The 55,476-nt window shown below is 33.9% G+C and overlaps 2 protein-coding genes across 2 annotated transcripts in view; both read right to left on the bottom strand.

Moving 5' to 3' along the window:
• Positions 1 to 4,734, bottom strand: part of LOC128226738 (5-hydroxytryptamine receptor 1D-like) — a 14,441-nt gene extending 9,707 nt beyond the window's left edge. Inside the window, exon 1 of the mRNA XM_052936763.1 lies at positions 4,666 to 4,734. The gene's annotated coding sequence lies outside the window, so the exon portion shown is untranslated. The remainder of the gene's footprint in view (positions 1 to 4,665) is intronic.
• A 21,034-nt stretch (positions 4,735 to 25,768) lies between these two features.
• On the bottom strand, positions 25,769 to 33,737 carry LOC128229153 (5-hydroxytryptamine receptor 1D-like). The gene is made up of 2 exons (XM_052940872.1): positions 33,732 to 33,737; positions 25,769 to 27,389 (listed from the first exon to the last, which is right to left on the bottom strand). Exon 2 carries the CDS (start codon positions 27,371 to 27,373, stop codon positions 26,096 to 26,098), a length of 1,278 nt encoding a protein of 425 aa, XP_052796832.1. The 5' UTR covers positions 27,374 to 27,389; positions 33,732 to 33,737; the 3' UTR covers positions 25,769 to 26,095.
• Between the last annotated feature and the right edge of the window lie 21,739 nt (positions 33,738 to 55,476).

Here is a 55,476-nt window from a genome sequence, read left to right as displayed (position 1 = left end):
CATTATCTACAGAAACGCCTCAAATATTGTTCATCCTCCTCATATATTTAGCCCGCCACAGCTGGGGCCCTACAAGGTTGGGTGCACTTCTCCTTCTTCTTTCCATGAAAGATAAAGCTGATATCTTGGAGAGCACAATAAGGCGTTCTGCGGGTGATAGCTCTGTCGCCATTTCAAATTCTAACACAAATGGCACAGAAACACCGATCTACAGAAAATCTTCGACTGGTCAACACAATAGCTGGTACAATTCAACACTTCAAAAACAGAAGTTATATTGTGTTCACTTACTAACCAGCAACGACCATCTTTCTTGTTCGCTTCTTCGCTGCTTATACTTTGTGATCGTGGCAAACATTCAGGAGTCACATTGATGATACATGGTACCATCACATACATTCGATCGTTCGTTCTGCCAGGAAAAGTCTTAAAAATATTACTTTAGTCGTATTTTGTTTTATCAAATTTATTAACTATATTTCAGACGCATTCTAGATAACGCATCACTTATCTGGAATTGTTGTACAATTGATGAAAACGAGATCGTGGACATACTGCAATACGAAGCAGCAAGAATTGTTAGCGGTCTTACACGTTCAGTTTCATTAGCTAGAATAATCAAGGAAATTGGCTGGATTTCGTTATCGGATAGTAGAAAAATGTAAAAGTTAATATAAACACATATCCACGTGAATAGTTATGCTCAAACTGTGTACACATTGTAATTGAAATATTTGGATAAATATTGTGTTAGCCATTTTTTTCGAGCGTAAACCGTTTTGTATCCCCGCACACCTAATTACAATCCCGAAGTATATCAACGTACCACCTTCTAAGTTGCATCACTACAATCAACTAAAACTAGATATATTTAGCAGAGACAGTAGCAGTGACCTTGACCAAAATACCCAAAATGCAATCCTAAGGTACGTTTTTACAGAGCCTTTATACAAACCACTTTTATCACTATTCGTCAATTCAGTTATTCAGCAAAAACCATTTCCCCCCTAGTTATTGTTATGCAGCCAAGTAACATAAATAAACCAGGCAGCAGGAGCAATTATATTATTTTTTTGAAATAAACGCCACACATTTCGTTAAATGTTCGATGACTCACAAGACCTCTTTCAAATTTAGCGAACCTTCGGTACTGTCCATCACGACATCACACGGTTAATACGACACATGTTAATGCTTACCAACAAGAGCCTCTGATTAGAACCCCCTCGAGACTAAGTACTGTTCTTTTTTATATAATGGCACTTCGACAAAGACGAAGACTAGGGGAATAATAAGATTAAGAACATTTGTTTTCAATGATCAAAATAACTCTTATAGCATTATAGAATGTTAATTAGGCTATCTTGGTATTGCTGAAAAGTTATTTGTACTACTGTGTATTGAACAGCTAAGATTAAGAGTACACAACTTAAAGATATAGATAATTGAGGTATTTCTTTCTTTCAACATGCCAGCAGAGTTTGGATGCACCAATTGATAATGACGTGGTTGCCTGCTCGTGTACAGTTAAGTAGAAAAAACCCATAACAAAACGCAAACGTCAACTTAAGCACGATAAATGAAAGAACAAAACAACATTGACAAATGACAGTATCTCTACAGTTCAAACTAATCATACGTCTATTAATAAAATAAAAGTTCTCGTTCGAATTCCAGAAGGGCAAATAACTTGTGCTCTAAAAGCTAACAATTTAAACAGAATGCCTGACATAAAGTTTTGATTTTATGCCATATATAACAATAAAATAATTGACCGAAAGACGACTTTGAAATTATCAATTCTTCCAACCAAAACAGCAGGAAGAGCAATACCACATACATGATGGTACTTAACAAGCAGTAATAGCACTTTAAAACAAAAAGGGATGATTGACTAAATTTTAACCAACACCAATAACAATTTAAAATATTTATAATCACACTAAAACAAGACGTAACCATTGATTTTGTTTTGTCTTTCACGAAGAACAAAAAATAATTTAAACATAATTATTATGGTACTAAAACACCAAGCTTATCCTGTGATCTTGTTTATCCGTGTTCGTTTTGGTTCTTGGTTTCCAAACGAGCGTATATGACTCTTATGGTTAACACTTGAATCATGAAAGTGTGATTCGCAAAGGCAATTTGTAGGTAAAGTATTTGTCTAACCTTCCATTTTTAAAATATTCTTCTTAAAATATGCTAGTTCCGAGGAAGAAGTGTGAGTCTAGGAGCAGCCGAAAGTGAATGAATGAGAACCCTGAACCGTCTGCCCTATAACCCATACCCGATATTATTCGTTCTCTAAATACGGTAATAGGTATATGTAGATTTAATTTTTAGTGTTACCCATGAACCAAAATAGTATGTCTGCCAAACTTTGAATGTCAATCGTTATTTATCTACAAATGGATTAAGGAATGTTAAGTCCCGACATTAGAATATCATTTTTACTGTAATTGAAAAACCAAGTGGTCGAGTATTGACATCTTTGTTTCTGTCATGTTCTGACAAACACCGCTCATAAAAAGACCATGCATTTGCTCTACCACTTATAGCACAGTTACTAGAGGTATTTTGGAGTCCCTTTGTCGTTCGCGTTTCATTGCGTATGATTAAATGGGCACTTTGAGCCAGCGTGCTAGAGTTGGCATCATGATCATGATGGTTAACAAGATACCAAAACGACTGCAATTTTATTAGCCCATTACTAGTATAAGTGCATTTGTTTTTGATCATTTTAATGTAAACATATCTTGACTTAAATTTTGTAGTACATATTCTACATATCTTAAACTTTCTAGCAAACATTCCACTCATGACACCAAAGGTCAAAGTCATTTGAAAGTATAAACACAAAACATGCCTGAAAGTTCGAGATTTTACATATATATTTAAAGTTATATATGGAACCAAAGCGGTAACAGGGAAGTGCTATTCATTCATTTCTTTAAAAACAAGCAATATTCTCTACACCAGGAACATGTTTGGCTGTTTTGAAAACGAACGGGCATAAGCCACAACCCTTGTTTGTAGTTGACATCACAATAAGAAGTTTACTTATCGGCTTGACCAGATTACGTTCTAATATTGATACGAGCGGTATAAAACCATATGTTTACCGTTTACTTTATAACAGGATGGCTATAACATTTAAATAAAACCAACCTTTATGGGCAAATCTGCTAAATGCCTTTGGTAATTTACAATGCAAATGAAGAAACGTGTTGCTTCTTTCGTTCACATTTCTTTGACCTTCTACAGCTGTTACATGCGTCCGGAGGTGAATTGTCAAAGTATGTATAATCCTTTTAGATAAATAGTATCATGGCCCTTACCTTTGCTATTTCTTTGGGAATATTTGCATCGTTTTGCAGTTTATAAACAATTAAAGTTCATGGTGAAACCCGACTAGGAGTACTAAACTTTTGTCGTTTTGGTTAACAGAGTCTGAACATCACATCGTTAATAATATTTTAAAACCATCCATTTCATGTGCATTTTTCTTCTTACAAAACGAAAATTCACGACAAATATCTTACACTTTTATGCATCCTTAATTTACCTAAGAAGAGTTGTTGATGGACTCATTGTATGGAAATGGATTAAATCAGTTTCTCTCTCAGAAATGCTTTTATTTTCAGAGACACGCTTAAAGCAATTCTTTACTCAATAATCTTTATGTTTGGCATGGAAGCTGCTAGGTTATCATTGGAAAACTTATGCCGCACAGCTTGTGAAAAACGAAATAAAAGTCAGTAAAAGCTGTTTCTTTGCATATTGCAATGTTGATCCGCTTCAGCAATTCGAATAAAACAATGGAAGTCCAGAAGGCAACAATGTTATGATGGGAATATTTATAGCCTACCTGATATTAGACGAGACATTTGAATCCATTCAGACAACACTATCAAGACATATGTATTATTAGAGGAAAAAACCTTCGAGAGAACTACATTAACTGAAATATCAAGAAATGTAAATATTCATTAATTAGTGATATAACTTTTTAGCAAATTCAATACGTCGAACGTTAGCATTCCTTTTACAAGTATGTCCAGACTGATTGTTTTATCACTTTAAAAACCTTTCATAAAAGTTTAAAACAATATATGCGTATCAAATCTAAGGTATGATTTCATATATAAATATGAGCACAGTTGCTAAATTTATTATGCCTGAGCAATTTCATATTCAATCTTGCTGCAATCTCACTGCCAAGTACAACCCAAGGATAATGATGTAGGAGATTATAAAGCACCAGTCGCTTCAATCAAAAACCTCACTACTTTGATAATGATAACAAGTTATGTTCATACAATGAGGTGCGAGAAATAATCTTGAGTGATGTTATAATTTTTTTTCGTAAAAATCAATTTCCTGTTCCAGAAGATCGTAATATCAAAGACTGCTTTAACATGAATGTAATTAAAGTAACGCACATGTCAATCTTCTTTTAAAACAAATAAGAGTATGAGAGACGTTGCCAAAAACGCAACTCTTTATCTAATTTCCTGCAAAACTAATGAATAGAAATGTTTTAACATAATAGCAATATGAAACAAAAGTTCATTGCATAACATTGCAAATAATAAATATTGAATAGTTTTTTCCCCTTCAAATATCAATAAATACACCATCGATTTTAAAACAAAAAAATACCTTCGAAATTTTACTATTACTCCATGTCACATCTAACGCGCAATAATGTTAGTATTTACTGTTTGGCTGTTCTAGTCGACTGGCGCTCTCTGAGCTAGTTATGCTGTTATAGAGACGATCACTTCACCGGCGAGGCGATATTGGAATACACTTACATAGCTTTTAATACTATGCGCCATACGTTATTTAGTTATTGAATTTTAAAGTTGAATCAATTGCTTTATTTCAGCCGATATATCTATATAAAAAATAAACTCAACGTTTTCAAAGGTTTCTGTCAGCAAGTAAAATGAAACTTAGTGTTTTCAATGGATTCTGATTAGCAGTTAAATGAAGCTCAGTGTTTTCAATGTATTATGTAAAACAGCTTATACAATAACGCTAGAGGCTTTTTTTCTGGGTAGGAATCAGTACTGGTTGAACATCGTAAAGGCCATGAGAAGGTACCCCTGGTGGGGATCGAGCTCACAACCTCTTGGGTGACAGGCGGGCACTCTACCACTAGCGCACCCTCAACCGATTCTGTATTTGATTTTTTTTCGCAAATACAAAACTAATTATACGACTTCTTTATCTCTCTCTAGGTATACCAAAGCGATTTTCATTTTGAAAGCGTGGCTTGATTTTAAAATAAATTGTCGACAACATCGCAGACACTTATCAAGTGATTGTTCTGTGCCTTATTTATGTAGTGTCATTTGCAAGAGAGAGCCACAGATTATTATTATTATTATTATTATTATTATTATTATTATTATTATTATTATCCTTTTCGTTAAATATCACGTGCTTTTAAGTGAACTCATAAACACTTGTTTGCTTGAATTTTATTTGCAATCGATTTATTTGCAAACTTTATCTGACTTATTTAATGGTTTCAACCGTTAGAAAGCTTTTGAGTGATTATTGTGAACGCCTAAGCTGGATAAATGAGCACATACTTCATGACGTACCGGTTTAAATTATTAAAATGTGGCTAAAATATAACACATCCTTATATAACGACAAAACGTCATTATACAAGGGTAAAACATCAATATATAAAGTTATATGTGTTTTAGACAAACAACAATCAACATTGAATTATAATTAGGTTTTAGTACATCCTCACCTAATTTGAATAGTCATGTCAATATATTCAATTTCTGTGTCCTGTTTCTATTATAATAAACAATTTGAAATATGTTTCTTGATACAGCTAATTGTATCAACAATTATTCCATTGTAATAGTAATGATATTTAGTACACTAACTTTGGTCTCCTAGGAAGTTATAACAGCAATGTTCGTGACATTTATGAATATATCTATTAGGTTCTGTTGTAAAATATCCAAGATAAACTAACGCAACTACCGGTTTATTGAAATCATGCAGACATTATTGCTTCAAAATTAGGTTTACTTGTTATAAGATTTATTAATAACATACATAAAGCATTTGCTATCTGTTGTTGCTCTGGGCGAAATTAATATCGCGGCATTAAAGCACCAATAACTAAAATGCAATTTCCAACAGTTTAATATATTTGCTTATGAATAGGGTTTGGGCGGGTAGAAATTGTGCACCCGGATTATTAATTACCTGTAGGTACCCGGTTACCCGTATATACATTTCATTCGATAGAATACACCCACAATAGAATAGTAAATCTACGGATTCATTCTTTGTTTAAGGAACGGCTTAGTAACACTATTGTCTGGAAACAACAACACAAAACAAGCTCAAGTTTTTGATCGTACGTGAAATGATGTGATCTCAGTCACAAAGGTATGAAATACACATTTTTTTATCAGGGGACAAGGATGACGTAATAAAAACAAAACAATTGAGCAGTCTGCGTTCTGCTTTGGGCTAGTCAAGGTTGAGGTGTTTTGTTTCAAGAAAAGTGCTTTAAATCCCAATATCTAACGCTTACATACCTCCAGATGCGTATTTATGAAAGTCCTTCACAAAGAAAGCAAAATGTTGCAGGTACGGACCTGACCTACCGAACGAAAATACCGACAATTTTCACATACACAATAATAACTTGGAAACATAAATGCAAATAGTTCAAAGTACTCGAGATAGCGACGTTTTCAAGAGTTTTAACCTATAACTAGGAAACTTCATTTACCCTAGGCGTGCTTTTAAGAGATATTCATTTCTGGAAAGAATGCGGTCAGCTTCAATATGGAAAACCCTTCCGAACCAGTTAAATCTCAAATCAATACCGTTAGAAATTACCTTTTTATGACTGAATACCTATATACTGTTTCTTCATTCCCCCGAGAGACATCATACAGCGATATAATGTACCTAAGCTTATCTTCAATGGTAAAACATACAAATTACTAATCCTTAGTCAACATCTAAATGGCCGCGATATGGAATGGTATACATTCATTCATGTTAAATTCCTTGTATGCGTATCTGGTTTTAACGATTGATTTGCATTTGAGGAAATTACAATGAATTTACGTTTTTATAATTGTTTTGTAGACGCTCTGTATGCATTTGCAGATTTAAAGATTCAGGTTTTCAGATTTATTAAATGTGATCGGAAGAGGCAGGGTATCCAAAGTCATGTGCTTCGATAGAACGACAATACTGAAACTCAGTTTACCATCAAATTACCTATGTTAAGAAAGCGAAATCCCGACAAGGCAGGGTCGACGGGCAAACCGATGGTTCAAACAACCTTAGACGTTCATTGTAAACCTAAATCGGTTCAATCACTGTATACGCTACATACTATTGGATATTGTGTAAAAATCTTGTTTGTTTCAAATTTATAGGGAATACAGGTGTGGTTTTGTGCTCAAGCCCATAAAATATTTTGCACCAAAATACCAACTAGTATGTAGCAAATATGTAAGCTTGGGCAAGCAATAGTCCAATGACAACGTTCATTGTAAGCATACATAAAATGAGCAGATATTTTAGTAGATATCGAAACTAAAAGCCAACACTTTTACAGTGATAACTTTCATTAAAAGCATACTACCAAACAGATGTTTGCACTTTTTGGATAAATGCCTGGCAAGAAATATACCAGCAATCATTATTCCACATATATTATCAATACAACTATAGATAAAAAATAATACACTGCATGTGGCGAATATGATTGATTGTTGTCTCAGTAATGCCATTATTTCTAAACACATTTGCTGCTGGCTTGAAACACGGAAATTCTTCTATGACTTTTGAGATAAAATAGCATTGTAACCAAAGGAAATGTGATGTAATAATGTTCAGTTTACCAACAGAAATAATACATAGCAATATTTTATTTAGAATCATTTTTGTTTAAGTTGTTTTAAAATTATTTGTTTTTAAACAAAACAGCACTTTATGACAACATTTAAAAGAAACGCTAGTGTATGCCATCGATATACCAGCTTTGTTATATCACTGAAAGTTATTATGGTTTCTGAAATTTACCCATATTATTTGTTTTTGCATAAAAGTTAGGATTTCCCAAGATATTCAAGTAATAAAACAGATCATTTGAAATACAGAGAGCCTCCCAGATCCAAGAAAATAATCTGCCATCAATTTGTATTTGTAACCAAATGTTTATGTAAGTGTATGCACGTATTTGTGAACCATTGAGAATTAAATATTGTACAACATGTAAAATCAATATTTCAGTCGTTTATATCGTTATAGCAATAATCCAAGCTGTTCACCATTCTTGCGTGATAACATACGTATATAATTAACCAAGTCTACGATGAACAATTTTACATCTTGATCAAAAGGCGACAAGGCGTCAGCGCATTGGTAAGCACACTCGCCCCTCACCTAGGCGATCGATTCTCGACCTGAGCGAATGTGAGTTTGGTATGTGGAACCCAAACCGGTCAAGTCGGTTTCCTCCGGGTACTTCGGGTTCCCCCGCAGCGCAAGACCACACTCACGCATACCATCGAGAGGTTATAATCTAATATTGTAATAACATATTCCACAATCGTTGTTAAATAAGCTGAGTTTATACTAAAAGGCGACAACATCAACGTTTTAGTCCCAGCACAGTGACCGTCAATTGCGTGCGTGGAACGAAATTGAGCCAATATCGCAGAGAGCAATTTCCCAGATGAAATGAGTGACGTATGTAAGTTCAACCAATTGTATCCTCTTGAATGGAATCTAATGAACATACTAAATAAAAGCAACACATTACACAGAAGTTCAACTCAAAGAATGGCCACAATGAAAATACAAGAGGACAAAAAATTGTTGTTTCGGACATGAATCCAGAAAAAAGACAGAAAAAATCATTTACATGTGTCACAAATATGACATGGTACATACAGGACACTCTTTGCAACATACACATCTGAGTGCATGGCGGATACGAACACGATGCATAAAAAGTTGTTCTTTGATATAGAAAGCTCGCACTGGATATGACAATAGAGGTTCGAACAGGGAACGCTCTCCAAACAAATAATCCCGACGCTGGAAAACATAAACCGGTGCAACATGATTACAATCCAAACATATCAACTTTTTCGGTTGAGTGAGGAGATGAGCAAATTTGAAACCATCGTAACGTCTAACAGACAAAACAATGAAATACTTTTAATTTGAACGATGGGACAAACTACATGTTTACAGGCAAATGCAATGGTCGCTCATCATCAAAATGAAAGTTTCATTCCTGCGGATTTCTGTCGAGCAGGGGCAGTATTAAACTGATAAAACTGTAACCCACGTTGAAGCATGGTATGTCAGTGTAGAACATGCGATCTTTTAGCAAAGGCTGATGTACCCGCACACTGAGATTTAATCCTTGAAGAGTTAGACTATCGACTTTAGGCTTAGAAAATAAACGAAAATGACGAATGAATAAGATAATGGGAAACGGAATCTTGAAGACAATTTGATAGGATTTTCTCAAAGGTTGCCGATGATGGTCGAGTTATTACGATTTGGAAATCAGACGAAGAAATCAGTGAGCATACCTCGGATCCACTAAAATAAAATAACATATACACAATATTATGGAATATGGAGGAATAATGTCATCGGCTTCTTGTCTCTCCCGAAGTATTGCTTTCATATGAAATAAAACCAGATTTAAATGTATGTTCGACTTGGTTATCTAAACATTACGAATATGGTGTGGGAAAGAAAGTGCTTCGACTTTGAATTATTTGAATTTATACAAATTAGTGCAATAATACATTGTTATAAATTAAATAATTTGGAGTTATATTCGGTATTCCAATCCAATTCCAATAGTATCCAATTTAACTTAAATATTTGATATGCTACATGACTAGCGGTGGTTCCTAGATCTGATGTTGCGTGTCGAACGGTCAGAGAAAAACTTCCAATGAGGTAAACAATGTGCATAGGATTTATAAATGCGGTACGGTGGTTCGGGGCTCCCTCCCGCTAACTTTCGCTTGTATGACTCAAAAAGGTTGACATATTGACGATGTATTCGTAACATAAGTTATTTTATCATATGCATTTCTGGGGTTTATAGAGATTTATCAAAACGAAGAAATGTGCGTTTCAGTATCGCAATAAATATCCCGTCATGAACATCATTTATATATATATATATATATAGGTAAATATAGTAAAGTGAAAGATACCTTTTACTGCTTACTCGGTTAATCATATTACGATCTAACACTAAAATTATCTTCCATATATTTCTGTCATATGGCCCGCACTCCGGTTTTCCCATAGAGAGAGAAAGAGAGAGAGAGAGCGTTTGATGGTGGTGGGGCTGACACCTTTACTTTAAACATGTCAATCAATCCATCAATACAGAGCTGAGCTAGTGCGGTAATTGCCGTAATTTTGTTACATTTATTTTATATTTCTGATTGTCAACATGATTATAAGTATCTTCCATGGCCGAGAGTGTAAGATAGGTTCATTCCGACCCGAGCGTAGGGTGTTTTGCGGAAACGAGGTTTACCAAGTATGGTAGATGCTTTTACTTTCACCTCAGTTAAACAAAATTAAGTAAAAATGTATTTTTTTTGCTGGAACTCTTTTGTGCTAAGTGAAAATAATTGCGTATGGAAATGCGATAATTCATGGTTGTCATGGATATTTGCGCAGTGATTCAGAGTATGTAAATTGTCTGATCGGTCTTTAAATTGTTCTAAGAAGAGTGAAGCATTATTTCTTGAAAGGTGCGTGAAAACTGTTTTCTGGTGACATTTGAAGCGAGAAATAATTAACTAGCGTTTTAAATATTGCAACAAGACAAGGTTTCCATGATGCGATTCAAACAGACGCTACAGACGACAGTCTTCAACAAGGGAGGTAGTTACAATGTGGTGACCATTAAAAGAAGTTCAATACGGGCATTTTATCTTCGCCCGTGGGCAAGATAAGAATTTCTAGCATGGTTAAATTAATGGATCTATTTATCTGAGGTCGGAGAATAAGATATCTAGATCATCATAATTCGCACCTTATCTATAAAACGTTGCTCTGTTGTAAAATAATGAAAATGCTTATCGAGAGCATTCCGGGAACGAGCGAACATCGATTATTTTTCACTGATAACCGTACGCAATGGTTTGGAAAATAGATAAGTGAGTTAAACGTGAATGAAGCCTCACAATTACTTCTAATCATTAATCTAATCGATACGATGCAAACATATAGAACTAAACTAAGCCAATGTATGAACAGTAAGAATATTAATATTGTTTTATTCACCAAACTTTTTGTTAGTTAAATATCACTGCCAATTTGCAACTTTATCCGAGACAAGCCAAGTTCACCTAAATAATTCTGGGATGGAGAATGAGAAAAAGCTTATATACAATAAACCATTGCCTCAAAATAAAATAAAATGTTATAATATATTTCGATGCATGCAGAAGGAAATGCAATACAACCTTTTTTTCTTATGAAATATACAACATACGTAAAGATACACTAGTTAATAACATAACTGCATTTTTTTTCTTAATAAAGCAGCATACTTTTAAATTAGCTGGAGCAATCAAGATGTTCATTTCTATTAAAGATAACCGTTCGGTCTATCAAAACCAAAACAACAACTTAAAAATTTGAGATATCAATGGATATGATTAATACCCCAACAACACCACAACGTTGTGATTAGAATTAGGAGTGATATATGAATGTACTATGTTGGTTATAAGACACTCATCTAATTAATGGTCTTAATGTTTCTTTTGTACAGTAGAAGTCAAAACCTGAGAACGTTTAACGTTATGGAGAGAAGGAAAACAATATAGAAGTAATCTAAGAACAATAACTCTTACTAAAAATATCATATTAAAAATGCACAGAACTTCTCCTTCACAAAGACAATATGTGCGTACGTCAGTTCGAAGTCAATACATGAACAAATGTATGAAGTAAAGGAGACTTGTCCCGGTAAAAAATAAGTATACAGATAATCAATGAAAAAAAATCTAAAATACATACACGAAATTATGTTGTTTGTATGCACATCACGTCTTTCAAACAAAGTCAATACGTGTATGAAGTTTGAAGCCAATACCTATAAATATATCGAGTTATGGAGAAAAATAACCAAATAAGTATAAAAACAAAAGGCAATAATTCTGAAAATACCATATCCAAAATAATAACTAAAATGAACACTACTTCAGCTCAGCACAGAACATCTGAAAAGAAAAGTTGAAGTCTAAACCTCAAAAACCGTATGGAGAAAAATATGATAGTCCATGTAATAAATAAGTAAAAAATAACCAAAGGGCATCAACTTAAAAGTATTATACATTAAACGGACGGACGGACAGACGGGACAAGCTTTTTCCGATATAGCGCTAACCACCACGTGGTCTTAATGAAAGAAACATTCTGTCAAGGTCATAGACTCAACTATAGAGCAATGAATTTCATGCATTGGCTATTTGAATTGTTTATCATCCATATTATGGATCAAATACTTTTACTGTTTAATAACAGTATGACATTCAGTATAGCAAAAGTAATTAATTCCGCTATATAAATACTTTCAGTGAGAACGCATGTACATGAATTGAATACATTGAACCTTTTGCAGGTGCTTATGAATGAACAGCAAGGCAGCACTAGAATCAACACAGATGAAACAGCAGGTAGTAATGAAAGAAAGTTTTGGAATTTAAAACAAAAACATTGACTGAATTCTTTATACATTTCTCTCGCCGAATTACATTTGAAAACCATTGCCAAATTATGCCATTGTATGAACGACATTATTTTGAAAAACATTTGCTGCTATTCAACTTATAATATAAATACGCCGGTTGAATGATGGGGTTTATTCACACAAAACAATAAACTCACCAAGATATATATATATACAAATTAAATTTGCAAATAAAGTCATCTATTACTCCATGTCCTAGCTCACATGCAATAATCCGTGTTCTCTGCTTGGCTGCTATAACCCACTGACACCCCCGAAGCTAGCTATGCTGTTATAAAATAGACCCATCCCCCGTGTCGGCGATATTGGAAATCATAAAGAGCTTTAAAGAATTTTTTACTTCACTTTGTTAACCTTGAATTCAATATATGCATTATAAATAACTACCAGCATTACGGTAGAATATTCTTTACATGTTTTTATAAGCGGCAACACTAATATAAATATTAACTGTTTGCATATACGGTGCCGTAAACATTATTAGACCAATTTCGACCACTTACAAAACAAAGAAAATTACCCACGGGAAATTATTTTGTCGGGTATCTAATATCTATTGAATTATACTAGCAGAAAACATGTTATCCTACTGTACTACTTACCTTTGGGTCACATTAAGCTTCGCTTGTCGGGATTCAATTTGTCTGAAGAAAACACATTTTCTCTTGTGATTAACACGATGGATTGGAACAGTCCATTTACGAAAAATAACGATTGTTCTTATGTTTTATGTTCACGTGTTATGAAATCCATATAGCTATATTCCTGTAACATTCTAAACGAATTGGATCTTACAATAAAACAGTGTATTACTTAAATGCTTACGTTTTTCAAAAATTGCAATGACCCTGTTAATTGTTCACAACTCCCAATGTACAATGGCTAAGTTTAAACAATACGTATATTTATTATATGGTTAGTGGTCACCAAGCCGGACAAGTGGGTTTTCTCCGGGTACTCCGATTTCGCCCACAACACAAGACCACACTTTCGCGCAACATCGTGCCAACGAGCGTGACCTAGTTTAAGCTATCAAAGCTTTCTTCACAACCGTTGTAAATTATATAATGCTTAAACTAAAATATATATTTAGTGTTCAGAATCATGCCTCCGCAAATTGGTCAGCCGGTAACGTCCATTAGTTCTTAGTGGTCTTGTGAAACACCGAGCCATTATCTTTATGTTTTCCAGTTAGCATGCATGAGTTTTTTTTTAAAAACCTCCCTTAATAAAACCAGAAAATGACTCAACGGCTCGGTGGTTGTTTTTCGTTACAAAATGGAAATACATTTTGCGGTATTGAAACCTTATTAATGGATTTGTGAATGGCTGAGGTATAAAACATTTTTAAATGTGAAACTGTCCACCGATCCCATTGGCGGACTTATGGGCCAACATTCTAAATACATATTGGTGGTAAGATAACGTTATGGAAGAAAGTGTTTACTAATTGTACCAATAACAACATTGAATGTAAGGTACACAACTCACGACATAAATAACCTGAACGTGAAACTTACAACCGCAGGGGAATCCACACCATTCCAACCATGTAGAATTGAAGACGGGACTCGCAGCGAAACAAAAATACTAATGTAGATACAAAGACCGGTACAGCAGAGAATCAATCATACCAGTGTAGACATCACCTACCAGTGTAGACACTAAGACGGGATGAGTAGTGAAGCAAATAAAACAGTGCTGACACCACCTAAATGTGTAGTCACCAAATCAGGGCGAGAGGCGAAAGAAACTTACCAGTGTTGCCACCAAGACAGGACGATTACCGAAACAAACATACCAGTATATACATAAGGACAGGGCGCGTAGCGAAAGAAAATACCTGTATTGACGCCAAGAAAGGACGTGTAGCGAAACACACATACGAGTAAAGACACCAAGACAGAACAAGTAGTGAAACACACATACGAGTAAAGACAGGACAAGTAGCAAAACAAAAACACCAGTATTGACACCAAGACAGAACAAGTAGTGAAACACACATACGAGTGAAGACACCAAGACAGGACAAGTAGCAAAACAAACACACCAGTATTGACACCAAGACAGAACAAGTAGTGAAACACACATACGAGTAAAGACACCAAGACAGAACAAATAGCAAAACAAACTTACCTGTATTGACACCAAGACTGGACAAGTCGAGAAACAAACTTGTCTGTATTGACACAATGACAGGACGAGTAGCGAAACAAACACACCAGTGTAGACACTAAGACAGGACGAGTAAAGAAACATACCCGTATTGACGCCAAGGCAGGACAAGTAGCAAAACAAACACACAAGTGTTGACACCAAGACAGGACGAGTAGCAAAACACACATACGAATAAAGACACCAAGACAGGACAAGTAGCAAAACAAACAAACCAGTATTGACACCAAGACAGGACGAGTAGCGAAATTAACATACCTGCATTGACACCAAGACAGGAAGAGTAGCGAAACAAACATACCTGTTCAAACATACCTGTATTTACACCCAGACGAATCGGATAGCAAAGCAAACATATCTTTTAAAAGTCGCTATTGGCTTGGTTCACAAATGGGCGAAAATGGCCTCGTCTTTGTGATGTTTAACTGTTTCTTGTTTTGAAAGAACAACCAATGGCATTTACAAAATGAAATTGTGTTGTGCTATTTGATCATTATTTTGGTTGCTATGGCAACACTTCATTCAATGGGTATTTTTTCAATAATCATGTATAATTCACAAAATATTAAACACTGATGGCGATATAGTGGATTTATTTAGCGTAACTAGAACACAAATGAACATGTTAATCATAAGGACATTTTGTATGTTATTTAAATGAAGAATAAAAATGTAACCATGGAAACGCGCCAATAAATCGCATTTTTCTTACTATGCCTAACATATATATGATATTTTATGTAGAAACATTGTTTGTTATGAAATTTGATGTAAGTCATTACTGCAAATGCTCTGTTATTGATCTCCGGTTATTATCAACTCAGTTTTATGGTGGTTACTATGGTAACCAGGTTACATATAGTGTGATTATTTTTGAGGGTTTTGAAACAAGTAGGTTGATATTTGGACCGAATTTAACGCTACTGTCATAGGAATTATGTAATACGTCTGTGTATATATAAAATGTGAAACTGCAAATAAAATAACTATGGTACAATAATAGGAAATATCACAATAGGCAGTAAAATCTACCAAGTACCAAAGCATGCCGTATCATTTTCTATAATTAACGTGACATTTTAAACGATTGAAATAGCCTTCCGTGAACGCGTTCATATAGATAAACTCTTTAATCGCTGTCAGAGTCCGAACTGCCTATCGTCGGGGGAACAACACTGGCGTCATCAAGGTGATCACACCAGTCACGGACGCCTACGTTACATACGAAACGGTACCTTGCATAACCAAGGTACCACATGACTGCTGCACAATGCGCGCACACCCCTACTACCCTTGACCCAGATCGGCATTTACAATACCACCCAAGAATTTCGACAGTGTTGAATTTCAATCAAAGGGTGTATTGCTTGGCTGATACGTGGCGACTTTGAAGACGAACACGAATAAGTCCACTGTTTTCCCTGAGGACACGGATGTCCTCGTCGCCCTCAAGGTGCTCCTGGATATAACCAGGGCACAGATTTAGTTGATATACACCGCATTTAAGTTTGCGTAGTGTGTCCTCTGTCAGACGCGGAAAGCTCTCTAACTCGGTGTCGTCAATCGGTATCCACACGGCTCTACTTTTCTCAAGGTTTCCCTCCTCAATTTCTGCTTGAAGAGAGTTCCCTTGTATAACCAACTGTAGCATTTGTTGTGCTTGGCGCTCATCGTCATCGGTTGAACACGACAGTGGTGGCAAATACTTATTGCATACTGCACATATTATTTTGACATAGTCGCCAATAATTGGAACCTGGCTGTTTGGTAAGACTCTGTCCAAGTACTTCCATCGTTTGAGACGGGCGTTTGCAGACTCCACCATCCATCTGATCTGCATATCATCAATACATTTTGAACAATTAAATACCCCGAGTGTAGTATAACTCGGACAGCAAGACTATGACAGAAGCGGTTAATTAATGAACATTGTTGGGCATATAATTAATGTTATTTTTGTGTATTTATTTATCATTTATGATGCCTATTTATTTGCATACTTTAACTCATAGAATTACTCATTATATTATGAACTCATATACAATACGCTTCACGGGAATTGCCATTTTGAGCGAAGCATTCAAGATCGCATGAATGCCCCCGAAATGAATTTCAATCATTTAATGATATATTTCAAAGTTTAAGAAAAATAATACCTTTGTGACTAGCCTGCTTATGTTGGCGACCTCGGCTTCAAACTGTTTCGCACCTCCCCCGTTGGATTGAGATGGCGGTCATTTTATATATAATTCAAACAGGAAACTTCGTATCAGAAACGGTCACAAGTTGTCTTTTATAAAATGCATTATATTTAACTACTGGTTCATTCAATTTAAAATCTTTCTTATACATACGTGTCAAAACTTGTGTAGTTCGTGTCCCTTGCTCAAAACTACACACAAAACAATCGTACACGGTACAGTACTGCGGCAAAATACCGCAACAGACGAATCAACGTCGTGTTAAAATCAAGCACATTTAAAGGATTCCTTGAAAAAATTAAAGTGTCCAGGTAAGAAAACATATTTTTAATTATTAATAACATAATCAATTCTCATATATTACCTTATAAGCGAAGTTTCTTCGTTGTTTTACATAGCTGACAGTTGCTACAAACGCTTTTGTATTTTACCCGAAAGAAAATATCATGGAAATAAAATACGCGATGGAAACGTAGCAGTTTAGGCAGTTTTCATTTTATTCATGCACACACACACTTTAAAAAAAGAACATATAATTAAATCGAACAAAACAAATTTTATTTTTTATACAAAAACTGGATTAAAGTTGAAATCATATTTTTTACGCTTGTTATGTACTCGATACAGCTAAAATGTCGAGCTAAAAAGCCGAACACATGTGCGGTTCTTTTCTTTTTCTGAAGTTGGCGGCATCGTTCACCAGTTATGAAATTCACAGTTAGCATTAAGTTTTCATGGGGGAAGCTGTGATAAAAATATAAAAACTGGTAAGAAGTGCCGCAACATGTAAACAATCATAAAACTGATCAAAATTCACCAAAAAACGGCCATTTTCGGCCATATTCGTAAAAAGTGGTTCTATTTGGGCAAATTTTAAAAACATTTAAACACATATTTTGTAAAAGAAATATGTTTAGTAATGTTGTATGATATCTCTCCTTTGTAGAAATAGTGAACTTTAAGCTGAACTGAGAAGTGTAAAATATGGATAAATCCGGTGCCATTTTCGCCTTTCGTGAACCAAGCAATAACCATTCATGCATATTAAACAAAATACAATAATAGACCTATATTAAACGTAATTAAGTTACGACACAGAGTAGCACAAATAGCAAACATAGCTCTTACTTGTATCTATTGCCCAATTATATCATATCTTTTTCATGTAACGTATTTACACAGAATAACATGATGTCATTTATGTTTCAAGTAAGAAGCACCTAGTGTGTCTATCTACATAATTAAAACCCATTTAAGACTCCCTTTTATTTTATTTTGGAAAGGTTGTCAATAAGATTGGTTTTCGCATCCGTGTTTGTGTCTTTTGGTTAGTAATGGCGTTACATACATTAAGAATAAAACTGTACTTACAAAAAAAAATTGCATGTCTCGCCAAACTCACTGAAGAATAAATAAATTCAATCTATGAAATGATGTCAGAAAGGAATAAAATAATAGCATAAAGTAATGTTTTACTGTCGTAGAATTAAGAAACATGCATACACGCCTATTAACGCTTGCATTCTTAAAACCATATGGTAAAATCCTTAATTATGTTTTTTAATTATGCTATACTCTTATTAGTATTATGTGTGAAAAATACTGTATGTAATATGTTTCAGTAGGTTAGCATAAATGTATAAACCTCATCTGCTATACATTATGATATTAGAGAATAAACGATGTTAGAATTTGAATTTGAATTAGGCATAAAATGGAAAATAAAAGATGCAAACAAACGTGGATTGATGTCAAGACTACCATTTTAATAAATAAATTGTAACTATTTTGACTTCTCTAGTATGTTCGTCAATATAATATGACAAAAGCATTAACGCGTAGATCAATATTCTCGGGAATCTCCATTCTGGGTAATCCATTAATCATTTTACCATTCTGAACATCGACAACAATAGCAGACACCGAAAATAACAAGAGATATATCAATTCCTTGACTGTAATGACTCCCTGAAGTTATAGAACAAAACATGACAAGACAACGCAATAAAACAAATCGTCAAAGGGCCAATAATTTCCAGAACTGAAGAAATTAATCGCGCTCATTCTATATCCGCATTTGTCTGCCTAATGTTTGCTCATTGTTATACAGAACAAGTAATTAAGGTAAGCCATCCATCTCGATACAAACATGTGTATTTTAGAATTTAATATCGAGATCGTTTCTATCTTTAATTATTTTGATTAATCATTATTTTATTCTTGCATGGATTACATTTTTAATAAACCATTAATACTATGACGCTGATAGTATGACATGGTATACTAAAGGAAGGTTATGAACCCATACTTTACTCTAAGTACATAACAATTTTATATATTCGTTCTGAAATACTATAACATCCTTATTAAAAAGCTCACTGTGAAAACTTGAAACATTATTCTTAACTTATCATTTGTAATTATGAAATAAAGCTTCACCAGTAGCAATATGCTTATATTAATGATTGATGCATTACCGTAACTGGATTATTTGTATTGATAACCGATACCACACTGAATATTGGATTTCTAATGTCTTCCTTATAAGATACAAGTATAAATCTTTTTCTTTAAACATAAACAGATGATTGAATAATGTAAGCATTGTCAGTCTGATGGACTAGCTGTCAACAACTTCCTCCACCCTTGGAATCCGGAAAACTGAATCTGGCTTAATTTTTAAAAACAGATAGTATTACTTTCGAATGAAAGCTCACAATACTGCTTGATCTTCGTATACATTTTTTATAAAATCTTTATCTTCCTAAAATATCTTACATTCATTATTTAAGTTATGACGCACGCGTAGCGAGACGGAAATAATTGTGTAGCTCTGGAATGGGACGGGTTCAGTAATTTTTATTATTAAAGGATACGCGTAGGAACCTATTCCGGCATAATTAAGATATAGAAGATATTTGTTTATTTCAGTGTAAGATCGTATTTTATTTCACGAGTGTCATAGAAAAACATATTTTTGAAAGTGTAATTTTTTTATGATCACGAGTGAAATTAAATACGATCTTACACTGAAATAAACAAATTTTCTGTTTTTTTTTATGCTTATTTTCGGAGTTTTATTTGTTTTTTTTTATTTATTTCTGAATTACCCCTTTTTTGAAAAGGGTGGGCTTAACGCCGCTACCCGTGGGGCGCCCCTCATGCATAATTATAGCTGTCAACTTTTCAACTTTCGGTTTGCTGAGGAATAGTTCTCTGCTATTCATTCTTATAGCTTGATATTCGCTCGTTTTTTATTGCAAAACTTTATGAACAGTAAACAATAAAGTATTATTAGTGCACATATTTTTCAAAAAATAATAAAACACTTTTTAATTTAAGATGGGCATGAATACATAACCAAATTACTACGCCGCTATTTAAAGAATGAAAATTTGGAAGGTCAAATGTGTTAGCAATACAAATGTGGATACTCATTGGATTTTAACCATTCCTCTTAGTTTAAGCCTGCATGTACGCGTGTTTTTATAGTAAGTTAATATTCAGTCATCTTACTGTCAGAGACCAGTCTGTTTCGCTATAAAATGTTTGTTTTCCAGATAAAGAGTAAATGCCACGCTAGTTAAGGTTTGTTGACACATTTTGAGTTGTGGGCGGGGTAAAAAATACCGAATCTATCTGTAAATTGTTGTGTGAATTCTCCAGGAAGCTCATTTTACGTACTACAACGGCAAACAGTTCAAAATACATTTGAACGATGATATAAAATTTTATTTATGTTCGAACAGTTGTTTTTGTCTGTAATTTGTTTGGTATGAAAGCAAATGTTCGAACATTCAGCTTCAAAGATCAGTAAAATGTTTGATAAACGGGATAACCGGTAATAAACGGTAAATTGTTAATTTCCAATTCTGTTTTGATCAAGGCAAGTGCATGTTACAACAAAGGAATTTAAGTAGTTCTGAAAGTTGATATTTTCACTCCTTATTTTGCTGTTTTGTGTGATTTCACTGTTAAAACCCCATATTTCATCGTTAAGCATGAAAGAAACAATGATAAGTTACGCTTTCTTTCACTAATATCAGCCAAGTATACCGCGCAAGTATATTTATTCAATCAACATACACTCAATGGTTTTATGAATATAAAAAACGACCACTAAATGTGGTAAATTGTGTCTGATCACTTATACATAGTATCATGAAAAATATAAAAGTACACATTGCACAAGCAACTGTTGTAAATGTTCATGAAACTGCTTCTTTCAATCTGAACGACAATGCCATCCACTCAAACTCTCATGCGGAACGTCACAAATAAGTTCATCTGAAAAGATAAAATAGTTATGAATATGTTCATAATTTAAATCATAATCCTAAAATATGCATGCACGCATAAACAACACAATAAAGGGTGTAAGGGACGGAAAAAAACCGTTTTCTACTGAGTAATAGCCCGGTATACAACCTCGAATGACGAAAGCACGTGTAGAAGCGGTTTTTATATAATAATATAAGCGCACTGACCATTACTATATATGGCAATACTCGGACATACGTTGACCATCACCATATATGGTAATAATCGTAATTACGTTATATTCCCAACCTAAATATATAAATATACTTCATGGCATTGAATGCTTACAGTGAACTATAACTCGTCGCAAGTAAGAATTAAAATTCATTATATAAATAAATTCCGTTTTGCTGTGGAACGATCTTTTAGGGGCTCTAGCCTCAGCCCCCCCCCCAAAAAAAAAAATAAATAAATAAATAAATAAATAAAATAAAAAATAAAATAAAAAAATAATGAAGGAGTATGTCTATTCTAAGAACATAGATTAACAATTTATTCATAATGATAATCATTGATATCACTCTGATTTACAGAATTACGTGTGCTTGTTTTCTAATGAAATCTGAATCTGTTTGCGCTGGTACTGAAATCCGGCGTAACGTTCCCGGTGAACTGGAATGAGGTGGATGCAGCTGACACCTTCCTGAACCGACTAAACTCATAACAATCAGTCCAAAACAAAGGACGACAAAATCTTATTGATATTCCACCAAGAAAGCACTTTCCTTGTTCAAAGGTTTTTAATTAAATACCAAATTTCCAATGGAAACAGGCCGATGGAATAATGTTGCATTCCCTAAGCGCTATTGTACTCTATGTTCTAAACGGAACTTCGGTGATGCTTATCACTATCTGCTCATTTGTGACAAATTTAAACACCTGAAAAGCAAATTCATTAACAGAAATTACAATGTTAATCGAAACGCGCCAAAATTTTGTGAATTACTCCAATCAAATTATCATGTGTATTTACAAACCTAGGCGTCTTTGCAAGTCACATATTAAAATCATACGGTAATCGCTGATGATTTGGGAAGAATCCCTGCAATATTCTAAATAATAAACTCATTATATTGAATATTCACATTAACAGTCTAATCTCTATTGAAGCTTATCTGAAATAGTTCAATGTTTGAGGCATTTCATTCATAAAACGCCACAATACAGGAGATCGTGAACCGTCAAGCAATTTTTCTTTACGCACCATTGACATAGTTGTAATGCATCTCTTTGTATTAATTAAATATCAACTTCATAATATTATTTTTTCTTTCACCATATGACACATCCTTTTTACCGAATTTCGAAACGTTTTATTCCCTTGAATCCTTATAATGTCATATAGATGTAATAACAAAGTCCCCGCCTAGATTGTCAATATTATAAGTTAACAACATCTATACCGAACATTATACACGATACCCTCGCATGTTCACCCATCTGCGTGATGTATGCTGTTGCGATGAATATCACCTATGCATTAACAGTTATTATTTTTACTACTTTGGTTGTTGCTGCTGTTGTTGTTGTTGCTACTGTTGTTGTTGTTGTGGTTGTTGTATACCATACAAACTAGAGGGGCAAAATGGTTGAAATGGTTACTAAACAAAGGTACTCAGTCAGATAGAATCGTTACATTGTTTGTAGATTGGGTGTATGGGATGAACACCCACATTGGTTTCATACAACTCTGGAGCCCATGCATGGTATGAAACCACACAGGTTGTTTATCCCATACTCGCCAGCTACAAATAGTGTAACTTTAACCTAAATAAAAGGGTAAAATAAACGCCCGACAGTCAAACTCTAGCGTAGTGAACTCCCATGTCGCTAGACTCGCTTATACCACTGCCACCACTTGTGATTTGCAGCTTGAATCTAGCCGATTGTTAGATTCATTTTTCAGATATCACATCAATTATCTTTTTAAGTGTTCATTTAAAAAGCACTATGAATTAAAAAGCGAAACAAAACTAATGAGTATAATCACTTATGTTTAGCGGTCGCACTCGTTGTGGCAGGGTCTGCACTGCAGCTTCAGTAACTGCTCTTGGAAAGGACTGCCATAACTATTCTTGACAGGATCAGGTTTTTGGCAGAGACTGCAGTAACACTTCAGTAACTGATTATGGCAGGGATTGTAATTACTGTCCTTGGCAGCGACTTCAGAACCTGTCCTTGGCAGGGACTGTAATAACACTGCAGTTACTGTTCTTGGCAGGGACTGATGTAGCTGTTCTTTTCAGGAATAATAGTAACTGTTCTTAGCAGGATGTGCAGTCACTGTTCTTGGCAGGGACTGAAGTGACTCTTTTTGGCAAGAACTGCAAACAACTGCTCTCGGCAGGTACTGCAGTGATTATTCTTGGCAGGAACAGCAATAGGTGTTCTTGTAAGGCACTTCAGAGATTATATTTAGCAACCATGTTGACAATATTACAACGAAGCTTGTTCAGTGCTTCCGAGCCTTTCCAATAACAATATATGGTATCTTGTTGATACTCTAACATCGATTACAGGAACCAGGAAATGTACAAAGCATGGAAGAATCTTGAATAGCTTATTAGATAAATGTCTTTGAAATTGCAAGGATTCCTGTGGAATAATTTGTATAAGTGCCATACAAACAGTTTATCAAAGGTCGATTTATATCCGGGCTGAAAATGTCCTTAAATTGTAAAAATACGCACATTTCGCTCCAGTTGTCTGCCTTCTGTTTAAAATATACTGATTTGAGTTACTGAGGCTCTTCTCGAAATAAATATTTTACCTCTGCATGGAGCCTGAAGAAAAATGTGCTGACACATTGCTTTTAAAAGTCATCCACTGTATTAAATGCAAAACTTTATAACTAAAAAGCAAACATATTTGTTGAACCAAAAGTAGATTTTTTTTAGAACCTCTCATTATTTGAGTCTGGATTTAAGTTTGTCAACACTCAATTCATACAAAATGTGGCTGTTAAACGATAGTTTAATATAATGTTCAAAAACATGTTAAACAACGCGCACATCAAAACCGAGATGTAGAGATGTATACAGTTTAATAATAAATTCCAAAGTTTTCGTTTAAATGCACGAACATTTCTCAATGTTTCTGGGAGTATTTAAGGATACTTCAGGAAACTATTTCATGAGAAGAATATACAACAAAAAACAAAAAGCAGACAGTAATACACAAACTAATTCCAATAAAGAATGTTTTTGTAGAATGACATGAAAATGAAATCACAAGGATCCCCTGCGGTTTTAGAATATGTTTATGGCAAAAAACGCCTTACGAATTGTCATAAAACTAGTAGTATTCCGACTGCATTTACATTGTTCAAATGTATCCATTCCGTATCCCAGTTGTCTAATTATTGATGATCGAAAGTGTTTCAATATTTATTTGGAATGTGGTTTTAGTCTGCTGGGTATTTTGCCATTGTTCCATATTACATTACATGTATACACAATACGAAACGTTTTACTATGTATGTGTACTGTGTTTGTCTTTTGTCTCTCATCCATATTACATAAAACATGATTGAGAATTAAAAATAAAATGGAGCAGATGCGCTTACTTTCGAGGATGGAATAAATGCATTTGAAAACATATCAATCCATTCTTTTTCTAAAACCAATGATGACGAAATGTGCGTTAATTAAACCATTCAATCGCTACCTGTTTGTTTGTAAATATGTCATCGTTAGGTCCTGAATGTCGAACAAGGTGTCTTGATATTGACTATGTTCAATTTACAAAGCTATTTTCATGACACCTATTCGACTTTCATGAATTTATGACATGAAAAATAGAAACGAAACCTACAAAGGTATTAATAATGCGCATTCCATGTAAAGCATATTTGTTGATATCATTACAACCATCTTTTCAAATGATACGCTTCTTTACTCGAATTCCTCTCGCACCTGCCCATTACGTTCGTGAATTCTATGTTTCGATTCTCCATCGTGTAAACAACACTAGGATGTGTTGGCTGCTGGGCTTGTTCCTGTAGTTTCAATTGCATCAAGTATTTAAATAATGTGGATTATAAGACAAACAGCATACGTACAGATTTTGGTTAGGTTACAGTATACAGAAACAAACTCCTATCGCTACAGCTATTATTTAATTAAAATATCATTACAACTACAACAAAGGCAATAACCATTGTTCGACATAAATGGTTCAATCATTGGCGAAATATTCCAGCGCTACCGCCTCTTGAAATGCGAATATTTATAAAACACACTCGAGTCGAATGCAACCTTTCGAATCACAAACGCAAAACCTCTTGTATTTCTATAGGGATATTTTCATTTATACAAAACGATCTCTCAGCTAAACTCAAATTTTATCAGTTTACCATTTTCTTATTCCTTACAGAGATCGGTCATGTTGTATGAATTATTAACAGCGTATTTATATTTTTATTGTCTACAAATAGTCTCATTCATGTAACACAAGGTCATGATACAACGCCAGTCCTGCTCAACAATTGTAAGAATCTTTGTATTGATACAAAACAATAATAATTTAAAGAGAAAAGAGAAAATCAAAGCAACAATTCTTACATTTGACAATTGCCGTATTAAATACACATTTTGTCGCTGTGAACGCTTCCCTGCAGATTCATATTTTGCTTTCTTGAACATAGTTTGACAATGTTCTCCCTCAGTTCAGTATCAAAGAACCAGAAGAGTGGAACGACCCCGGCGCTGGCAGCGCCCATGAGCGTGAAGACCTGATTCAGCGCAAAAGATGGAATACAAGACTGAAAATGGCATACCGACAGAAGCAGACTGAGGATCTGGAAGGGGAACCATAACACGGTGTTCACCACGTTTACCAAGCACACCGCCACGATTTTAGAGGATTTAAGTTTTGATGCTGCCCCTACTCTTGCATCACTGCTGTTGTTAGCATCCTGTCGATCGATTCTCTTTTGAACTTGGTTAGAACTTTGAGTATCCGTGTCTCCTGGTTTGTGCAAGGGTGTCGTGGTTGATTCCTCTAATTCAAAGTGGTTATTGTGTATTGTGTTTCTGTCCGTTTCGAATACATTAGCCGGAAGCGACGCATACTGTAATCTCAATAGCAACATTCTGAATGTTAAAAAACCTAGAATTGCGAGAGGAACAAAATATGTCAGCACTGGGCACACAATTGCAGCTTCGATTGCCACTATGACAACGCACTGATTTGTCATTTCATCGAACGGAATTGTACCCGACGTCCAGATAGGAACAACTATAACAAGACCGATAACCCATGGAGTGCAAATTATACCTTTGGTCAATGATTCCTTGAACAGCCACGAGTAAAGTGTGGGATGGGAAGCGTGGAGGAGTCTATCACAATTGATGATTAACAATATTAAGAAAGCAACAAATGGCAAAAGAATGTCTGCAATAACCCAAACTTTACATAGTGGCTGACCTAGTTCCCAGACGTGAAGAATGTAGTAGACTGTTAGTGGCAGGACGAAAACACTTATAATTATGTTTGTGACAGAAAAGTTTATTACTTGCAAATAGAAGGAGTCTGACTTCGTTCTTTGGCTTGCTAAGCACGTACATATTAACAATATGTTGATAAAGCATGTCCAACATGCAAGAACACCTATAAAAGTGGCAGAATGTCTATGGATATTGCTCAAAAATGATTCATGCATTTTCTGATCGTAGTAAATATTGTTCATGTTGTAGTCTAGCGTTTGGTTGTTATAGTCGTCAGTGTTGTTTTCATTTTGGGAAGAATTCCAACCGGCAGTGTTGCTTAAAGACTCGTTGAGAAGGTATGTTACGTAGTGCGGTCCGTTACCCATTATAGTTACCGGTAGATTGGGGCCATTAATCGACATGTTCATCGTTCTGAAGAAACGCCTGAAAAAATAATATAGGGTTATAATAAACTCAAATACATGTACATCATAATGACATAACAGCGCGGAAAACAAATGTTTTGAAATCAGATTATATGAAATTGTTTACCGGCGAAGTTATAGCAATTTTTAGAAGTTAAGAGTTTTAAATATTCGTGTACTTTTATTGGCAGGATTTCTTTGTAAATACCTCGGAATAATTTGTCAGTTTCTTTGATGTACAATACTAAGGCATCGTATTACTGAGGTATCATATTGATTATCAGTCATACATTTTGCTAGAATTTCCATATGACAAGAAATTGTCACATTTCTTGAATTCGTTAACAGTAATTCAACTCGTCCATATACGTCGTCCATATACATGGTTGAAGGAACAACAACACAATAGCATTTAATTGAGGACCCTGAAAATTCACGACTTATAGCTTTTACATTTCTTAGAGTCGATATATACAGTACTGAAAAGCATTAACTGCGCAGACTACTTTATGTTTAAAGTGGCGTTCCCTCTAACAATGCAATATAATTACATAACATATTGACATTTTTTTTTCTTTTTTAATCAAATTTACGATCTAGAATGAAAACGGGACAGTTATTTAATAGATATACATAATAGCGGGGGTTTGGTAGTTAATTGGTATGTGTGAGTAGCAACTTCTCAAGCTACCGTAGTAGATCAGCGTTTCAGTGGGACAATGACGTGAAGCGAGCCAAACTAACCGTTATTACTATTAAAGCGTGTTTTATCCATTTGGGAACGTGATCTAGCAGTTGTCCAACCTGTCCCTATATATCGGGTATTTACCAGTGAAAAACGGTTTAACCGATTTCTGTGAGGCTCACTAAACATTCATCAACAACAAACATATCATACAATGTCATGTCTATATTTCGGATGTATTTTGTTCTTTAAATGAATCTCTCCTGCCGAATGCATGTTAGCGACGAAAATGACTGTTGCTGAAATGAGAAATTATTTCACTAAAATGACGTCCACACATTGTTGTCTGCAGGTGCGGGTTTGTACTGATATTTTCTCAATATTTAATTGAAAGGTTTTGATAATCATAAATTATAAATAAGTTATTGTTGTTTCTATAAAATGGATTTTTCACACTTCAGAAAGTAGGTCAATAAGTGTCAGATATAAATTTCAAAACTGAGCTGAATCACTTTATCTCAATACATTTAATAAATATCACCCTGATTAATTCAATTAATCATAGTCATATTAGAGTTCAAAGCGAATTATAAATGCAAAATATATTTCGAATGATTACTAATTGCATAGTTAACATGTTGTCAAACATCATTTTTTCACTTTTCGTTAACATGTCTGATTTGTCTACGACACTAATAATAAAATGACAAATACAGGTACTAGCCCAGGAGTCAAAAAAAATAAAAAAATACACTATTTAGGGGCACAAGGCAAGTGCCTTAACGACAATATACTATAGCCACACACATATAAACCTCACATACTACTGTCAACTGTGAGCATAAACTAGTAAGCATGGATAAAAGTAAAATATCTGAACTTTAGATAATAAAAATTTGTCATTTTTAACTGAAGTTCTTGAGATAAAGAAATATTTAGAAACGATCACCGTGATTTGACCAAAATGCAAAAAGAGCGGACATAGATTTAGTTGCAACGACATTGACTAAAATTAAAACACCAGATATGTCTTCACAAGAGCTTGCTACATGCCGAGTTTTAGCACTCGATATTATTCTTTATTAGAGTTATTTAGAGAAAATCAGCTGTCTATTTCTAGTACAGCAACCATAACCTTAATCCACTCGACTCCAAATGCGATTACGAGGTACGTTACGACATGCGGTTGCTTTTGTCATATTGCATCACTATACGATAATACTTTAGCTATTAAACGGAATATTTTTCTGTGTTATGCAACAACCGCCATTGACTTTGATTGCACACACTCAGATTCCCAAGGTACGTCTTTATGGTCACTATACGTTAATCCTTACTTTATTTCAGTTACAACCTTTTTTTAGTTTATGTAATAAATCCTTGACATTGACACCACAAACTTGCCGCATAACTTAAGTCATTGAGAAAATCAATTTTCTATTTTTATAGTCAGAGACATTGAACCCTAATATTATAGAACAACGCCGACGGCTGCAGGACATATATGAAGTTATGAAATATATGCAAACATTTCGTTTTGTGTTCGATGAATTTCATATTCAGCACATATTCGACTGCTGATCAAGACATAAGGCATGTTAATAAGATACATGTTAAAGCTTTTCAATTACAACCTATGATATTAAGCCTCTTCAGGCCAAAATGTTCGTTTTGATGTAATAAACCTTTCACAAAGGCTTAGAGAGGTAAAAAGACTAAAAAAAGTATTAAATGATCAATAAAACTCTTGTATCATTATTGGAATGCGATAAAGGCTACCTTGTTGTTATTAATGAATTATATAGCCGTTATTTTTACAATTGGGTATTTGTAAGCTTAAGATTAAGAGAACTCAAATAAAAGATAAAGAATTCGGAAGTACTAACTTCCTTCTTAACGATGCCAACGTATTACTAATTCAACAATTGACAATTACGTGTTTGCCTCCACGTTGATTTTAGCTTGTGAACAGATGAATTGAAAAACAAGAACAAACATACAATGATAAACAGAGTAAATTAGTTATTTTCCGCTCTAGTTAAAAATTCCAAGAAGGCTAATAATTTTCCTATTGCTCTAATGACTTTCAGTTCAGACATCATAATTGCGTGTAAGTTATGTTTTTGTAACGTATGTACGCAATCAATATTTTGGCGAAAATCATACGTGATTCTATACACCCAAGTAGTATGTGGTTCTGTTGCCTTTCAAATGCATTTACTACTGGTGCACGAAAGTAGTGCGTACATCGGTTCACTTTCGGACGCACATAATAATAAACGATCTCGAGGCTATCAAACACATATATTAACGTTGTACCAGTGTGCATATGCCGGCTATCGAATGCATCTTTAAGCGTTGCCCCTAAGTATTGTGTCGATATACAGACTACCGAACGCATCTACGGTGTACCCAAGTATTGTGTAGACTAGCGACCACTTCTGTTAAAGTTGCGCTAACTCTCTTTACTCGTAGTCCAATTCAAATTGTAACATGTAAATAATAATGTTAAATAATAAAAAAATGTATATGATTAGTATTATTCAGAATTAGACACGACATATTTTCTCTTAGCATGCTTGTTCGCTGTTAGGTAATAACTCTTCAAACAAGCAAGGGATTGTATGCTTTTAGCCAAAAGCAGTATCAATTTCTTTTATATTGACAATTAAACAACAGTTATCACTCATAAAAAACGCAAGTTTTTTTTAAGTCCAAAATTAATAACAATTTTAACATATTTATAATGATAATGAGCGTATCAATCACCCATGAACAACGTAAGGGGTTGTTCGATTCTAAAACAACAGCAATTTCAACATAATTAAAATACAGTAAATGCAGCAGTTATCACTCTGAACGCAAGGGGTTGTTTGCTTTTGAACCAAAAAAAAAAATAATGTTAACACATTTATAGTGATAGTAACAAATAAGTAGAAACTCTTAAAATACATTTAAAAAATGTAGCGCTGTTAGGTGCAAACACTAATGCGGGTATATATGTTACTTAATTTAATGGTATCAATGCTTTTCAACTTGATCTGCTTCTAGGCTTGCATCTTTAATTCTTACGAGTTTACAGCATAAATGTACGCCCCCTGACTTGGGTAGGATCATACAAATTCTCTTTTCGTGCATTTGTATTTCGATACAAAAGTACCACGCTAACTCCCAATTGTAACAAAATTTAGCTTGTGGTGTTCATCACCCGTGGTTGTTCTGGTCTTTATTCAGAACGAGCGTATAAGGGTCTCAGTTGTATCATTTAAATTCTAAAAGTGCGATGCGCAAACGAAAATTTGAGAAAACGTATTTGTCTATCCTTCTTTCTTGTGTATGTTTTGTTTTCCTTCAAAATGTGTGAATACCAAAACAAACTTGTGTGTCTATGATCAGCCTTATGTGAGTAAATGAGAGACTTCGACCGACTGCCCTGTAACCCGTCCCCATGCTCTGGTGATAGCTATATGTAGATTTTTAATATCATCCATCTATCAAAAAAGCATGTCTGCCAAGACATGAATGAAAATCTTTATATAAATATCTAATAATGGTTTTATGCACTGAAGCTGCGCCATAAGAATTACACTTCTACTGCAATCATAGAATTTAAAAAAAACAGACTGCATAATCGTTTATAATTTCTTTAGATAAGTAGCTGCTGAAACGTTTAGTAATCATAACTGATTGGATAACAAAAGTGCCGAGTTGTTTGCATTTTTGTTTCTGTCACATTTCGCCGGTAATATAGTATTCTATATCTAACAGACTATCGGTATTTCAGTTCTAGATATTTGTTAGCCAACTCCTAGGTAGGCCATCAATCGAGATCTCGGAAAAGGAATTGAAAATACTAGTTCAAATCACATACAACCAAACAAAAAGCTTCCAAGACCCCTGAGTCACAAGGCATACAATATAGTCACACAGTTTTCTAATATTTGCCTTTGCCCCTACAAGACTACGTATTTATTTTGCCTCTTATAATACTATCTATAGAGGTTTATTTGGAATTTTTTTGTCGAGAGCAATTCTTTTCAAATTAATGTGATTGCATGTCTGTGATTCTTTTTGCCAAAAGAGACCAGTTGGCATCATGTGGTTAACATGGTTTTTAAGACAGCAGCCAAGTTTGTCGAAATTTTAATAACCCATGACTAGTATTAGCACATTTATTGTAATTATTTAGTGCACACAAATATTGTCTTAAATATTTGTAGTTTGTAATCTACGTATGTAAAGCTATCTATCAAACTGCCGACATCAAAGGTGAAAGTCATTTAAAAGTCAAAACATATAACATTCCTGAACGTTTTAGATTTCATGCATGCTTTTATGCTTCCTAGGTTACTTATGTTTTGTTTAGTTACAAAAATGTACAGTCACTATTCTTAGTTAACATCACAGTAAGTGCCTCGCTGCTCGGCTTGTTTCAGTAGATTACATTGTAGTACGAAATGTATTTCGTATTGATATGCTGGGTCTGAAATAATAAGTTTGCCCTTGACTTTATATTGAAAAAATATATCGTTTTACAAACGAGTGAAAGGTTATTGGCAAATCGGTTAATGCGTTTTGTGATTAACATTGCAAATATATAAACATGATGATTCATAAATCAGACGCTCCTTTTTCACCTTTCAAAGCAGTTACAGGCGTCCAGAGGTTGTATGCACTGTCAGTATATTTTGTATTTATAATTATAGATTGTTAAGGTCCTTGACATTTTGCTCGGTGATGTATGTGAATATTTACATTTTTAATTTGTTTCACACAAAGTTTTATGGTGAGACCCGTATAGTAAACATGTTGAAATCGGAAAATCACATTATGAGTTCGTTAATAATATTATTATATCATCGATTTAAACGAAATGATAGTTTGGAAATGGATAAAATAAAGTATAAATCAGCTTCTCTCTTAGAAATGCTATTTTTTTCAGATTCGCAGTACTCTTGAAGCCATACAAACAATAACACCAAGAAACAGAAATATGCGAGAAAAAAATCCTTTAGAGGGCTACGATATCTAGAATATAAAGAAATCAACATTAATTCAAGACATTACTTTTCAGCAAAAATACAAATATTTTCAAAATGACAGTTTGATACTTTCAACACTTTTAACATTAAAAATGATGTTTTTTTAATCTAAAATATGATTTGATCTATAAAGATCAGCACAGATGCTCCATTTATACTGCCTTAGCAAATTCATATTCCAACTTCTTGCAATCTCACTGCCGAAAAGAAACATAGGATAGTGCTAAAAGAGATTATAAAGCACAAGTCACTTATATCAAAAATCTCATTACCTTGATAATGAGAACGAATAATGTACATACAGAGGGATGCTACAAAAAATGATATTGAGTAATGGGATTTTTTTAACGTAAATCAATATCCAGTATCAGAAGGTTGCAATATCAAAGACTACTATAAAAAGAGTGTAATACAAATGAATGTCATTAATAAAAAGAGTGATAGAGACATTGCATAAAATGCAACTCTTAATAGAATGAGCTGCAAAACTAATGAAAAGTACTGAATAGATGATATCAATATAAGATATAAGGTCCATTGCATAACATTATATATATATATATATATATATTCCGCGTTCAATTCGGCTCAAGTATTATTAAATGTTATTATGAATGAAAACAAATCTAAATACCTTGGAAAGTTGACTATTACATAATGTCTCATCTGACGCACAATAATATCCGTGTTAACTGTTAGGTTGTTATAAATGACTGGCGCTCTCGGAGCAAGTTAGCAGATCCTGGTGTTGTGATATTGGAATATGTTTATATGGCTTTTTATATCAGCCGACAAATTTATAAAAATGAAACTCTGTGTTTCGATTGATGCGTTCAGACTGTATTTAGTTAATATTATTTTTAGCTCGATTGTAAGTTTAGTTTAAAGTCACCAAGCCGGACAAGTGGGTTTCCTCCGGGTATTTCGGTTTCCCCCACAACACAAGAACACACTCTCGCGTAAAACCGTACCAATGATAGTGATCAATATAATGTTGAATTAACTTAAGTAATTTTCATTTTCAAAACGTGACTTTATTTCTCTAAATGAGTTTTATTTGTTTTAAATGTTTTCCTGTAATTATATTCAGGTAAACCTTATTAAAACTTGTTCCTAGAGGTGTAATAATAACCTCTCATTCTCAGTGATCTCATTGTATTGCATGCTTGCCATAGATTTTCATATGTCATATGGCCCCTTTAAGCATACAGAAATTAAGTAAATGCTTGAATTATAAAAATACGTATTTTCGTTTGGTACCTTTTTCCTGTATAATTTAATAGATGCGTTTGACAGCATACAGTATAATATTAAGTAATAGTTGAATACCATAACCAGATGTACCATAACACAAAAGTTATTAACACAATAAAATAAATAATGAGGTGAGTCATGTCACACTTTTTGGTATGTAAAATATACAATGTTTACAACCATGAACTATTGTGTTGCAATATACTCATTTTTAAGATAAACCTTTAAATTTGATTATCTCGAATACATAGTAAAGTCACTTGACACCTTATTGTACTAAGGGGGCGACTTATTGGAGCATATTGAGATTATTAAATTGAGGTAGGTACATATGTTTTCCACACATGATTCTATAAAAAAATAAAAAGCATTAAAAATTATACATGCACAACGAATGTTTATGAGGAGCTTGATTAAGATACTCTTTATTTACAAAGAAATGTTAGAAGTATACACTATTGCGTAAAACTAGTCAACAATAGTATAATGCACACTGTATGCAGGCATTATTTGTTTTTTCGAGCGTTTCATAAAATAGCGAAGAAATGATTATCTTATGCGGTACAAGCATTGGTTAATTAAACAGGTCAAGGGTCATTTTAACGGGCGACTTCTTCAAATTCACATCAAATTTATAACCCATTTGTTCTGCCGGTATGGCTTCTGAAAGCGGGGAAAACGTGCTTTTGAACACCTTTTTAACTCGAAACAAAATTATTTATCTTGTCAATTTCATTGTCAACGACCGGAAATTATGTTTTCAAGAAGAAAGGAAATGAAACCCAGTTTAAAACAAACGCGTACGTGTTCGTTTAACGCCAACAAGCGGACTCCAACATCCAGGATATTACCATAGCTCAACCGGAAGAGGGTGTTACGAAAGCACGTGTTAAAATTGTGGAATGTATTGACTTGTTAAACATAGGCAAACAATACGTTAGATAAGCGGACTGTTTTGAACACGGATAGAAAGTTCTACAAGAATACGAGAAACACACTCTGACGAAGGATTTTGACGACGAGAAGAAGATCTACAAGGCGCACCTTACTGCCGACCGGAAGATCCGAGAGGAGAGACGGGTTCGGTCAAAGCGTTTCACCACGGTTCCCCTTTCGTCTTTGACAAAGTCACTTCCATTGAACAAATGCTGTCAGGCGTTTGTTTTCAGTGCGGCATGACCGGCCATCGACGATGTGACCACTTCGGAACCTGACCTGGCACGTTGCATCTAGTTGTGTCGGATGATACCAGACAGATAAGTAACAGTTCGTTCAGTGCTATTGGCGAAAGCACAAATTCAAATAAGGCAGCTATAGAAAGCTTTTAAGAGCATACAAATCTAAAAGGAAAAAAATAAGCAATTGTAAATAAAAAAGTAATTACATTAATACACCACTTGGCAGATCATAGTCCTGTTATGCACATTGAATCAGACAGGAACAAATGAGCCTGTGTTTGATGTAGATCAGCACGGGAATAAGATTCACTTCAGGGATATTCCAGATAAATAATAACAAGTCTGGCAGAGATAACGTTAGTTTGGTTTCCGATGAAATAAGTTAGCTTTTAGCTCAAGGTTGTATTAATGACAGAGGCCTTATATATGGTGAGCCCGCTTACGGTAGCGTACGGCAAACATGGTAAGGCTCATTTCTTGTTAGACAGTAGACACATAAATCAGCATTCGTTTAAATTCAAATTTTGTTTTGAGACTCAGGAAGATGAAAAAAAATGCTTAAACAAGGGGATTTTATTTTCAGATTTCATTTAAAATCATCACATACAAATATTTCGTGGACCCAACATAATTTTGATATTCTTTGTGTTTTCAAAGAAAGAAGTAATTTGTCTAAAGCGTACTGACTTTTGGACTTACTAAAATGGGTATTGTTTTCTAAATTTTAACGAGCCGTTAGGAAATGGAGACGTAAAGGTTATACGATTATCATTATTTTTGGATGACGGACTTGGTGGCGACTAAGAATTTGGCAGAGCCTTGGCGGCCAGGGATTTCATACGAAATGATATGTTAAACTTCAGGTTTTTAATTGCCGAAGAAAAATATCTCACTGCCAGTCACCTGTCTGGCTTGGCTATCACTGGAATATGGTGAAATGTGGATAAAGGACACTGAAAAAAGGCATGGAAACGCTTCAGCTTTGTTGAATAGTATTATATTTACTCTGGTTATCGCTGGAGACGTATTAATTCCTGCTCGTAAATTGGCTAATTTTGTATGACAGATTTTATGTACGAAAAGCGCTGAGAGCAACGTGGTTAGACTTCGAACAAGGTCTTTACATGAACGTATTTTGTACAGAGTGAGCTGGAACGCTCCAGTCATAGTGACGAGTAAAGCTATGGACGAGCTTTTGTTCTTGAATGAACAGTAAAACATGTCAATGTTGCTAGTTTAGCAGTAGAATAGTTATGTTCTTGATAGTTTTCATGTTTACTGCAATACCAGTTCTATCGGGTATGGCGGCTATCTGGAAGGCTACGAGGACCATACGGCTTTAGATTCTTGGTCAATACAAGAAGCTCTTTTGTGGTCTAACTGGCTAGCGCTAGAGGCTGTACATCATGTCTTATGCAGCGCCTCTAAAATACTAATAGGCAGTACAGTTAAAGTAAACACAGACAACACAAATGTTCTACAGATTATTTGACATGGAAGTAAAAAGCCATATCTGCATGAAATTTCTTTCTTTATAAAAATTAAATTGATGTTAGGCCCAAATAGGTTCCACGCAGTAACATTTTAAGCATACATATTGAGTAAAAATAGTGACAGTGATGATTGGTTTATACGTGATTCGATGTTCAGGTCGCTTGAGGGAACGTTGGGATCACACACTTGCGATAAATTAGCTACAAACTATAATACGACATGCCCATGCTTTAATTTAAAGTACTACAACCCGGGCACGTGGGTGTTGATCCGTTTTCACAAAGTTGGGCTAATGGAATAAGCTGGTTTATCCCCAACCTGCATTGAAATGTAAATATATTCAGAATATCGAAAAAAGGGTAATTGTACATTAATGGGACCAGTGTGGAGAGACGCGCCATTTTTGCCTTTGCTTTTATAGAATGCCGAGGTTTCGTGTATTTTGTAACAAGCTTTCTCAGCCCGGTCGGTTGCAGATACTTAGTCGGGGAAAAACTGAATTTTTGATTGCAGGTCAGTATTTATTTTTTATTTTTAGCAATGTAGTGCAAGTTTTGATTTGTGCATTTTTCTTCAGGCCTAAGGATCGAATCATCAATAGATGCGGATATTTGGACCGGTGATGCCGACAGCAACCAGTTCCATGACCTATACAAGAAAATGGTCATGATGAAGTAATAGGACAAATGTGTAATATTATTCCGTATTTTAAAAATTGAGAACAGTTTATTTTTGGCCAAGGAGTCGGAATTTCCAGCGCCCCCTATTTATGTAGAGCTTCTCCTAATGGGTTCAATTGATAACTAATACGTTCATCCAGTGGTATTACTTCAACCGTTTATATCATTAAGTGGTCACATAACATCCGATGTAAATCAGATCATACAGGAAACTTATGACTACAATTACTACTATTGTTAAAAATCTTTTAGAGACCGCTAAAAAATCTTGTTTTTCCTACAATTAAGAAATAGCCAGAAATTTCAGGAAGGTTGATTCAATTGTCTAGCAAATATTGTCATAACAACGATTCACATCAAATTTTGCAGTAATATATTATTGTAAGCTGTTTTTGCACTTAAGCTGTATTGTTAACATACTCAACAAATGAGGTCCGACATCATGACATGGTACCTTTCTGCGCAAAAAGAGACAAACGAGTACACGTCATCATGTTGACTTTTTCATAGTGGTTTTATCTCTAGTTTTCGATGGCGATTCGAGTCACAGTAACTTTTATAAGGGGCTCATTTGTTCTTGAAATCAAATTTCACTACATACATTGTGTACAATCTGATGTTGTATGAATGAATGCTGATACAAAAAAGTTCATATCTTTATAATGTTTATGCATACTCGAAAATTACACGTCTGGTAAAAGCAATTTGTCCTCTTCTTTATGTTCAGTACTTCATTATTTAAGTAGAGCTTAGCCCCGACTGAATTAATGGTATCATTTGTTAGAAAGCTTGTAAGTGGTTATTATGCAACGCCTTTCTGTCTGACACATTCAAGTTTAATTATAGGCACAAAGACTTCATTATGTGCAGGCATAAATTCTGAAATTGTAAGCAGAGCATTACTATGTGTGGCATAAACATCATCAAATAGCATATCATCTCATAATATACAGCAAGGATTTCATAACATAAAGCCAGGACTTCATTATATCAAACATTATTATAATATAATGATAAAAAATCACTATATAAAGGTTAACCAATAACCGCATTTTATGAAGTTCAAACTGCATTATATAACGTTAAAACCACATTATATAAAAATATATTTCACAACATAAAGATAAAACTTCATTATATAAAGTTATATGTGTTTAAGACGAACAATTTTGAAAATTAAATTATAATTATGATTTTGTTCATTGCCACCGAATTTGAGCATGTCCATATATTCTATATCTGTGTTCTGTACAAACTAACTGCACATATTTTTTCACCATTAACCATGATAAGGACATACGAAGAATGATTATAATGTCTTTCATTCAGTAAGAACACATATCACGCAAACCACTTGAAGATTGCGACACATTAAACACTCTCTCATCCAGCACAGATTAAAGCGTTATACCTCAACGATGAATGCGTAATTTTTCTGCGCTGAAGGATACATTCAGAAAATGAATATTATGTTAGCAGGTAAATACATGCATAACAAATATTTTTTAAATAACAATTTGGAATATTTTTTGAAACAGCGAGTTGTATCACTAATTATTTCAATTATATTAGAATGAAAGGATTAAGTATACCTGGGAAAACGATAACAGCAATGTTCGTGATATTTCATGAATATATATTTTAAGCTATGTTGTAAAATATCCAAGATAAACTAACGCAAATACAGGGTTATTCAATTCATGCAGATATTATTGTCTCAAACCGTGATGTTTAACCGTGATAAGATTTATGAATAACATAATAAAACATTTGTTATCTGTTGTTGATCTAGGCGAAATTCATATAGCGGCATTAAAGGCACCTGCACTGGCAATTCTTAACAGTTTAATATTTTTGTTAATCAATAGAGAATAGGCGGTAGAAATTTTGCATCCGGGTACCAGATTGCCAATTACCTGTATGTACTCGGCTACCAAAATGTTCAAAAGTCCAAAGTTCACCACACATATATGGAGACTTAACTAATGAAAGACCTTCACAAAAAAAAATGAAATGCAACAGGTAAGCACCTGACCTACCGAACGAAAATACCGACAATTTTAGCATAAAAATCATAACAAATCGGAGACATAAATGAAAATAGTTCAAAGCAATCGACATATCGACGATTCCATTTAGCCTAGGTGTGTTTTAAAGAGTATTCATTTTAGAAAGAGAATACGTGCTGTGCCGTTGGAAATTACCTTTTCTTTGACAGACAAAAACGAATAAACAAACAGAGTATCCTATATATTGTATCTCTTTCCTCAAAAAGACATCAAAAAGCGGTATAATACAGTACTTCTCAGTATACCTAACCAGCTTTCTAATCTTCAACTGCATGCATACAACGGATATATCACACATACGTATCGCTCATCTTCATTGTTACAATAAAATACATACAATACTTATTCTCAGTCAGCATGTAATTGTTCTCTATATGGAATGATATACATTCATTCATGGTAATTTATTTTACAAGTGTCTGGTGTATACAATTAGTTTCCATTTGAAGACAAAACAATATAGCAAAGTTCTTTATTAGTTCTGTAGACGTTATTTATTCACAGATATGGTTGATAAGGTTTTCATATTTATTCGATGGAATTGGACGAGGCAAGATATCCAAAATCATGTACTTGTGGAGATCGAAAAAATTGAATTCTCAGTTTACCAACACTTAATCATGGTCTGAGAACGAAATCTCTACAAGGCATGGTCGACGGGAAACATGGCGCTGCAGAAATTGTAATTAGCAACCTGCAATAGTCAAATGATAACACTGGATGGAATTTCAATAAATGCCTATATGTTGTTGCAGATATCGTAATTAAAAGCCAACACTAGTCGTATAGTTACTTTTCAAGTAAGAATACATTACACGAAAAGTACTATAATTGATATAGTAACTAAAACGTCAGCACAAGAGATAGCTAATGATAACGCTCATTTTAAGAAAAAATATAATGTTTTTTGTTGTTGTTTTTTTCCAAATAACATATTTTGCATACATATCTGACAAACCGTATGCCACTAATATGTATTCCCTTTTTTTCAATATTACTATTGATTATGAAAATAGGCTGAATGTGGCGAGTATTATGAATCTTTGTCTCAGAAATGCTCTTAATTCATAGTTTGCTGTTGCGTAGAAACAGGGGATTTTTTCAATGTTATTACACTAATTACACTATGATTATCAATTGAAAATTGTAACCCAATATATGGTTGTTTATTAATGTGAAGTTTACCAACTCAAAGGTTTTATAAAACTGGGTCTTATTTCGAAGCATCTCCAAGGCTAAAATAGTTTTTATATGGTTTTTAGAAAAACAACAACAATTTATGACAAAACAGGCCAGAAACACTGCTGCTCGGCTGCGAAACACAAGATTTGTTTTATCATTGAAAGTTATTATTGTTTTTCCAAAATATGTTTGCATAAAAGTCATGGTAGAACATAATCTGCAAAGAATTTAAATGCATGGGCGATGTTATATCTCGTTTCGCTTTTGGTGTATACAATTATTTGCACAAACGAACATTTAGTATCAAAATATCGTATATGTCCATTTCCCCAAAGGTTAAATCCTTTCTGATTATTTTGTAGAACGCTTAAATACTTCTAAATGTGTAGAACGCATGATGCTATGTGATATCTGTTGTGCACGCCCTTTGAAAGTTCACACATTTTAACTCTTTTTAATATTTCTTTTCGATATATTTCAGCGAAATTATAACACGACAGAAAAATGTATATTTCGTGCGACAAAATGATCGTGGGCTTCATTGTTACTGTTTTTTTAAATACCTGACATTGAACTAATGATGGAAGTAAGTACGATTATAACAGGAGGATATACTGACTTGTTCATATCTCTAACTTGTGAACACAACATACACAGTCGACGGAACGAGTCAGCATATTATGGCAACGAGATAAATAAGTCGCGTGAGTCATATTGTAAGTTGTGGAGACTATATAATAAGTCGCATGAACGAGTAAGAAAGACGTGGTTATGTTACTAAATAAGATGTTCAGGTGTCACGTATATGCCATTGTAAGGGACATACTTGTCAGAAGTTTTAGAGTTTTAAAAGTATGTTCGAACCCGTTTATTTGGCATATTGCACCTCTTAAATTGAGAATAGCCTAAATGGGAAGTAACAACCATGTCAGGAGCTTTACAAAATCGGAAGGAAAACAGAATTAGAGATTAACCTTATTGAATGTGTTAAACGTATTAAATGGATGGGGGGTCTGAGAAACGCCAACAATGTCGAGCCCGTCAATGTCACAATCATGGATGCCAAACGAACATCGTCAGAAGAAAGAATATAATATAATGAATACGATAGAAAACGGAATCAACTATAAAACCTTCGACACAAAATCAGCATTTTTCGGATTGACAATAAATAATACACATATACCAAACGATAACAATTATAGAATGTTAGAACGATCTCATCGGCTGCTTGTTTCTTCTCAAATATTGCTTTCATATCAAATATATACAGATTTATCATGATATGTTTGAATTGATTTCGAAATACTACTATAAACACTTATACTGTGAAAAAAGGACTTGTTTCAATTTTAAATATCTTTTTAAATCATATTCATTGTTCAAAATTAAAAATACGTTTAAGGTATATTTGATATTCCTATAGTGATACATTTAACTTTATTACTTAAAATAGTACGTGACTGACGTCGAGTGTTGAACGGTCGAAGAACAATGAAAATGCCCATTCCCATAAGGCAAACACTATAAATATATTTAAAATGTGGTACGGGGTCTCAGGGGCTCTCTCCCGCAAGTTATCATGCCTGTAAACCTCAAAAACATTGCCATTTTGACTATTCATTCGTTAATTGAGTCATTATGTTTAGTTTACTTTCTTATAAAATTGGAATCCAGTTTGCTATATTCGTGGATACCGAAATACCGCCTAAAATTCGCCCTCGCATATAACATGCTGCACAAGAACTTGCTTTTCTTGGTATGTTTGTAAATCTTTCTGTCTCAATGCACAGCAGGTGTGATGATAGCCTTAAATTAGTTACTGCAATTTCACATTTTTGAATGCGAACATGATGACGATATCTAGATTTTCAAAATTTGCAAATAATGTTTAAAACGTTGCTCCGGTGTAAAGAAACCGTTAATGATGAGCAGTCATCAAACGAGCGTTAACGATTTATACCGTAGATGCATGCCAGATTGCCAGTATTTAATTACACTGATAGGTGAAAACTGTACGCAACGGTTTGGAAAACAGATAATCACTTCTCGTCATTCATCTAATCAATACGATGCCAAAATGTAGACTAAAATACGACAAGGTATGAATTTTATTACTTCACATTTTTTCTTCCACTCAGTTTGAGAAAAGAACCTAACAATAAACCATTGCCTTCAGTTGTGATCAACTGATATAAATTTGTTTCGATGCATTCCGATGACAAGGCAATACTTATCGCTAATGAAATATACAACATATGCTAAGATAACTTATTAAATAACATAATTGTTTACACTTGTTTACCATAAAATAAAACGGCAACATACTTTTAAAAGAGCAAGAGCATTTAGGCGAATAAATAATGCTTATTTCTTATAAAGACGACTATTTGCCTAACAATCATCAATACAAAAAAAAACACTAGAAATTATTTTGAATTCATTTTTTTCGTTCCGTCATTCATTCATTGGTTATTTGGATTGTAAATCGTTCATATTTAGGATAAAATACTACTTTTGTTCAATAACAGTTCAATTATAACTGTTAGAAATTCAGCATAGCAAAACTGAACTATTTTTTATTTTCCCTATATCAAAACTTCAGTGAGCACGCATGCACCTTTAAAAGTATCCATTAAATCACTTGCAGTTTCTTATGAATGTACATAAAAGCATCACCAGAAACAACTCAGATGCAACTTCAAGGTAATTATGAAATAGATTACGGAATTTAAAACAAAACTCTGCCTTAAATCTTAATAAATTGGTCTTTGCTGGGTAACTCTTGAAACCCATTGAAAAATAATACTTTTGTATGGTCGACATTAATTTGACAGATGTTTTATTTTATAAATACGACATGTTGAATGTCGGTTGGATGATGCCGTTTAATAATATTTTTAATAATATTACAATATTTATGTTAAAAGCTACAGAAACAAGCTCAGTAGCAAAAAGTTTAAACATTAACCCGGTTTAACGGCACTGGGTAAATGCCAAAGACATAGAACATAAAATCACAAACCATGTACTCACCAAGATGTATAACAAATTAATTTACTTTGTAAGTTAACTATTTGTCCATATCACTCGCACGAAATAATTTCCTTGTTTACCGTTCGGTTGTTGCTACCGAGTGGCGCTCTCGAAGCAAGTTATGCTGTTATGAAACAGATCCCGTCCAAGTGGGGGCGATATTGGAATTCTTTAATAAGTTTTATGAATTGCAGTCTTCACTTTGATTACATTCATTAAAAATAATAACACAAACTTAGGTAGAAATCCCTGGCATTTAAAAAAAAAAGTATTTCCCGACAACTTATTTATAAATATTCACAATTTGCATTAGTGACCCGTTAACATTATTATACCAAGTTCGACCACATAGGAAACAAAGCACATTACCCACGGGAAATCACTATTGGGGTATCTAGTATCATTTGAAATGAATTAGTAGAAAAAATATGTTATCTTATTGGCCGTACAACTTACTCTTGGGAGCACATTAAGCTTCGTTTGTTGGGAATCTATTTGTCTGAAGAAAACAAGTTTTTAGGCTGTAGGCTTTTAGGCCTGCAAACTTTAACAACCGTTAATCGGAAACTAACATTGGCAGATCGACGTTTTTTAACATTTAAAACTTTGGTAGTCAACAACCCAATTCACATTACTAATATGCTCTTATAGTTACGAAGCTGCGTCCTGCATTAGTAGCTTGGCAAAGCAAAGCTATAATGAATATTTTGAAAATACCTGTTTCTGTAAACAAAAGTGCGAATAAGCAACGCTCTCGCGTAACTACGCAATTGAGTTCATAGAACACATTTTTTTTTAAATCGACGAATAACAAAACGAAATATATGCAGAAAACAAAAACTTCAAAATGAGCGCCTACTCAATCAAAATAAATATGTTTATCTGTGAATACACTTTTGAATACTCGTGGCATGGTATCTAGAAACAAAATAGGAATCTGGTATTTCCCGGGTATTAAACTAAAAAACTAGGATTTGTTTGGATCTTATTGAAGATGCAAATAAATGCTGATTTGGTTTAAGATATCAAAATAAAAATGTTTTAAATCTAATCATATTTTTTCAGTTCATCCTATTATCCGATTTTTGGTGATTGTAATTCATTCATTAGAAAGGTTTTGATGATTAAAATAGCCTAAAATCGGCTCTTACCTGACAGGTTTTGAATGCGATTGTTATGATATACTTACACAGAAGTACTTGGGGTTTACCTTTTCGTTTTTTATTATTATTTGTTTTATTGATAAGCTTCCTCAAGTTAATGCATACTTTGATAAGATTTACCTTTTGCGTTTTATCTTTATCAAGGATTGTTGGGATAAGAGTGAGGTTTGTGCACATAAACTGGTTTAAACCCCCAGTAAATTTAAATTTTACTGACCGTTCCAAGGCGGTACCTAACAATTCTTGATAAACACACCAATTATATATATAATAGTAATTATATATATGATAGTATTTATGCACTGTGCTGTTTGTAGAGTTTTGTGCTGTTCTATGTTTCTTGTTGTGATTTTGTGTTCTATGTCTTTGGCGTTTGCCCATTGCCACTAAACCGGGTTTATGTTTATACATTTTTTAATTTAAACCACAGATATAATTATCTCCCTTTTGTCCATGAGTGAGGTTTAAGGAAATATTATGATAACACATGTAGGGCTACGTAATTGTGGGTGATTCAATCAGAGGAATTTTGAACAAGGATCTGGTTGAAAGATATAGCAAGAAACCTTACTAACATGTCCAATGCATTTTATTTGATGTATTGGGTTAAGCTGGAATATCATAGTAGTAGGTAGAATACAACCCATGTTTCAAGTGAAGAGAAGAATTTACTAAAATAATGCCTAACTGCCGTGGCAGTGCAAAGTTCCAGATGAGGTTTAATATACAATTGAGTATTACTCAATACTTTTGTAATTATTTGGGTATTCCAAGTATGTAATGAGTATTTCAAGTTACTAGTTCTCCATGATTTTTATTTAATTGATTATCAGCATAATAAAATTTAAACATATTTGCAAAGGAGTTCATGAGCATGCATATCTACTACCATAGTTGTTTATCTTAATTTTGAAGAAACTGCATGACTATACTCACAGAACGGAGCAGGCCAAAAAAAATTCATCGCTTACAACTCTTTGATTTCTCTTATAATTAATAAACTGGCTGGCAATGTTACATTAACGAAAAATAACGATATTGATGTGTTGACTGCACGTGTTATGAAAGGGACGTGTTTCTCGAAATAATCCAAACGAAATTGTCTTTAAACAAAACAGCTGATTGCTTAAATCTTACCCTCTTGAGGAAATTGCAATGGCCATGTAAAATGTAACATACGTTCACAATCAATATGGTCAAGGGTATGCAATACTTTTTCATATGCACATGTATGAGCTTATATATGACTCTTTTCATAGATTAATTATTGACCATTCGAAAAGTTGGCGGTTGATAGTTTATGGTCGATAGAGCTCTTCTAAACTATTAAAGTATCAGCCATGTAAAACACACTTTTATAAAAGCTCTAACCATCAACATAGTTATAATCATGGTACACTACTGGACTTTTATCCAAATTTTACCGTGAATTAAAAAAGGTTATTTTTGTTCCAGTACGCCCAACCCCGACCTTCAAGAGCTACAAAGAGCGACTAGTTAATATTTTGTCTATATTTGAAATAAATACCGCCTTATCAGAGATAAAGAAATAATCACAATAGTTTCTGGTAAAATACGATTCAATTAACAGGAAACTAAAGTTTAAACGAAAACAATATTGAAAGAAATGGAAATAAAATCATTTTCATTGATCTTGTGACTTTTCGGAACAGAGCAGTTTTTCGATGTTTGAAAATATATAATAGCAGTTTTATTCAATTAAAAAAAATTGTTAAATAAAATTTCAGCTGGTGAACTTTTTTCTTGTAAAAATGATAAAGCTTACTTGGACTAATTCATAAAATGTACTCTTTCAAATAAATGCATTAAACTTATGATATTAACTAGGTATGCAGTGTTTAAAAAAATGAGGGTACTTTAAAACTAAAATATGTGACGTGAAAAGAACACGAAGCGGACTGAAACGGCCCTCCAAAAATGTCAAAGTGAAAGTTCTTGACTATCATATTATATAATGTGAACAGCCTTTGTGGGTATTTTGATGCCTATATGTTTGACCATCTGTTTTATTTTGTCATTGGTATTCTAACACTTATATTTTCTTCACAATAATATTTCTCTCCTCAACATTTTATGTTTTGTCTCATGCGTTTGTACTTGTATAGTGTGCACAGATGATAACTTATCAATGCTGAGTTCATGGTGATTTGGTTTTAATGCCCCTTCAGGGACATTACCCATCAAAAAAAGTTAGATGCTGTGAAGGAAAAAAAGTTGTACACAAAAAAACATTTTTTTAATAAGTATAGATGATAATACTGGCATACATATACACAATAAATTACTAACAGTCTAACATTAATATTTCGCCACTATATTTTTGAAAAACAAGCTGATACATATACATTTATAATGTTTATCAAAGCTGTTTAACTGATGAAATTTATCAATGCAATTTATCTCATCCTCATTATCACCATCACCACCACCACCAACCCCGCCACTTGATTATTCAATACACTGTGTTTATAAAAACAAAAAATCAAGTCAAATTTTATATAAAATACTCACATCATCTCTACCAGAAGCGGCTGTTTTGTGGACAGACATGTCTTTTAAATCCGTTCTAACGGATCCAACATAGTATTTAATGCAGGCTGGAATTATTCATAACCTGTCGTTGACTTTGTAAAATTCGGTCATTTTCCTGCCTGAAAAAAATTACAGACTTCTGATTGTCAACCAGCAGAAACACCACCGTAGGAATCAAATTGCACATGTATTATAAGTGTACAATCTTATAAATACATCATGTAAATATGAACATGTTAAAATATGTAACATGTACATAAATACATGTAAAAATATGAACAAGCTTTCTAAGTTAATAATTCCAATGATGAACAAACGTTTTTTAATCACATAAACGTAAGAAACTGCTCAAGGTCTACTTACATTTACGTATAACCCTTTAACACGAATATCTGACTATTTTTGACTATTTTACAACCTTTTGTCAATAAAAAAGTCACACACATGTAAAGAAAATGCTTAAACCTAAGGTATGAGAACAATTCTCACGAAAATTCAGATTTTTACGTTGTCAACACTAACGTCTAGCAAGTTATGCAAGTTCTAGACAATCAGATATTAAATGTTATTCAAAACTTTACATTTAGAACAACTCATGGCCATGCCTATGTGGAACTACATTCTCCATTTTTTTTTTAAATCGACGAATAAACCTCTAAAAATGAAAATTAAGAAACCATACTCACTGTTTACATCCATATTCCACTCATTGGCACTATAACGGAAGACGCGTTGGAGCATTTTCAACACAAAACAAAATGTTATGGCTCCAATGAAACAATAGCGAAACAAACCTACTTGCGTTGACACATAGAAAGGACGTGTGGCAATATTAATATTTCAGTGTAAACACTGATACAGTCACGAAGCGACAGGCCGGGTAGCAAAACAAACATGCAAGTATTGATACCAAGACAGGACGAGTAGCGAAACTAACATAAATTGTATAAACCAAGACAAGACGAGTAGCGAAACAGACATATCATTTAACACACCAAGACAGGGCGAGAAGCGAAACAAACTACCATTGATAATAAGCGAAACAAACATGACGGTGTTAACACCAAGAAAGGGGGAGTATTGCAACTACCAGTGTAAACACCATGATAGGTCAAGAAGCGAAACGAACATACTAGTGTTGACACCAGATAGTACCTGGAACGAAACCAAACCTACCAGTGTTGACACCATTACAGGACGATTAAGGAGTAAAAGAACAAGGATCGATATAATTAGATAGGACTAGAAGAGAAACAAATATACCAGTGGAGACACCAAGACAAGAAGGGTAGAAAAACGAAACTTCCTGTGATAGGACAAGGAGCGAAATAAACATACCAGTCTTGACACAAGGACAGGAAGAGTAGCGAAACAAACATACCATTCAGACACCAAGACAGGATAAGTACTAAAGCAAAAATGCCAGTGTAAATTGAGCTGCATGTGTTTACAGCAAGAAATGATGAGTAGAATTCCACACCTGCCAGTGTAGACACGAATTCAGGATGAGCATTGCAATTCACCAACAAGTTCAGTCACCAAGACAGGACGACTAGTGAAACTAACATACATGTGTTCATACCAAGATTGAAGGAGATACGAAACAAGTCTACCACTATTGACTACACGACAGAAAGAGTTACGAAACAAACGTATAAATATTTACTTAAAACAATCATACAAGAGATGACATCAAGACAGATTGAGTAGCAAAACAATTCTACAAGTGTAGACACCAAGAAGGGACGAGCAGCGAAACAAACATACCGGTACAATACAGGACGAGTAGCGAAATAAACACACCAGTTTATACAACAAACCAGGAAGAGTAGTAGAACAAATATGCAAATGTTGACACAAAGACAGAACTAGTAGCAAAACAAACATATAAGTGTAGACAGCGATATGGAAAGAAAAACTAAATAAACCTACCAAGAAAGACACTTATACAGGACGAGTAGCGAAACAAAAACACCAGTGTATAAGCCAAGATAGGACGAGTAGAGAAACAAACATAACTGCGTGTACACTATTACCGGATGAATACCAAACAACCTAAAACTACAAGATGGGTAGTGAGTTGAACCTACCAGTAGTACGTACCAGTGTTACCTACAAACATAACAAGAAGCGACACGAACATACCGTTTTTTTTTACGAAGAGAAGATGACTAGCTAAACCAACATAAAAGTGTTGACCAAGAAATGAGGAGTAGCGAAACAAACCTACCACTATTGACCTCAAGACAGAATGGACATAATGAGTAACGAAACGAAAATACCAGTGTACACACTACAGGACGAGTAGCGAAACAAACATATCAATGTTGGTAAGCAACTCGTCTTTTCTTGTATGGATTAACAAATATGTAAACAGAAGAGTAGTCATACTCCTTTTTCTCCGCGTATTTAATCGTACAAAACAACAATAACCTTTTTATGCACTGCATCATATACCTTGATTTATTTCTTGTCTTACCATTCACTGTAGTAAAAGCAAAAATAGAAAGAAAACATGATCCATGAATTTCGCGCCCATCAATTATTCATCTGGATTTAAAAATAATTCAAAACACATTTTATAAACATTGGTAGCTTAATGATACTTTAATTTGCGTTAAAGTTCATATTCGATTTCTTATCGTTATCCTGTAATAATTTGAGAGTTGTGTTTCACATGATACAGGTAAAAAAACACACTAGTTTACCACATTTTACCACATTATGCATGAACAATTCGTAGTCATTTAATTAAAATGCCATTGTTAAATCAAATATATATGAGACATGTTGTCAAAACGGTCATATTTGCTAGATAATCAGAGAATTAAATCATTTGTATGATGACTTCTTCAATGTTTTCGTTAATATAGGTTGACAATAACTTTATCGAAAGTAGCTCAATATTCTCGGGAGTCTTCATTTAATGTTTTCATGCATATTTTTTACATCCTAAAAATCTAAAACATCCACACCAAGAGGCAGACACCTAACACAACATAATGATTCAAATTTTTACTGAATTTATGAGTTTCTGAAGTTTTAAATTTCAATTATTTCGAGACAGTTCAATGCAATATCGTCATCAAGCCAATAATCTATCGTTAGGATACAAAGATGTGTTAGGGCTTTTTTTTATATATAAACATCGAAATTAGACCAATAAATTGTTCAATAACAGCCTAATGACGCTGTTATTATTATATGTATCAAAGGGAGGAAATACAACCATTGTTTACTATGGTTGTTAAGAAATAATATTAATTTGTCTCGGAAATACCATAACGTTTACTTAAAAGAGTTCACGGTGAAAACTTTAGATATATTCAGACAAAACCAATTGTATAGCCCCGGCACGAGAGGTGTCAAGGAGTTTTATTATTTCAGGTTGCGGGTAAAAACATATTCCGGCGTAGTTAAAACACGAAGTTACACATTTCCTGGATGTGAATGCTCTCGATGAACTATAATCAGCCGAATAATTGTGAATTATATAATAACACCTTAAACATGAAAAAGGATTGCGAATGTAGTTCAAAACAGGTTTAATGCACTTGGATGTTGTTTTACACTGCAGGTCAACCTAAAATTGTGTAAGTACACCAAACGGATGATAAAATGAAGAAATGTCAGTTATTCGACGTGGGGAAGTTAGAGAAACTAATATACTTACAGTGTTAAAAAATATACTACTTTTTAATTTAGCAATGCAGATATGATCAGATCTTACATTGATGCGGAGGTTCCTGGACTGCACATCCGAAGGGGTCGAAGGGTCGGATAACTCGGGAACATGCCTCTTACCATAAGCAAAGCAGTGATATAAGTTTAACTGTGGTACGTTGTTTAAGGTTCTCTGCTCACAAACGAGGTTATTTAAGTATTCTTAGAATATGGTGCAAGCTTTACGATTTATTTTTTACTAATAGTATTTTTTATTGTTCTCCTTTATGTTTGCCTTTTTCAGATGGAATCTGAATCTGTTTGCTCTGTCACCGCCGAAATAGACCAAAATACCAAATGGGGTGGGAACATGTTACAATGCGTTGATCAGCTTTGGCAATCGTTGTGAAAGGGACGGCAATAAGACAACAGTAACTGTTCTTAGTATAATTTCACTGACCGTTCCAAGCCAAGGCGGTACCTAACAATCCTTGATACAAATACCTAGTGTGTTTATATTTTGTATATGCACTGTGTTGTTTGTGGATTTTTATGCAGTTGTTCTATGTTTTTGTTTGTGTTTTTTGTCTTTGGTGTTTACCCTGTGCCAATAAAAGGGGCTTATGTCAAAACTTTTGGCTACTGAGCATGTTTCTGAAGTTTTATTTTAGTAGAATTTTAGTAGAAACTGCAGTAACTGTTCTTGGCAGGGACTACAGTAACTGCTGTTGGTAAGGAATACAGTTACTGTTTTTGGCAGGGATTGCAGTAACTGTTCTTGGTAGAGACTGCAGCTAATAATATTTGCAGAGACTACAGTAAATGTTCTTGGTAGAACCATTTTTGACGATTTTATTCGCAGGGTTTAATCTGACTTTTCTTCCTGGAATGTTCTTTAAGATATTTTAACTATTTTAATAGCGAAGCCTGTTTAGTATTCCAAGCCTTTCCAATTCGTAGTTGATTTTTTTAATATTAGAAACAGGAAGGAGAAATTGACAAACTATTGGACAAATTCAAAAAGCATCCTAAGACAATCGACTTAAAATTTAAATGCTCTCTCCGTGTTTTTTTTTTTCAGAATGATATGTGAAAGTGATATGCCATACAATGTTTAATCAAACTCCCACTTATATCCGGACTGAAGATATAAAAAAGCGTAAATTTCGTCCCAGTCGTCTGTCTAACGTTTCAAGTTTCAAACACTTTGACTTTAATTTATGTGGTTTTTTTCAAAAACAATATGTAATCTCTTTCTGGGATGCGACGCTACATGTTTTGACACGTTGCTTTTAATAGTAACCTACAACTGCAAAAATTATAAAGCAAATTATACTGCTGAACTTGAGCACCCATTATTTTTTATTAATTGTTCACCTGGAATTATATTTTGTCAAAACACATTTTATACAAAATATGGCAGCTTAACGATTCTTTATCGGTTGTTTAATTTGCGCAACGTGTTGAACAACGTGCTCATTAAAACCCCACAGTAGCAAAATCATGATATGCTCCAAAATTATGATTTTATTGTGTGTCAGTTTATATAGATCTTGGCGTTTACATATCTTCACTATTCTATAAGAAGTATGAAACATCAATAACAAAAAGCAGACACACAAAAAATAATTCGAAAATACTTCTTTTGAAGAATAACGTGAACACTAGAACCACAAGTAAATCACCTACGGTTTTAAAATATATTTATGACAAGAAAGCGCGGAACATAGTCTTAAAACTAATGCTATACAGGCTGAAGACTACATAAATTCTTATATTTTGTGATGCACAACACACTCATTTGAGGATATGTGAAGAAATTTTGGGCCTTTGTTATATACTGAGAAAACCACAACACCGAATTGTATATTCCCTAACGAATAAATCAGAACTTAAAATTGCACAACCAATGGCAAAACATGCAATTTGATCGAGTCCTAAATCGCCTGAAAGGTTACAGATTACATTGTACTAATAAATACTCTTATACATTTCAATTTCAGCAATAAAGGGTATGTCATGTTTCTCGTTAGCAAATGCATTCACATTTAACTTAATCACCGTTAATAATTCATGCAATCCATTTGCCTTAGGCCGGAAATTTCAAAATTATCATCCAGCAGAAAATATATCAATCTCTGAGGAGTTCAGGTATTTTTGCTTTCTGATTAAAGATATTGGATCGAATTCAAATTAAAACAACTATGAATTTTTTTCATTATTCAGACTTAACCTTAAGTAGCATAAGTATTCTTATATAAATAATGTGCATTCTTGGCCACATCCGGGCAGCTGGTATTTAGTTTTCAAGACACGTCAAGTTAATATTTGTTTGTTGTCGGATATCAAGTAACATTTAAAACATAAGCTATTTCTTTTTTACCAACAATTGTTATAACGTACCTGAAACTGTTATACACATAATACAGTTTCAGGAGATTTGGGAAATATGACTCAATCAAAGTACATGTTTCGCCATCCTTAAACCACTATGATACAGATATTAGTACCCTTTGTTTTAACTCTTAATATAGATTGATATGTTTCTTTTTCATTTGCTGTGTGCGAACCGGATCTATGAAAATAGGAAACCATACTAAGACTGTTCGATTTTCAGCGCAGATAACATACAATTTGTGTAAATTCAGCAATTTAAGGACCTTACCTATAAAATAAATTGTAAAACTTGTTTGGTTTTCGTACCTGACCGAGGTATTCTGTACATACACATATTGTCCAAATTTAGCACAATAATTAGCAATCCTGGAAAGGAAAGGGTCTGTTTGAATATTAAGGATGCATTCCAAAAGCAGGATAAAGAGGCTCACACTCTTTTTGAAATTGTTTCCAAAGACATTTTACTCGTTATTCGTACAGTTTTTGATGCCAAAGTCCGAGCAAACATCTCTCTATCCAACTGTTCAATAGTCTAAAGTTGAAAGCTCTCAATCTTGATTTCAAGATAATCACTGAATCGGTTTAGTGATGATTGTATACGAGCTGTTGGGGCTAGATTTCGAACTGCATAAAGTGTGTGTAAACAAATTAATTGTCATGTTTCTGAAGGGGCTGGTTTTTGCAATTGGCCGAGACATCCTGCTCATACACACGTTGGTTATCGAATCTGGTAATGGTCCACCCAAATCATTAAGACTTAAAGAGCGGACAGCTAAGTGGACCTTGCCCGTACTTTCGACAATCCTACTGTTATCTTATTATGTAAATAATTTTAGTAAAAAGACGACTGCCCGTTTTTGTCATAATACGTGATGTGTTCATTACCATCAGAAATAACTAGTTCGACTATACACTAAATGGAAATCAAGTATGCATTAATTTGATGAACTGGTGAAATACAAATCAAATACAAACTTAGAAATATCAGTCAAATTTTCAAAACGATTATGTGAAAGATTAATACTCAAAGACGGTTACCAAAATCATAGTTGATGGTCAAAATTATTGAAAATGTTTCAATATGTATTTGGGTCATTTTTGTGGTCGACTGTGACGTTTGCTCTTGTTCCGTAGTATAGTATACACTGCCGGAAATGTTTTAATATGTATAGGGACTGTGTTTGAAGTATTCTGTATCTTATGTCTTTCATTGTGATTGTATTCTGTCATGTCTCTTGTCTTTGAGTCATGTACGTCATACACGACATGGAAGAATTTCAATATTTATGGGGACTGTTTGTGTAGTGTGTTGTGTATTTTGTCTTTGATACGTAAACGTCTAACACCACCAGGAAATGTTTTAAGATGTTTGGTTCATGGAGCCTGTTTGTTGTCTGCTGTGTTTTTGTCTGTGGTAAATGTTCCATTATACAACACTGGGAACTATTTGAATATGTATGGGCACCGTGCTTGTAGTCTGCTGTGTATTTTCTTCTGTATTACATATTACAATATTCACAACAAGGTTTTTTTAAGTTTGTATGTAGAGAGTGTCTGTAGTTTGATGTGTATTTGTCCTTGTTCCATATAACATTTTACATGATGGAGAGTCGAGCCGTATTATTTACAAATAAAATTGAGAAGGTGCATTCAATTTCGAAATAAATTTCAGTGCATTTTTAAACATATCAATTATTATTCTTCAAAACA

The sequence above is a fragment of the Mya arenaria genome, chromosome 3, assembly GCF_026914265.1.
Source record: "Mya arenaria isolate MELC-2E11 chromosome 3, ASM2691426v1".
NCBI classification, from domain to species: domain Eukaryota; kingdom Metazoa; phylum Mollusca; class Bivalvia; order Myida; family Myidae; genus Mya; species Mya arenaria.
The sequence above is the reverse complement of the archived record's forward strand: the minus strand, read 5'-3'. Positions and strand labels throughout refer to the sequence as shown.

What these genes read in the sequence shown, in the direction of transcription:
- LOC128229153 (XM_052940872.1), bottom strand. Translation starts at nt 27,373, where the DNA reads ATGAACATGTCGATTAATGGCCCCAATCTACCGGTAACTATAATGGGT.